The 68,070-nt window shown below is 34.6% G+C and overlaps 1 protein-coding gene and 1 long non-coding RNA gene across 2 annotated transcripts; both read left to right on the top strand.

Annotated features, from left to right (window-relative positions):
- The first annotated feature begins 12,932 nt into the window (after positions 1 to 12,932).
- Positions 12,933 to 29,857, top strand: LOC132549024 (uncharacterized). The gene is made up of 11 exons (XM_060212935.1): positions 12,933 to 13,010; positions 16,626 to 16,755; positions 17,121 to 17,274; positions 17,913 to 18,213; positions 18,959 to 19,638; positions 20,849 to 21,022; positions 21,416 to 21,543; positions 21,997 to 22,050; positions 24,873 to 25,448; positions 26,042 to 26,380; positions 27,055 to 29,857. Exons 2-11 carry the CDS (start codon positions 16,684 to 16,686, stop codon positions 28,150 to 28,152), a joined length of 3,576 nt encoding a protein of 1,191 aa, XP_060068918.1. The 5' UTR covers positions 12,933 to 13,010; positions 16,626 to 16,683; the 3' UTR covers positions 28,153 to 29,857.
- Positions 29,858 to 35,352: 5,495 nt separating this feature from the next.
- Positions 35,353 to 36,282, top strand: LOC132549032 (uncharacterized). Its single transcript, XR_009554165.1, has 3 exons — positions 35,353 to 35,461; positions 35,667 to 35,905; positions 36,224 to 36,282. It is a non-coding gene; the product is annotated as an uncharacterized LOC132549032 (long non-coding RNA).
- Positions 36,283 to 68,070: the final 31,788 nt, after the last annotated feature.

Here is a 68,070-nt window from a genome sequence, read left to right as displayed (position 1 = left end):
GAGTATAATGGTTTCTGTAGTGAGTATAATGGTTACTGTAGTGAGTATAATGGTTACTGTAGTGAGTATAATGGTTACTGTAGTGAGTATAATGGTTGCTGTATCTAGTATAATGGTTACTGTAGTGAGTATAATGGTTACTGTAGTGAGTATAATGGTTACTGTAGTGAGTATAATGGTTACTGTAGTGAGTATAATGGTTACTGTAGTGAGTATAATGGTTTCTGTAGTGAGTATAATGGTTACTGTAGTGAGTATAATGGTTTCTGTAGTGAGTATAATGGTTACTGTAGTGAGTATAATGGTTACTGTAGTGAGTATAATGGTTGCTGTAGTGAGTATAATGGTTGCTGTAGTGAGTATAATGGTTTCTGTAGTGAGTATAATGGTTACTGTAGTGAGTATAATGGTTGCTGTATCTAGTATAATGGTTACTGTAGTGAGTATAATGGTTACTGTAGTGAGTATAATGGTTGCTGTATCTAGTATAATGGTTACTGTAGTGAGTATAATGGTTACTGTAGTGAGTATAATGGTTACTGTAGTGAGTATAATGGTTACTGTAGTGAGTATAATGGTTGCTGTATCTAGTATAATGGTTACTATAGTGAGTATAATGGTTTCTGTAGTGAGTATAATGGTTACTGTAGTGAGTATAATGGTTGCTGTATCTAGTATAATGGTTACTGTAGTGAGTATAATGGTTACTGTAGTGAGTATAATGGTTACTGTAGTGAGCATAATGGTTGCTGTAGTGAGTATAATGGTTACTGTAGTGAGTATAATGGTTGCTGTATCTAGTATAATGGTTACTGTAGTGAGTATAATGGTTACTGTAGTGAGTATAATGGTTACTGTAGTGAGTATAATGGTTGCTGTATCTAGTATAATGGTTACTGTAGTGAGTATAATGGTTACTGTAGTGAGTATAATGGTTACTGTAGTGAGTATAATGGTTACTGTAGTGAGTATAATGGTTACTGTAGTGAGTATAATGGTTACTGTAGTGAGTATAATGGTTACTGTAGTGAGTATAATGGTTACTGTAGTGAGTATAATGGTTTCTGTAGTGAGTATAATGGTTACTGTAGTGAGTATAATGGTTACTGTAGTGAGTATAATGGTTACTGTAGTGAGTATAATGGTTACTGTAGTGAGCATAATGGTTACTGTAGTGAGCATAATGGTTACTGTAGTGAGTATAATGGTTGCTGTATCTAGTATAATGGTTACTGTAGTGAGTATAATGGTTTCTGTAGTGAGTATAATGGTTACTGTATCTAGTATAATGGTTACTGTAGTGAGTATAATGGTTGCTGTAGTTGCTGTAGTGAGTATAATGGTTACTGTAGTGAGTATAATGGTTACTGTAGTGAGTATAATGGTTGCTGTATCTAGTATAATGGTTACTGTAGTGAGTATAATGGTTACTGTAGTGAGTATAATGGTTGCTGTATCTAGTATAATGGTTACTGTAGTGAGTATAATGGTTACTGTAGTGAGTATAATGGTTTCTGTAGTGAGTATAATGGTTACTGTATCTAGTATAATGGTTACTGTAGTGAGTATAATGGTTGCTGTAGTTGCTGTAGTGAGTATAATGGTTACTGTAGTGAGTATAATGGTTACTGTAGTGAGTATAATGGTTACTGTAGTGAGTATAATGGTTACTGTAGTGAGTATAATGGTTACTGTAGTGAGTATAGCGGTTACTGTAGTGAATATAATGGTTACTGTGATGAGTATAATGGTTACTGTAGTGAGTATAATGGTTACTGTAGTGAGTATAATGGTTACTGTATCGAGTATAATGGTTACTCTAGTTAGTATGATGGTTTCTGTGGTGAGTATAATGTAGTGAGTATAACGGTTACTGTATCTAGTATAATCATTATGCCACAGAACAATAAAAATATCCCGGAGTACATATCTTCAAAGTTTAATCTGCATTCACTATACTCTTTGTGATTAAACAACCCTCCTAATTAGATAATTTCTCATTTTGTTGACTCAGTGACGAGTGGAGGAGATGATATTAGGTGCTATATGTTTTATATACAACTAGGAACAGTAGTCAACTTCAAAATCGATACTTGTCACTGGATGTACTGTTTGTAATAAATATTAACTGCATCTTTGATTAAGATAAAGTGACGTCGAAGGCGATGTGATGGCTATAGCAGATTCATAATAAAACAGTTATTCCAGTGTCCAACTTTTACTACAGCACACCTGATTGGATGGTTATAACCTTTATTCCAATGTCCGACTTTTATTACAGCACACCTGATTGGTTGACGTATAACCTTTATTCCAATGTCCGACTTTTACTACAGCACACCTGATTGGTTGACGTATAACCTTTATTCCAATGTCCGACTTTTACTACAGCACACCTGATTGGTTGACGTATAACCTTTATTCCAATGTCCGACTTTTACTACAGCACACCTGATTGGTTGACGTATAACCTTTATTCCAATGTCCGACTTTTACTACAGCACACCTGATTGGTTGACGTATAACCTTTATTCCAATGTCCGACTTTTACTACAGCACACCTGATTGGTTGACGTATAACCTTTATTCCAATGTCCGACTTTTACTACAGCACACCTGATTGGTTGACGTATAACCTTTATTCCAATGTCCGACTTTTACTACAGCACACCTGATTGGATGGCGTATAACCTTTATTCCAATGTACGACTTTTACTACAGCACACCTGATTGGTTGACGTATAACCTTTATTCCAATGTCCGACTTTTACTACAGCACACCTGATTGGATGGTTATAACCTTTATTCCAATGTCCGACTTTTACTACAGCACACCTGATTGGTTGACGTATAACCTTTATTCCAATGTCCGACTTTTACTACAGCACACCTGATTGGATGGTTATAACCTTTATTCCAATGTCCGACTTTTATTACAGCACACCTGATTGGATGGTTATAACCTTTATTCCAATGTCCGACTTTTACTACAGCACACCTGATTGGATGGTTATAACCTTTATTCCAATGTCCGACTTTTATTACAGCACACCTGATTGGATGACGTATAGCCTTTATTCCAATGTCCGACTTTTACTACAGCACACCTGATTGGATGGTTATAACCTTTATTCCAATGTCCGACTTTTATTACAGCACACCTGATTGGATGGTTATAACCTTTATTCCAATGTCCGACTTTTATTACAGCACACCTGATTGGATGGTTATAACCTTTATTCCAATGTCCGACTTTTATTACAGCACACCTGATTGGATGGTGTATAACCTTTATTCCAATGTCCGACAGTCAACCTGATTAAATGATGACGTTGTTATTATTTTTCAAAAGTAACAAACACACTCGTTACAGCTCGTATTCATCTGTAACAAGAATAAGTAATTCGAGTGAAAGAATACCATACATCACAACGACATGTTGGTTAGTGCATTCCAAACTGAAGGAACTCCGTCATTGTCTTGTTATGAGAACTCTCGTTTTAAGGAAAGATCGACGGCGGTACAAATATATGGTTTTGAATTGTAATGGGGCATAATTTTTTTTTAAAAAAATCAACACACATATATATACGTCCAAATCAAAGAGGTATACGAAGGACGAAATCGTAAAAGTGATTGAAATTTCGGTTGAATAAAATCTTCGACGAGTTTGATGGTTATATGTTTTTAACCGGCTACTGGCATACCTATCAGAACAACATATGTTCCTTCTGTTATCTGTCTTGATTTTTTTGATTTCATACAAGGCTTCATTTACCGAAGAGTATATCAAAACATGTCACAACGATCTTACCAAGACATTTGTTTCTCTCTCAGATATATTTGTTTTGTATTGTCTTTAAATAATAATTTTATTTACCATGTACATATAATGCACATCTCAGAACGGAAAATCAAGGGTGCGACTGATTTTTCTACACCACTCTGCAATATAAGCGTGTTACTTTCTGAATAGTAACATTCCTGCATCCTTAATCCAGGATGGGTGTTTACATGTCGTAGTTAAGTCAATATCTAAAGGCTGGCTCCAAATACCACGATTTCACATCAAGATGGCGACAGGTGACACATAAACTTACAGCACAGGACTTTGAGATATGAAGATTGATGACGATAATGGGTTTTATTATGCAATCACCACAATGGCCTCATTAGCATATTTATATTTCTTTCTGTGATATGAATTTGGAAGTGTTTGAAACCCGTTAGTACTGCTGGCGGTGCCGTCGTCTTTAACTTTGTTTTCACTTGGAATTGTGACATCGCTTCCTTGAATTGGCCAAGATCTACATAACGATTGCTATCGGTGAAGCAGAAGACGCTTAACATTCTAGAACACCTTGTCTAACTCTCTTTGTGCTTTTTAGGAGTCTCAAAGAATACCCTTGTTCAGTTAGTATTTTGCGTTAGTTTCATCGATTCTGTTGACATGCATATTATTTTCTTCGTTGTTTGTTTTCTACTTCAACTATCTTCACTACTTCAGACAATCATCAACATACCGTTTCAATGTATGTTAGGACGACAGTTTGAAGCTGTTTGATGTGTTTTTACTCAATATGTCCCGTAATGAGATGATATAAGATTAACCTTTGTTGCATTACACCTTGTAAAATGACATCCTTGAAAGCAAAGTATGTTGGGTTCAGAATAAATTCCAATAATGATATTTTTCAATAGAAAAGCTAGCTAGATTTTTCACGTGTTTCCTGTTTTCTTTCTTACTTAAGTTGAACCAAGGATGCCTGTCAGCCATCTTGGTACTATCCAATGGACCTCTTGTTGTGAACAATCAGTAGACAGTCCTGCTTACGGATTTGACTTATAATAAATACGAGGAATGTATTGTATGTAGGGTAGAACTTTTAAAATTGTTACTCACTAAAAGTGTCTTCTGCATCTTATTATGTTGTGTCATTTTCATGACCCAATTCTAACATCCAGTGAGGGGAGGAATGCATCAAATTTCATCCGTCCTTCAGACTTCCTGTAGTATCAAAACGATATTGGGATGAAAATGCGTCGTGACAATTTGCCAGCTGATAACAATTTCGTCCAGTCGTCAATGAAACAGACTTTTTTCGAAAGTTCCTAAAAACTGTTTTCATTCAATGTTTGTGCTCAACTTAAACATCTTGTCAAGAATTTGACTATCATACTAGTACAACTTTTTGTTTATTTATTTCAATGCTTAAAATATGTGATATATGTGTAACAAAAACTACGCCAAGTCAAATGACGGTCATCATAAACAAGCACTTCCAATCTTCGGTAGTCATGTTGATTTGATATTTATTTAGGAAATAACGAGACTGTCAGTTATAGTATTACATCTGATAGGTTAAGCTGATTTGTCCCTTTAAGATTCTTTATAATAAAACTTGTTTATGCCCTAACAAACATGTTATTAAAAAAGGAGTGAGATATTGCACTGACCTAAACATCAGTTGTAAATGTGCGTATTTATAATGTGCCATTCAATACACATTAAATTTGTACTTACAAAATGTTGGAGATGAAATCTTTATATATGGATATGTTAGATAAACTGTTTTCATTGACATTTAAGTGTGCATGTCTTGGGACAATTTCCCGTCTCGAAATGTCTTTTTAAAACAAGATTAACGACATAAACGGCTCATTTGTTTGGAGTTGAGTGTTTCAACAATCTACAATTTTCCGGAACCGTCTGCTTGCTGTGGCGCCAATACCTCGATTCTGGTATTATATGGATGATTTCTTGCGCATCCATTTGTTCACGAACATTGACAACAGATTAACTACCCATTCGTTCACATGGTAATGCTATTGTGTTCTTTTAAATCTAGACCCCAAAAACCTTTTGTAGTTTCAGCAATTCATCTCATCGAATTCCCTGAAGCGCTTGAATCACTACAAATGACCAATCAGTCACGTTCAAATGGTTGTGACAAGCGTTTCGGTTCTATCCTGCCTTCGATTAAATAAAGAATAAGATGCAATTCCTTGTTCCATTGGATATTAATCAAATTGTACATTTTCTCGTAATTCCCCGCGTGATAAATCGGGTTTTGTTCCCAATGGACTCATGTCTATTTTCCAGAACGTAAAATGACACCCGCAGGTTTGCAAATTAGCTCGTCTGCGAAACAATGCACTCACTGTGTTTCGTCGCTGATTTCGTTAAATGTCTTTGCATCAGACCGCTAAGATATTGATCGGCCCAGTTACATCTTGGTGTCCCATGGGTGAGTCCCCTGGATGATTGTCCCCTGGGTCGATCTCTCGATTTACTATCTCTGTACCCTAGGTCGATCAGTCTATATACTGCGTCTTTAAACTGGGTCGGTCAGTCTATAAACTGTGTCTGTCCCCTGGGTCGGTCAGTCTTTATACTGTGTCTGTACCCTGGGTCGGTCACTCTATTTACGGTTACTGTCCCTGGAGTCGATCACTCTAGTGACCGTCTCCTTCCCCTGGGTTGGTCAGTCTATATACTGTCTCCTTCCCCTGGGTTGGTCAGTCTATATACTGTCTCCTTTCCCTGGGTTGGTCAGTCTAAATACTGTCTCCTTCCCCTGGGTCGATCAGTCTATATACTGTATCCTTCCCCTGGGTCGATCAGTCTATATACTGTCTCCTTCCCCTGGGTCGATCAGTCTATATACTGTCTTCTTCCCCTGGGTTGGTCAGTCTATATACTGTCTCCTTCCCCTGGGTTGGTCAGTCTATATACTGATCCTTCCCCTGGGTTGGTCAGTCTATATACTGTCTCCTTCCCCTGGGTTGGTCAGTCTATATACTGTCTCCTTCACCTGGGTTGGTCAGTCTAAATACTGTCTTCTTCCCCTGGGTTGGGCAGTCTATATATACTGTCTCCTTCCCCTGGGTTGGGCAGTCTATATACTGTGTCTGTCCCCTGAGTCGATCAGTCCATATAGTATGATTCTTTCATTGGTCGATTCATTTACTAACTGTCACTGTCCTCAATGGTCGATAAATATATATACTGCCATTTTACCCTTGGTCAGTCACTGTGTATACTGTCACTAACCCCGGTGTCCCCCAGTCGATATACTGGTTCGATTAGTAAATTTGATGTCGCGGTCACAAGATCGATCAACAGGTCTGATGTCACGGCCACAATATCAATCAACAAGCCTAATGTCATGGTCACACTATCCGTCAACACGTCTACTGTCATGGCCAAAATATCGGTCTGTCCAGGTGATGTCATATCCGTAACATTGAACGCCACGTGACCGACCAGCACTCTGATGTCACAGCCTTTTCTTATGCATTCGACGTTTCACTTAGTTTTTAATTCCGGATATTTTCTCATTGGACAGAACCAAGAATCATCTACACTTCCGTTCAGGATAAGATATCTTAAATGGAACCGGTTAATAGAAAAAAAATTAATTAAGATATGCATGACCTGGCGTCTCAAACGACGTAAAAAATAAAAACAATATAGCGCACATGCTTTACTAATTAGAAGCGTTTCCAGTTATATATATATGACATAAATTGGTTGTATAATTAATTGTGATACGCTTTCCATGGTCCTTGACTTTCGTGTTGTATTCGGTTTCATGAAAAACGCCTTACAATAAACAATAACCTTTGCGTGAGGTAGACAGAGATATCTCAATCTCAGGATACTGTTTAACAGTCTACATCACACAGAGGTGAGCAATTTTATTAATCTTGTCCGTGAATATTAAACATTTGAAGCTAATGACAAAACTGAGAATGCTACCACGTGACTCGGAGATCGAAAGGGGAAGATAAAGAAATATTTATAGAACAGACATTGTGTATTATGTAATAGCCAAGATATCGAAGACGATAACCATTTTGCAATTAAGTAGTCATTTATGCAGATATTCGTTTCAAATTTTAAGTCATTTTATATCAATCGTTCAAGCATGTTTAAATTTAAACAACTTATGAACGTTGAAAATACTAAAGGATTACGTTCTCTACGTAAATGCATAACGTTAGCGTCGACAGGAAGAAAGGATAGGATCGGGTTGGTTATGTTATAAGGATATAAGGATTTAATTGAGCTGGTACTCTCCAGTATATGTTATTTGTGTGTATTGAGTAAAACTTATAATGAAATGAATGTGACAATGAATGTAATGCTAAATATAAATGCGGTTTGTGTGTGCAGTATGCAAAGTTTTTATTACAGGTGTTTGTGTTGGTCATGTCTAGTGATAAGTTGCGAAAACATTAGCAAAAAAATGTTATGTCCTGTCCTTGAAACACACATGTACTGTAGTGTCGTCCTGTCCATGAAACACATATGTACTGTAGTTATGTCCTGTCCTTGAAACACATATGTACTGTAGTTATGTCCTGTCCGTGAAACACACATGTACTGTAGTGTCGTCCTGTCCATGAAACACATATGTACTGTAGTTATGTCCTGTCCATGAAACACACATGTACTGTAGTTATGTCCTGTCCGTGAAACACACATGTACTGTAGTGTCGTCCTGTCCATGAAACACACATGTACCGTAGTTATGTCCTGTCCGTGAAACACATATGTACTGTAGTTATGTCCTGTCCGTGAAACACACATGTACTGTAGTTATGTCCTGTCCTTGAAACACATATGTACTGTAGGTATGTCCTGTCCTTGAAACACACATGTACTGTAGTCCCGTCCTGTCCGTGAAACGCACATGTACTGTAAACGGATTTTTTTCTTATTAGCGAAAAAATACCTGTCAAATTGCATGGGGTCGTCAGGACGGTTATTGAAACTATAAATTATATCTCAAAATAAGTTACAAATGAACTGTGTGTATCTTTTAGAAACATTATTGCATTTAAATCAGGATGTGTATATGTACATAAAATCTAATAGATGTAACATAAACGCTTAATACGCATGTAGGCATACACTCGCCAAGTGTCAAATTCTTATGTTGGAAGGGAGGTAATCCCTATTGAATTAGAAGGCGTGCTTATTTTAAATTGTTTTTGTACGTGAAGAAGAAAAAATGTCTGCCTGAACCTTCAACTATTACACTAAACTATAGAACATGTGCATGTTTTATGCGTCCACGCCTGGCTCATAAACTTGATAAGTCACTTAATGTCAATAATGTGTTGAACGAAATGTGTATATTCGGATACTTGACAGAGGGAATTTTCAACCTAGTTGGCCAAGACGTACTATTTTTCCGTTCTTCAAGAAAGTTGATCCTAGCGAAATGAATAATTATAGATAGGTAACGTTGGTAAATTGTTTATCCAAATTATCTACAAGTGTTTTAAACAATAGGTTACTAGATTGATCTGGACACTTTGATGACAACTTTAATTATCTTGATGTCACATTGAACTTTAACAGTAAATTTACGAAATCTCAGCTGACTACTGTTGAAGCGAATGTATGTTAAGAGGATGTTTGGTTAAGTCACAGATTTGATCTTGCCGATAATTTCATTCAATTGCGGAATGAGTGTGTTGAAAAATCAGCGAAATGTTATCAGTACAAGCTCTTGTTAGGCTCGTTTACTGTACAACACTATTTAACAAAATATATTCCAGATATTTATCTCCGAATTTCATATAAAAAAATTCAATTACTTTCTCAACAGTTGCGTTTAGAAAAAAAAGTAGATATTAAAATATTCCGGGGTGTTCTCTGAACGCCAACATTTCTTAAACAATAGAAATCCATCGAAACCAAAATTGCGTAGTTGAGGATTTTTGTTTTATTTTAATTTGTCTTTTGTATATAAAGTTTGTTAAAAGATATGATGGATCCGTCCGTTGTCTTTTAAACTTGTACAATTGCTAACGGTACATAATAGAAATTTCACGGTTATCTGGGCAAATAATTACATTTATTGTTATTATTACGTTCAAAATCTCAAGTCTAATGTGTTATGTTTAATTATCATGCATCTTCTGCAACCTATGGTTTAATAAAATGATAATTAATGGAAATAAGCCAAATTGTGAAAATGCAATAGTCAACATCGAATATTGTCCCATCCGCCTTCAAATTTTTTGAGATTTTTAACAACAATTAGTGAACTCTTATGTATACAAAGTTGAAAGGCAGTTGTCAGACCGATCCCTAATATCTTGTGTGTTCTCCCCGAACAGCCATGGCATGGAACTCGTAAGGACATTGATTGTCCGTAGAGTAATGTTATTCCATGGACAATTGGCGAAAGTTATTTCGGATTTTTGCTCTTCAGTCTTGTTCATCACACAAATCAGGATTATATGGAGGCCAATTAATAGCGACGATGTTCTGGGTTGCAAGAAAATCCTGACAAACTCTTGCAATGTGCGGTATAGCGTTATCATGCTGAAAGGTCAAATGTTGCCTTATAATGAAAGACACAAAACGAGGCCTTAGGATCTCATGTCGATAGCGTATATCCGTTAAAGGTGTCTTCAAACCAATGGAAATTTATCCGCAAACTATAACCGATCAACCTCCAATTCTGTCGTGCTCCAAAACACAAGCGTCCGCAAGACACTCTCCTCGACACCTAAAAGAACGCGAATCGACGTTCATACGTGAAGAGCATGGACCTCCAAAGTCTAAAAGGGCAACGTCTGGGCACAAGTGCCACCTACAACCGCCTACGACGTGCTCGACGTTGTGGCGTCAGCGACAAACCAACGTGCTGACGACGTGGGCGTAAATTTGCCTCTCGCACTCTTTTTCTCACAGGTTTTGGGTGGATTTCGTGCTGTTTCGGTTGCCAGTAATCTCCTGTCACGCAAGCTGGCAAGCCCAATGAACCGATGTTGACATCGCGACGATGTCAGTGGACGATCGGATTTTGGTCTATCATCAAATCTTCCCGTTCCGTTGAGACATAAAATAAACTGACTAATAGTCGATTTGTGAGCCCCGAAGGTAGCCGCGACCTGCGATTGAGAGCTACCCTCCATAAGCAATAGTACGTTCTTTATCAAGTTGGGACAGCCGTGGCATATTTGTAAAAAAAATAATTATTGATTGCGAATGTATTGGCGATCACGTGTCTTGGTGATAGTCAGAAATCATAGTTTGAAAGGAAAAGAACATAAGCATTTTTACAGTATAGTAGGCGCATCTTATGGGGATAGGTTTTTTGTCACGGATGATGTGTATTCAATACAAACTATTTTACAATTACGGAAGTTGTGATTCTTCGTTTTTTCAATATATTATATACTTTGGCGCTTGCAGGGCTTTAAAATTAAGGAGAAAGATACAGCTAATGAAGTAGATCTTAACGTTTTGAATTTACTGATGTCCTTCATCAGTAACTCTAATCTGGAGACATTCTAATGTCTATATCACTATGATTAAATAGCTATCGCAACATCAGTATCTCGATTACCATTGCTGGATGGGTGGAACCGACAGATGATTTAATAAATAAAAGCTAGCTCCTACCCTATATATAATAAGAAGGCACATTTGACCTTCCGGCGTGACCTATTCACGCAAATTCATCACCTATTTATCGATATACATGTATAACACTGTCATTGTCATCGACGTAACACCGTGTAAATCTTTATTTTCAAAATACAATTGGACGAATATAACATGTAAGTAACATTTAAAAAAAGCAAATTCCTATCAAAAACATAACAACGCCGCTACGGCATATCGTTTAATCCTATTTTCACTTGGGTGAAATAAAACATGCAAATTAGTGTTTTCTTTCGGTGAAGTAAAAAGAATTCCACTTCACCTTAAAGTAAAGATTTTTGCAACGATCGATGTAATAAGAAGCTTAATTTTCCTTCTATCTACCCCAGATATCAAACTGTTTGAAGGCGCGGATCCATGATTTGAAATAAGAGAGGGCGTACATGAAAACTCTCCTCCCCTCACCCCTCCATTTTTTAACAGTTCCCGTCTCAGATTTGACCTTTTTCCTGGATTTGTTTACTTGGTATTTTCCTTGGTCCCTACTGTTTGGTGTTCAGTTTTGGATAGAAACGAAAAAATGTATATAAAGGAACATACCTGTATCTTGGATTTCGACAACGATAATGACTATCTAGTCCAATTTCATATCTAGGTTTTTGTTGGTGCTTCTTATCCGTGTTTACTTGGGGTCGCTATTTGCAATTCTAAGAAATCTGAATAGACCGTGCTGCATATCTAAATGATATAAAAGCCCTCCCCTTTCACGTCCGTTCTTACGTACTTGAAAGATTGAAACGTAAAAAGCATTAGTGTATCAGCACGGACTTGTATATTAGATATATTTAAGTCCGTGGTATCAGTAAATAAATTTGTCGTTGAAATTACAAAGTAACATTTTTTATGAATACTAGCATTTAATGTCCCCAGTTCGTACGTGATTGAAGTCACGTACGCATATAAGAATGTTTAACGAAGAAAGTTCAATTTATCATTCTTGCCAAATGGTCACTTGGTGCATTAAGAGGTTCGGGGATGTCCGTGATTAGTTTGTTTAAGTTCACTTTTAAGTGAAGAATGAGTGGAAAATATCTTAATGGTAATAATGGTGGGGTATGGGGTTCACTGGTTGGCTGGTACGGAATTTTGGGGCGAAAGTTATGGCGATATGAACGAATCTAGACTGAAGCAGCTGACTGAAGTAACCATCTCTCGACGCAAATATATGTTTTTACAAAGCGTAAAGACAGCTAATGCATTACCTCGGGTGTCAAAACGAGGCAAACGACAATGTCGCAACACGAAAGTTGCAATCCCTCATCATATATGGGCCTAGATATTCCGAACTGATGACACTGTTTCTATTTCTATTATAACATTAGTCCTTATTCCATTGGTTGTTCTTTACGTCACATTTGCCTCTCTTGACGATTGAACGTTTGTAGCGGTCGTACTCCCGTGGCTATACAAAGCGCAAAGCTAACACAGATGTAAACATCACGTGGTATTTGTTGATATTTTGCCAGGAACATTCTGAGAACTGAGAATACTTTCTTAAGGTCAGAAGGTGGACTGTGTCTCCGAGCGTTTGGTGTAGGTAAGTGACAATCTAATAGTTATTCTTTAATGTTGTCACTTATTCAGATCAGGTTTTCTGACAATTGTTTAATGCAAGACCAATTTTTTCATAGGTAGTAGACATAACCTTATATCTCATCATAGAGATCTGATATGTGAGTGAAACCCCGACATCTTTAGAATCGTTTGTTAATGCATACTTCTTATGATAGAATAATTTCATATGTCAGTTGTAATGTGATATCAATATGTTATATATATATATATATATATATATATATATATATAATCAACAACACAATTTATGTCACATTGTTGACTGATGTTACATATATATTTGGTCGATATACACACAAAAATATCCTTTCTTGCCAGCTACGCTATGTCAGCGAATTGTCACCAAACAAATGCATGAATAAATACAAATGCGTTCATACTATAAGATTTATTTTAAAGAACTGACCAATGGAAACACTTTTATTTTTTTAAATAATATATCCGCATATCCAACCTCAAATTCGCTCATTTGAAATGAGCGACATGTATGTATCGGACATGTTCTGATGAAATCACTAAGTCACAGAGACGCTTGAGATAGCTTACAGTGACCAAGAAGTAAGTACACATGAGTAACGTAGATTCATCATTTGGACAAGAATGACATTCTGATAACAGAAAAAAAATCAAAATAAAGCCAAACTGGTCGATATCTGTGTTGATGTGTGCGCCTTTCAGATTCAATTTTTTAATTGGGTTTTATTGTTTTTTTCTCAAATGAACCATATTTCTAGGCAAACTTCTTATTTTATAATACAAAATATTTGAATAAAGTAAAGGTTTCATCAGTCAGACTACAATTAGCTTGTTATATGAGTCACCAATATAAGACATGCATGATTGAGCTTTTGTAGCCGAAAAATTGCAAGAAAGCATGGCCTATTATTCCTGATAAATTTTCACTTACTTGAAAGGCGACAACAAAATTGGCATCGAAGGATAGATTGATTATTTCATCATATCTGGGAGGATGTTTGACATGAGAAATTGTGTATTAAAAAAATGCACAAATTTGACAATAAAATATTTACTCAGAATATTTTATGGTGAATAGTTTTAATTACTGAATTTTTTTTTTATAGAAGTGTCACATGTTACAGCAACCATGATTATCTGAGTGCATGGTCCTGCAGGTCAATAGTGTTTGTGATATGCTGTGACAAAATGTCATTTTCAGAATACATAATGGTTCATAACCTATGTCAAGAACAACTTTGTTTTGCTGTATATATATATATCATTTGAGGTACAATGAATAGGCATAGCATAACATGTAAGTTTAAGTATCACATCTTTGTATGTCCAATCCTAAGAAGACCATATACAGGTATATGTATGCCAGTTATTGTACTCTATATTTCCTCTGTGGTTCATGGATCAGGGCAGTTCATCAGATTCATAGTACATTAACTAGCCTTTTCTGGCTGTGTGCAGTTGGGATCTGAACTTAAGCAACATTAAATATTGTGCATAGTTAGTAGTTGGATGTGTGAATTTTGTTGTAGTCATACTGCATAGCATGATACATAACTGTTGCAGTATTAGACATTTTGGCATACAAACTGGTTTGCCTGTCGCTGTTGTGGACCAGACATGACTTAATCTGTCCATCAAAATGTGTTGTGTTTGAACCAGAGAAAGCATTAGTCAGTGACGAATAGAATCCTTCCTGTTACAGTTTCCAAATTCTTAAATCTTAATTGCTGACGTTTCTATTTATGTCACAGGTTACAATTTATTTTCCTTTAAACCAAAGCTTATATTAACTTTTGTTTGCCAGGATGGAAGCACCTATGGGTCTTACTGTGGGAGAAAACCAGAGTAGCCATGTTCACTGGCCATTCTCAGATCATCATGATGTAATGTATCATGGTGAATCTATTGTATTTCTATTTAATATCATCCTGGTAATAACCAAGGATCCTCGGTCACATTACTGATGACATTGGTTACAGGTTGTACATATCAATATTCGGGTGGGTCATATTTACGTAGAATATTTTGGTTGATTGTTTTACTTTCTCAAATTATCTTTAATCAATGATATGTAGTCAAGGTTGTAATCATTACAATCATCCAAATGGGTAAATATATTATTGTCAATTTCTTTTAATATCAAATTATAGTGTATGGTCAATATCATTTACTATAAGATAAATAATCACTCATTTGATGTTACTTATTTACCTGATATAAATTCTGATAACAATAACAAATCTCATGGTGAGGATCACTTAGGCCAGGTGTGATGAAAGAAAATCATGATTGATTGGTCACAGTAATTTTGGATCATTGTGAGGCAATTTTTGAAATCATGATTGATCGGTCATGATAATTTTGGGTCATTGTGAGGCAATTTCTGAAATCATGATTGATTGGTCATTTCTGTGGAAGTTTTCTGTGAATTTGAAGTCAGTGCAGGGTTTTCCATAAGAGCCGGTTGCCGGCCAATTTGACCGGCTACTTTGATCATTTGGCCGCCTACACCAATCCAGTTCTGTAATAATGTTCTGTACACGACTACACGTACACAGCAGGCCAGCCTCCTACTTTCACTACACAGCCTACTGCTAACAAAATTATGGAAAACCTTGCAGTGATAAATTAATTTTTGGATGTGTTACAATTAGTCTTGGATATATCTGTATGAGGAAGATGACACTTCACCTCTAGATATGATGACATCACTTTGTGTAAGCTTTCTGTTGATACAGTGTATTCTGACACATCCATTGACTGGTCTTACAATCAGGAAGTTGAAACTATAATTTAAACAAGAAATGAAAGAGAGTCACACTTTATGACATTAAATTAATCTATTTTAACGAAATGTTTGTTTTATGGTGTTTACTTTTAGAATGAAGTGTTGTGATGTGTAAATAGAGGGGTTTTTTCCCACAAGGACAGAGAGTTTGAACCCTTTTCATTAAAAGGGAAATAGAGGATTTAAAAAAACAAATCTTATTCCATGTAGTATATATATGAAGATGAAAAAAACCCGTTGTATTGTAATTGATTTCATTTATCTATTTATGAAAGTTATTCAGTGTTGTGTACATGTTATTATAGTTATACATTGTAAATGGAGGATTTAGATCTAGCCCAACTTACAGGAAGTTGAATGGACTGTAAAAGACAAGAACGCATGTTAGCAAAGAAAAATTTTGAAAAGAAAATAATTTTGTCTCAATAGAGGAAAGGGATTTCAGCAGAATGTGATAAGGGGTATATTCCTCAATGTATTGAGAGAAAAAAATATTTGTCAGTCTTGCTTCTGAGAGGCTATGATGATTGTCATTATTGCTAATTAAATCATCCATGTTACTATTAAGATATCCGTGTTTACAATGTTAAGTTGATCAATATTGATCTTATTATAGGTTTTTGTTATGAATATATAACAATATAAAATATCACAGACAAGCTGATTTGCAAGTATGTTCATACACCATTCTATTCATTTCAGGTTGCAAAATTATACTAAAATTAATAATCAGCTTTTGAAAAAAAATCCATGACAATATATATGTAGAATCAGACAGTTCATTTAACCTTCATTTGATTTTGTACTTTACAGGTACATTACGGGACAGGTCATGTGATAAACGAATATAGACATTAGAGTATCAGAAAAGATGTCCAGTCGATCTGGCAGTAGTGATGACTTTGACACCTGGGAGGTGGTCAGAAGAGAAAGCAGTAATGAGGTAATAAAAGGTCTTTAATACTGTCATGTTTATAGTATTAGAAGCTCTTTGATTTGGAAATTTGTGAAAATTGATTGGATTCTGTTTTTGGTGGACATTGAATACCAGGTGAGCAATGCAGGTCCATTGGGCCTCTTGTCTAATAACATTTGATTCATCGATTTATTTGTGAAGAATTGAATTTTTTCTGACAATGATGATTTTTTCTATCAGACAAGCTTATATGATTATGTATAATAAAGTGTTGCTAAAAATAAAAATATTTGAACTACAAATAATAATTGATAGTTTTAATGTTGTTACTTCAACAAAAAATGAGGGAACATTGCTGGTTTGATAAAAAAAAATCTTCTTTCTTATTATAGCGCGATTTAGAGGATTCTGACTCGGACAGTTCTATAGAAGTGGTTTCTGTAGATACAGACGTAGAATGTGAACCTGTCATGCCTTCATCTCCTTCATTGGGTGCAAGGCAGATCAGTCCAGTGTTTGTCTTAAGGGTACCAAGTACAGAAGCAGGTGAGCATTTTCTGGAATAGCAACACAAGTAGAATAGTTTCCTTGCAGATTTATAGTAAGATTGAGCTACATCTTTCATTAACAAACTTGACTGTCAAGATTTAAGGATAGTTATTTATTAAATAGAATTTTTAAGAAGATACAGACAGAAGATTTCTATGGGAAAGTGTTTACATAAACCTCTGATTAGACAGAAAAATGCTGTGCTAATTTGAGACAGACAATATGTACAGATCTATATGTATATATGTTATGTTTAAATTCTGCATAAATGTATAAAAGAATTGTGGTCTATAGATAGTATAGGTGTGTAATTATCTTTATATTGTAATCACAATGCTTCCTTTTAACAAGTACACAGGTAAGTCTCTATGATTAATTAAGAACAAGGTCACATATGGTTTAATGAGAATTCCTTGTGTTCTTTCCTGAGTGTTCAGCATTTTATACAGAAAATTGTCAGGTTTGTATTCAAAGAAAGAGGTTAATTACAAACAATGGGTTTAGCAGAACCAGGGTGTTGGTGGTTGAATGTTCATATACATATATATAATATGTCCATTACAGATTGGTTGAGACTCAAACTTCTTCATTCTAATTATAAACATAGTATATGGTCAGGTTCTCTTGTTTGGTAGTAATGGATGACTCTGAATCTGATGAGTCAGCTGATGAAGTAGATGACCCTGTGATCACCAAGGCTCTGCAGGTGTCCTGTCACAGACAGGATGAGGAAATCTTGTCTGTTGGAGGAGGGAATTTGCACACACCACAGGAACATGTGGCAACTGCAACATCACTGGACAGTGGGGGGATGGACATCACACATGGAAGACATGAGGAAACAGATACTGAGCCAGTGTCTAGTGTTGACTTCAGCAGTAGTAATATTTCAGTAACCTCGTTGTCCATAGACACAGAACATACAGAAGATACAAGGTGAGGAGGTCATCATGGTATTAAAATCAACTAACAATATAATGCAAGTGAAAAGGTGTTGAAATGATATTTCAATGCTAACAATTGATGAATACAAATGTAGTTCTATTGTAAATAAAAAATCTCACACAAGTGAAAGTTAATTATCAATTTTTCATTAATAAAACCAATGGAAATGATGATATTCTCACAAAACAAGTACATCCATCATTTGGTAAAGTTGGGGGATTTAGGGAGGTGCAGGTGATAGTAATCAATTTTCATGTGCTTCCTTGCATTCATTGTAGAAAGTTTGTGTACAAGATACATGTTCCTCATAAATTCCTAAACAGATTTTGGTAATATTGATGCTTTAGTGTTGTAGCCCTGGACTAATCATAGTGTCTGTCCATCTGTCTGTCTGTCAGCACTTTTCCCTGCGGTAACTTGAGTTTCCTTGGGCTTATCAAACTCAAACTTGATACATTGCTTCCTTATAGGAAGCGCGTGTATGGGAATGCTTTTCAGACACAGAAGTCAAACGTTGAGGTTATTGTTGATATAATGGTAAATCCATTTTGTAGAATAATTCTAGTTTGCTGTAGCCAATATCCATAGTGGAGCCCTAGCTGGTGGTGTGTTACAATAGATGTGGCAGCAGTTTCAACTAAATTAGAATAATGAATACATATAGGTAGTTTCAAGATATTGAAAGTTCTATTTTATTTTGTATGTATACTTATTTCTGCAATTTGTTCCCCATTAGCCAATCAGGGAACTTGGATGGTTCAAACATGGTGGAAACAGAGGGAAGCAGAAAATCATGTTCCAGTGTGCAATCTCTTGATGGTGGAATCTCTTTAGTTGATACTACACTCACATATCACAATAGCACCATTAGGACAGATGAGGATAGTGCCTCTAGGACAGATGAGGATTGTGCCTCTAGGACAGATGAGGATAGTGCCTCTATGAAAGATGAGGATATTGCCTCTAGGACAGATGAGAATATTGCCTCTAGGACAGATGAGAATATTGCCTCTACGACAGATGAGGATAGTGCCTGTAGGACAGAGGAGGATAGTGCCTCTAGGACAGATGAGGGTGGCACCTTAAGAACAGATGAGGATAGTGCCTCTAGGACAGATGAAGATAGTGCCATTATGACTGAAAACATAATGGCTGCTGAACACTTCCCATCCCTCTCTTTGGAACCTGATAGCATCTCTAGGATAACTGATCCTGTGGAGTCAAGTAAACATCCAAGTAAGGCAACAGAGGATGGAAAGGAAAGTGACCATGTTCCAGACATTACTGAAGAAGATACAGGACACATTGATGATGAAGTGACCACTAAAATGGTACTGGAGGAACCACAAGAGGGATACACCACTGATCTAGTTCAGCCTTATATTGAAAACATGGTTCCCAACCCTCCCCTTGATGGTAAGTTCTCAACTCTCCCTCTAATGGTGAGTTCTTGACTCTCCCTCTAATGGTGAGTTCTCCACTCTCCCTCTAATGGTGAATTTTCCACTCTCCCTCTAACTGTGAGTTCTCCATTCTCCCTCTAATGGTGAGCTCTCCACTCTCCCTCTAATGGTGAGCTCGCCATTCACACTCTAATTGTGAGTTCTCTACTCTCCTTCTAATTGTGAGTTCTCACTCTCCCTCTAATGGTGAATTCCCCACTCTCCCTTTAATGGTGAGCTTTCCTCTCTCCTTCTAATGGTGAGTTCTCCACTCTCCCTCTAATGTTGAGTTCCCCTTTCTCTTTCTAATGGTGAGTTCTCCACTCTCCCTCTAATGGTATGTTGCCCACTCTCCTTCTAATGGTAAGTTTACCAATCTTCCTCTAATGGTGAGTAAATTTTGATGCATTATTCTAAGACACCTCATTTGGATTGAAGAGTATTCACTACTCTGTTTGCTATATATATTGCTCTTTAAAAGAGAGACACCCCAAAGTTTAATTGTATGAATCAGTTTGTTGTACATATGACCCTTACTCTCACCACAAGCTTATAATGACTCAGTGAGTGCCTTTGCCTCTCCCTTAGATAAGTTACTAATGGTGAATTCTATATTAATTCTCCCACTCTCCCTTTATGGTGAGTTCTCCACTCTCCCTCTAATGTTGAGTTCCCCTTTCTCTTTCTAATGGTGAGTTCTCCACTCTCCCTCTAATGGTATGTTGCCCACTCTCCTTCTAATGGTAAGTTTACCAATCTTCCTCTAATGGTGAGTAAATTTTGATGCATTATTCTAAGACACCTCATTTGGATTGAAGAGTATTCACTACTCTGTTTGCTATATATATTGCTCTTTAAAAGAGAGACACCCCAAAGTTTAATTGTATGAATCAGTTTGTTGTACATATGACCCTTACTGTATGTATGGTACTACACCACAAGCTTATCAGTATGACTCAGTTTGCAGTGCCTTTGCCTTGAATTTATACTTAACATAAAACCTTAGATAAGTTACTGATAGCTACAATTCTTGAAAGGTGTGGAATATTAATGAAAGTATAAATTAAGAATACTCTTAGAGAAGTTTTTAAGAATAAACACAATTGTTATTTAAGTGTACATGGTGTCATGATACCATCACTTACTAGTTTAATTTGTTTACACTGTGTATTTTCTCTGTACAGATGCAATTGAAAAAATTGATCAGGCTGATGTTTCGGCAGATTCTGTGTTGACGCAAGATGTACAGTTAGGAAGCAAAGATTCGAAAAATACTGGAAAAGCTGTCAGTGACAGATATATTCTAGTAATAATATTGATAGCATCTCTTAGTGGATTCTTGATGGGATCAGGAACAGGTATGTATTTTTTAATTCTTTGTTAAGTGAGTTAATCTATATATATATATGTTGGCTTATAATTAGATGACATACTTGTACAATACAGTGTATACTCTATTAATTGTTTCCCTTTAATTTGTTGGTGTACAACTGTATGAAGCCATATGTTATCTCCCTTTAATCAGTATTTGGTAGTAGCTATCCATGCTTTTAACTGGTTGTCTCCCTTGGTGTGCTTATGTAAAGACAGCTGTAGGAGACCCATCAGTGACAGCTACAATTTGGCAGTTAAATTCTTATAGAGTGTAAATTACAAGAATTTGAAACAGTTATAGATGAGGAGTTAAGCTTAGTAAATACACTAACTATAGATAAGGAAGTTTGCTTGATTAACTGCTGTCTTTACACTAGGTGCACTGTGGATTACACGGAGCATTCACACACAACTGACTGCAGCACACACAGAGATTGCTAACACTCGCCAACAGTTATCAGCCCATGTCACCGAGATGGATTTTCTACAACAAAGTTTATCTTGGGTATGAACACTATACATATTTATGATATGCTCTAAGTTGAACAGATTTTATGAATTTATAGGTAAACAAGATGAAATGTTGTCAGTTTTCATATTGGGCAAAAATTCATAAATCTTACCCAATATAAACCAGTGTTAACATAGAATGATTCACCTGCCAGTGTATATTATAAATAGACCTATGAATAATTAAGAGCAAATAAAGGCATATGATGTTGAGTGCCAAAATCAGTCTGAGTCTCTGTTTATTAAAGTAATATTCACTTGTTTTTCATAAATCAGTCATTGTTATTTACCTTTGAATGATATGTGATGAACAATGATGTTTTATTAGATACTAATTCTAAATGTGTCTTCTGTTATGATAAAATGAGATTGTATACTTAATGAATTAAAAGCTTTGAAATTGTCTACATCATATTATGAAGTTATCAAAATTACGTTTAATTTACAGATGACGGAAAATGCTTCATTTGACTACGAAAGCCTACTGGCAAGTGATGATGAGGTAACAAAAACTATGATTAAAGTCCTCGCGTTCTGTAAACTTAATTCTTCAGCCAAATACATTTATATTTCTTAAATAAGTACTTCAACAAAGTCCATTGACATTCAGTCAAATCAGATGACTGACAAGGAGGCTATTTGAAGGGTCATTAGTTCTTCCATAATTTTTATAACAAATTTACTTAGCCATTTTACAACTAGTCCCCCTACTTCCCCCTCTTTTTTTACAACTAGTTGCCAACCCCATGTTTTACTGATTTCCCGCACTTTTCCCAACCAATCCAATTTTTTGGATTTTATCCTTTACATTTTGAAGCTTGATAGTTTTTATTTGTGTATTAACTATTTTGGTTAAGTTAAGATCCTGTTGAATTGTCTGTAATCTATACATTTATTGTGTCGCCTGCAGAGCAGGTGGACTCTTAGGGATCACTTCGTCCGTCGTCACACGCCGTCGTCCGTACAAAAGTTTTCAGGACTTTTTTCGGTAATGCTTTGAGTTCGATTCCCGGCTGTCTGTGATCCTTTTTGGTATAGTTATGCCCCTTTCAACTTAGAAAATTTTCTGGGAATATTGTTTTCCGAACTTTTTGGCTTATGCTTTGAGTTATCAAAATGAAATTTGGTATATGGCTTCTTGTTGCAAGGGTACAGATTAAGTTTGATCCCTGGCTGTCTGTGACTCTTCTTGGCTGAGTTATGCCCCTTTCAACTTAGTCCGTGACACTTTATGCAGGCGACACATACATTTCCAAGGAACTCTTGTCGTATATCAGTTGCTATCTATAGTAACATGCTTTTGGAGATAGTCTTTCAGGAATGGTTTTTTGAATTTCAGAACTCTATATACATTAATTTATATGCTGTTCCAAAAGTTCACTTATTTTTATGTTGACAGTGTCAGTAGGCATATATGTAAAACCCAGTCACATGACTCATGAACACTGAAAAATAATGAAAAATAATGAAGTCGTCAAAGTTTTAAGTGTCAAACGTCTGACTAAGCTCATAACCAGATGTTGTTCTCTGTGGAGGAGGCAGGGGAGAAATAAAGCCTTGAGTCTTAATATATAGTTCATCTGTTCACAGCTTCTTATAATCCACACATAGTTTAATCATAAAATTAATATCTTTGCTGCATAAAAGATTTCACTAGACCACTAACTGAAACCTTGATTCTATTACAATCCCTGATTGCAAAGTGAATCAGCATTGAGTTGCCTTGTCAAAAGATGGACCTGACTGAAACCTTTACCCATGCTGCATTTGCCATGACTGCTATTTTGAAAATCTTGTTACTCTTACTTTTCCTCAAGGGAAAATTGTATTTAGACTTAAAACTTCAAAGCATCAGAGAAGACCCAAGAAATCTCAAATTAAATTCATAACCATCATTATATACTGGTAACAATAAAATGAAAGAGTTTTGAACCAGTAGAGCACCATCTTCTTCAGGAACTTGTCCCACCTCCTCCCTTTTTTCTTACATTAAGTCTTGGTTAAATTCTTGCTCCTTGTGTGTAGGTCCCTGTCTGCTGTTACATTAACTCTGAGCTAAATTCTTGCTCCTTGAGTGTAGGTCCCTGTCTGCTGTTACATTAACTCTGAGCTAAATTCTTGCTCCTTGGGTGTAGGTCCCTGTCTGCTGTTACATTAACTCTGAGCTAAATTCTTGCTCCTTGAGCCTGGATTCCTGTACCTGTTACATTAACTCTGAGCTAAATTCTTGCTCCTTGAGTGTAGGTCCCTGTCTGCTGTTACATTAACTCTGAGCTAAATTCTTGCTCCTTGAGCCTGGATTCCTGTACCTGTTACATTAACTCTGAGCTAAATTCTTGCTCCTTGAATTCCTGTACCTGTTACATTAACTCTGAGCTAAATTCTTGCTTTGAGCCTGGATTCCTGTACCTGTTACATTAACTCTGAGCTAAATTCTTGCTCCTTGAGCCTGGATTCCTGTACCTGTTACATTAACTCTGAGCTAAATTCTTGCTCCTTGAGCCTGGATTCCTGTACCTGTTACATTAACTCTGAGCTAAATTCTTGCTCCTTGAGCCTGGATTCCTGTACCTGTTACATTAACTCTGAGCTAAATTCTTGCTCCTTGAGCCTGGATTCCTGTACCTGTTACATTAACTCTGAGCTAAATTCTTGCTCCTTGAGCCTGGATTCCTGTACCTGTTACATTAACTCTGAGCTAAATTCTTGCTCCTTGAGCCTGGATTCCTGTACCTGTTACATTAACTCTGAGCTAAATTCTTGCTCCTTGAGTGTAGGTCCCTGTCTGCTGTTACATTAACTCTGAGCTAAATTCTTGCTCCTTGAGCCTGGATTCCTGTACCTGTTACATTAACTCTGAGCTAAATTCTTGCTCCTTGAGTGTAGGTCCCTGTCTGCTGTTACATTAACTCTGAGCTAAATTCTTGCTCCTTGAGCCTGGATTCCTGTACCTGTTACATTAACTCTGAGCTAAATTCTTGCTCCTTGAGCCTGGATTCCTGTCCCCTAATGTCTTTAAGTATCCTCAACTGAGGTACATTTGTATTCAGTATTAAGTCACTACCTGAGGTAAATTTTGTTGGATGTTGGTTTCTAAGACCAGTACTTAAAAGAGGCATATAGATTTTTATACTTCTATATTACAAAAGTTCAATTCAGTGTGGAAGAAAAGTTTACACACTTAATGTAAGTTTCTTTGTTATAGAATTGTAGGCTATACTGTTAACAAAAAACAATAATTGAAAATTCTTCAGTTTCAAGTGGCAAGAAACTCATTATTTTGGTATGAATTATGTAATATCATACTTTTATTTAAATTTTCAGATGGTCTTTGATCCCAAGTTTACAGCAGGTTATGATTATCAACATTACCTTTTCACTTTCGGAAAATATGATGAAACAAAAAGGGAACTTGTTCGTAGAAATAAACTGACAGTAGAAGAAATACAACAAATGTATAGTGCAGAGTGGATGGATAAGGTTAATCGTCTTGAGCAAGAGAAAGCAGATCTGGTTCAACAGATCGGTATGATGAAGTATAGATCACCTTCAAATCCTGACGTCAGTGGAGAGAAGGTATTGGACAAAGATGAAGGACAGGACTTCTCGTGGTTTTCTTCAAGTGATCAAGACTTACAAGCACAAGGTCATACAGGTCAAAGTAAAACAAAAGAGAATCGCTGTAGATCAGAAGGGACAACAGCAGCTCTAGAACAAGAAGACAAAATTGCTGTTTTAGAAACTGATCTTCAGCTGGAGAAAGCTCGTTCAGATAGGTGGCAAAGTATGTACCTTCAACAGAAAAAATCTGCTGAAAGCAAAACATGCTCTGGAAAAGATTTTCTGAATCAGTTTGGTGAAATTCTCCAAAACTTTTCAGTTCCTGAGGACTTCTCAGAGGTAAGACAATTTAGTTGTCATACAATGACATATCATGTTTTGAAAATGTTTGATTGTGTTTCATGAAATAACACACACAATATCAATACAATGCTTATTTTTTATTGATTTCATAAACACATATTATTCAGTTGTTTTTTGATTATACTAGTATATATGTGTTAAAGTTAAACCCCCTAACTACAGGTTGGCTAGTAACATCAGAGTCTCTTCTGTTAGCCCTGATTTTAATTATTGAACAATCAGATAACCAGCAAATCTGTTGTAATGCTTTCACATTTCAATGAAAATTTCATCTTTTGCTTTTTAGTTTTATATGTAACGTAAATATTTTGTTGATACTAGTTAAAAAAAATCTATCAGTAAAAATGGAATCAGTATACAGTAGCCTTGGAGTGCAGTAGTAAGGGGACCAAATTAGTGCCAAGTGAACTGATGAAATGTTTTTTTCTGTCTGGATAAAAAACTTAGGACTTTAAAATGTGTGATAAGTATTACCTATACATGTATCCTATTGCTTGTTTGATATATAAATAGTTACTCTTCTTTGGTATATCTGTTTTACTGTTAAAGTCTGATGTTATACATTATAGAATGTTAAAGATAAGTGGGAGATTGTGAAAAACCAGTCTTTGGAGGGATGGCAGTTGATAATGGACATGGCTTCAATAGTAACCTCAGGAACTAAACAGCAGTACGATGTCCACCAAACACCAAAGCCGGCTAAGTCCAGTCCATTTAAAGATGACAGGAGCTCTGACACAGGACCAGACAAAGACGATTTGAATGGTGAGGACCAGGAAGATTTCTCTAGTAAGGAAAATAAGGAAATGCCTGTACCAAAGTGGAAGAACACCATCGAAGATGTCTACAACAAGACCAAGACATCAATGTCTGATGTTAGTCAGCAAATCAAGCAAACCTGGGAACAGGTATGTGTACAGAAACTTCGGAAAAGAATAACGTATTTGTAAATTGTTTGTACATTGTTTTTTGGGATAAACAATAAGATAATTTAAACTAGTATTAAGCGCAAATAATCGTTACAGTGTTTCTTGCACATTTTATTATTGCATTCCATTTGTGCTAAAGAAAAGAATCTATTGTGATCTATTATCTATCAAAATACGGATTATAGTTGCTGGATATATTATCATGTCAAGTAAATAATCAACTTTGATGTAAATTTCATTTGTCATTGATGATCGTGAAACATGAGTACACAGTAACAATTTTTTAGGTCTGAACAACTAAAAAAGTTTCAGAGAAAAAAAATCAGTCACCTCTGAATAATTAGAGCAAAAGAAGTTTACATTGCATCATACAGAGATTTCAACCAACAGAATAATTGATTTTTTGGAAGATTAGCACTTAAGAAATCCTTCTGTTTCACTTCTTTTACTTTCCAGTTAAGAGATCACATTGAGGTTATAAATTTTCTAAAGCTTATAGCATGATGTACCGAGTCATTACATTCATTATAAAAATCGTCAATGATATGAGAAATATTGACTAACCAATGAGAAGATAATTTTATTGTATTTTCATAAGAGATTGGATTAGATAGAGACAGAAACTTACTTACAATTCCACTGTGTATTTGTAGGTAAAGAATCTATCACAGGATCTCTGGAAGGAACATGAGCCATCAGTGACAAAGTTGCGAGAGAAGATGTCAAAAAAAGTTGAAAAAGTAACAGAGAAGCTGAATGCATGGTTTACAAGGAGGAGAGCCCATGGTCATAAAGGTCATCAATGGAAGGCTTCGCAAAAAAGTAATGAAGAGACATCATCACAAACAGGATCAACAAAAAGAAGAAATTTCACAAAGTTAAAGGAGGAAGAGAAAAACTGGACAAAGGATAATGAAGAGAAGGAAGATGAGGAAATTGATGATGATGATGATGATGTTGATGAAGATGACGAGGAAAAATGGGGTCATTCTGATCCGGTGATGAAGTGGTATCATAGAAAATTCTCAAGATTTAGGACAAAAATAGACAAATTAAATTTACAGAAATTTTTGAAAATGAATCGTAAACATATGAGAAAAGTCTTTAAAAGAATAGAGAACTTTGTTAGAAAATTTGATATGCAAGTGTTAAGCCCCCAAAACAGGAAGTGGTTAACATGCCAATTGGACTGGTGGTTTGGAATGTCTGCAGATGTAAAGAAAGATCCTAATTGTAGAGACATGCTTCAATGCTGGCAGGTTAAAGCAGGAGGTGACCCCAGTGGGTGTGACAGTAGTCACTACAGTGACCAACTCCATAAAGGTCACCAACAAAAAGGAGGCAAAAGGCATTTAAATAATCAGGGTCAGGGAAGAGAAGACAAAGCGAAAAAACAATTTCATGGCAGCCCACATCGAACTGATGATTCGCATTATCAAGATGATAATAACAGACGTGAAAGGTTTGAAGAAGAAGAGAACAGTGATCCGATAGAGGACCCCACACCCTTTTGTGACCATGCTTCTGGGGACTGTCCAACATCTGAACCATCTTGGTACATTCGCCAGTTAAAACATAGGGAAGAAATGCGTAGGATAGTCGCCGAGGAAACTGAACCGGGCAGCCAGTCTGATTGGATGTTCACTAGAGCAGAAGATCGCGATTTCCAGCGAACTCTTCCTGATGACTGGTACTTACAAAGACTTGACAGCACCAAATATAGGGACAATGGTTACTTTGATGAAGAATAGATAGCTTGAATTAATAGTTTCCTAGTATTACATATTGCTGTCTTGTTGAGAGTAATACAATATTGATAAAAGCATAGTGTACTTAATCCAATTCATTTTGTCATTAGGGTAATTTCACCACTGAGAAATTAATTACATCATCTTGTTATTTTTATGAACTTTTTCTTGAAGAAACAATGAAATTTAAGTTTTGCTTAAGAGATAGATTTAATCCTTTGGTTCTTTTCATAGTTATGTATTTTTTTTTTTTTTAATCACAAGGAGTAATCTTTCTTTGGCTCTTCCAGTAGGCAATCAGAAATTAAAGGTCCTGATTCAATTTTGAAAATCACAACATTTGTCACATCAACTTACCTGTTAAGGTAATTCGAACTTACTACTCTTAATGTAGAGCTTAGAAAACTACAGGCTTCTAGTATAATCTCTGCAGGAGACATTGGAAACAAAAATGGTCTCTTAGGATATGCTTTTATTAATTTGCACATTTACATAATCCAGATACTTGCATCTTTAAAATTCATTATATGTGAGGTATGCAAATTTCATAGTAATGTTTTTAAAACTTAGGAAATCAGAAGTTTCTGGTGCCTTATTATTCAAATTGTGTTACAATTTTATAATAGGAACTCTTTTGATTCCCTTTGGCAAATTTGAAAATGATTTTTAAAATACCATTTATGATATACAGTATATACTTGTGATGAATTGTAAGTGTTGCTATAACCTTCAGCAAAATATCAAGAAATCATTCTGATATAGTGAAAACCGTCAAGTTTGGTTGTAGTTATTGTTGGTTTTATACAATACTTCACTACAAGCTGGAGTGATTTCTATTTCATAAAAATGTGCAGTAAAACGGTAGCAATGATGTAATGATTTAAAATTGAACAAATATTTTCCCTTATACTTTTGTTAATCTAGTCAGTGATTGATTTTGATTGTATAGGTAAAGATCGCTTGATACAAAAGAATTTAGAATTTCCTGCACCTAAAGTCACTTCTTAATGAAATCTGGTGTTTATGTATCAGTTACATCTCTGTATGACACATTTGAATTGACACCTTGTTTTACGTATGTTACATATAATATTATCATAATATTTATATAATAGAATACTATGATAGAATAATGAATAAATAAATAATGGTTATATGCTTAATGGTTTTGTAACCATATCATTGTTGGCTGTAAACGTATGTGTTATGTTTATCTGTTTTAAAATTTCATTAAATTTTCAAAGTTTATGTTAAACCTCAGATTCCTATGATTGTTATATGTGCAGAGGTTCTGTGATAAAACATATGTGTCTCCACTGTATAAAGCCCTCCACTTACTGTATAATTTGTAGGTGTTTGCTCATTAGTTTGCCAATAGAATATACTGTTATGATGGGGAGAGCTTTTTCAACATATCGCAATAAAGACTGGTACTGAAAGAATGAAGTGCTGTGGTGCTGAAGTGGATGATTGTTAACTGTGTAAATATTTCGTGCTTTTTTTACCTGAAATAGTGATCTTCACTGTAATCATAAATAAAACTAGATCGGTTTGAAATTCCATCGTGTGCTTCATGTGTAGAGTGGTGGAGAGATTCATCTATGACTGTAGTAATATTCATCTGACATAATTGTTTGGACTTCAATCGTGTTATGCATTCTGTATATTACATTTACAATAAATTCACCGAAAATATCTTGCATTGTAAGTATACCGCTTTGTGTTCATCTCAGATCCATACGTAATATGAAGGTGTGGTGTTTTATCTCAAGGTCATTAGTCCACTTAATGTTCTGTAGAACCCAGTAGGTTCCTTACTTTACATTTAGAGAGAAGGAAACCTGTATCATCGTTGTGCTTTACAAATTATTATTATAGATATAAATTACAAGAACTGAGTTTGTACTATATTTTTGTATTAATGTAAAGCCAAATGCACAGTTATTGACCAGTAACTTCAATAAAAGCCTTACATGCATATATATATATATATGCTTATGATATGATGAAGTAGCATAGTTATACAAAATGTAATGCCACCTGGCATTTCATAACAATTAAAAATTAGGTTGTATTGCATAACAGCTTTAAATAGCAGAATCGACTGATGAACACATCAAAATTAAAAGGCAAAATTAATTCAGTTCATTTCTCTTTCATGGAAATAGATAATGAGACATATTTACGAATTATGTACAGTTATTGTAAAGTGTTCATAACCAGTGATATAAAGTTAATATTGTACTATAGAAGGTCAGTCGCCTCCTATACTTCAAAATGGAGATCCGTTACTGACCAGTCCTGAAAGGACGGAATAGCGATATGGTGTAGTTTAAAAAGTCTGCAAAATGTTATAAACTAAAAAAATGCCAAATTAAAGATTTTAGTCATTTTTTAAGTTTCATTTTTTGGTTACTATGTTGTAATAAGCTTTTTGAATCAAATGAAAATGAAGCATTTCTCGTTATTTTTTTCTTATTACCCAAATAACATATTATTGCATTTGAAAAAAAAAATTTTGAAAAAAGGGAAAATAAAAAGGGATGTCTGTTATTAAGGGAAAACATGTGAAAATTAATTATTTCTTGTTACGATTTTTCTGGCTGCTGTACCGGAAAAAGTAGTGCAGCAACATATTTGTAGTTTTTACTTTTGATTAAGTTAAGTTTCGCCTTTCACATAGCCGTCTGGGGTTCGATTCCCGGAATGGATGTGAAAAGGTATGGGGTCATCTGCCCGACCACGGGGTTTTTCCCGAGTACTCCGGTTTCCTCCCACACTAAGACACCTCGCACGCTTCCATCCGAGCCAACAAGAGTGATTAATTAAAGTTGGAAAAACTTGTTTCGCAATTGTTGTAAAATAAATGAAGATTATTTATCTATTTATAACCTTTCGAAAAATAATCACCAGAACAAAATTTTAAAGATTATATAGAATTTTTAGACTTCCCAGAAGAGAACATCCTCAACAATACGTCTTAACCATGGAAAATAACAAATCATTTACATTTCTTCTCAACGTCAAATATACTATCTGATCTAAAATACCTAAAGAAAACACATGCACCTTGCAGATTTGAAACAATATTAACTGTTTGCTAAATCCTTATAAGGATATTTTACAAAGAAACAAAAGATTTCGAAAATAAAAATAGGATATTATAGATCCCCATCGAAGCTACCAACATATATTCATCTGATTTATAGCTGTAATGCATATTAAGTTGTCAAGAAAAACGGGATTCAAATAGTACATTTTATTGGAAGTTAGCTGTCTGACGTTTTGAAATCTGTTTTTTAATAAAGTTGATACAGAAATCAACGTTACTTAATGTGATTAACTAACAAAGAACATTGCGTAAGAATGATAGACACAAAAAGGTAGGATTGTGAATTATACCATGCTAATATACTACACCTATATTTCCAAACAGCGTCATGCTAACAGGAAATACACAGATGATTTAGAGATGAGTAGTTGGTTATAGGTATGAATCATACTTATTGGCCATATTAGTTTAATGACCTAGTAGACAATCCATCATTCCATAGTAGATGTCATCACAACCTCCTTTCATATGTACTTACTGCGTGTCTTGTAAACAAAGTGCAGCGTTTTTTTTCTTCCGACATAAACTTCACTTGGGGTAACTGACGCTCACTGACATTTACTCTGTTACATTTTAGGTAGGCAAGATGACGACCTCAATACACGATACAACATCTATCGTACATATATGTTGGCACTAGATCCTAACAAATAAATGTGACGTAATAACGACAGTGCAGACAAGTAAATTGTCAATCCTCTTCAGCCAATCTGCAACATCATCAACACACAAAAACAATACAAACATTCAAAAACATTCAGAATCATAATCCAAACTCAAATTCAAAATATGAACAAAAGAAAGATGAACACGGAGACTCCTAAAACAGTACGAGGATAAGACAGTTTTCCGAAGGAATAAGCGTCTTAGATTATGCTATAATATAGTTTGTTATCCGCATAAAACTAAGCTATTTAATTAACCTTATTTAGATAATATTAGCTCATTAATGCTTTAAACATTGCCGTTATTGATTTTGATCAGGGCCTTGTGCCCTGTACGCCATATACACGGCGTATCATATACATCGGTCAACTCGTTTTATCTGTAAAGTCTAAATATACCTATCACCGAGTTGAAGTGTTAAATAATAATAATGATGTGTAAGGCACAAAGTTTCAAACTTTCAATTCTGAACGCGAATCTACAATTAGTATCAATATTTTACATTTGATTCCGTGTTGAATCCCTCATGTATACACTTATTTGCTTAGTATTGGATATTATACTTATGATAATAACTATTTCATATTGAAACTTAATACAACACCCAATGTCAGTCAGTCTGAAAATGTCATCATGGAATGAAAATTCAATAGATACATTTAAAGTCAAGGATTTCTTCAAAGATGAGGACTGAAAAAAACAAATTACCACGCAAAAATTAGTTCACAAGTAGACGGGATTTACAATTTTCGAAACGAACTACCTACATAATTCAACATCAAGACATTTAAAGAAGCCAGATTAAGTTTTTTGACCGAATATAGGATAAACATGTATGTATTCTTCATAGGCTGTTAACTGGAATTTCTTCATTGGTTAAATTGTACTGTCTAACCTTAACACTGACATAATCTATCACGATAAAGTTACATAGATGTTATTAAAAAGACCCTAGTACTTTAAATTTCTTATCAATATGATATTCAATTTTTAAGATAAAGCTCAAAATTTTCTTTAAATTCTTATAGTTGGTGTATATCAACAATGTGTTTCAAATGTAAATGCGATATCATCTAAACGACCAGTTTACTTGAATAGAAATTTCCATCCATTTCATTTATTTATCTAAAAACAGACTTTTGTTATACTTATTAAAAGTTACACTTTCTGTTTATCACTTTTTCTCGACTTATAACGAAAACTCAATTCATTCCAATACTCACGAGTCATATCTTCTTATAATTTCAATTATACGACAGTTTCATGTGTAACATTGTTTTTGATTATATCGATCAATTTCGTGTGTAATGAGATCATGCATGACTTCTTCAGTGTCAGATAATTTACCTCGGCTACATAGGGTTCTCGATTACCATAGAATATAGACCACTGACTAACATGAAGGGGCACCTCAGTTGTTTCATTGAACTTCGGTGTCAATGCGCTTCCCAGTTTACATAACGACATGGCATGTGGCTAAATCGGCTTTTCTTTAGTCACTTTCAAACATTTTTTGGCTCCAAGCATCACTGACGAATTCTAGAGCGATAAAACAGCTGTTGATGCTGTTCAAATCATTCTTTGGCTGTAATGTATTCTAATAATATGTTGGTGAATGATCGTTTATCGGGGGTTTTTCGTTCTAACCCCGTTTAATCTTGGCACAAGGATATCAATTTGCATTTGTAGTTACATTGCATATTTTGTGATGACGTAATGTATTTAATATCACTTGGTATTTGATCATTAGCCGACCTCTATGATAACAAATGAAAAGTATACAAAAGTCACACAAATGATTAGTGTCTTTCAGTACCATTTTAGAATTCGATACTTCAGAGTAAAGTAGTAAAGTTAACAATATAGTTTTTCTTTTAATATTCGTCAGTGATGCTGAGGGTCGTAAGGTTGAATCCGAGGAATCGAAAGAAATGTCGAAAAGACAATGTGATGACTAACCAATTTATTCAAGGAAATTTTCTGTCATTTATGATAATTTTAGAACAATGTCAGTTATGTTGTATATTCTAAAAGATGTCATTATTGGAATGAAGATGGCTTTCTCAAGTTATATCTTTTTCTCTAGTGTCGGTTTCGCGATGTTGACTGAATTCAAGTGGTTTCAGATAGCTTTTTGAAAGTAATTTATCTGAACAGCAAATCTTTTACATGAATTCGTCAGATTTATCATTTTCCATGGTAACAAAACGGTCCTATTTCACAATCACAATAGCTAAGACCATGGATATGTTTTTACAATTGAGATTCGAAGATTAAACAAACGTTTGCAGTAGAAAGTTTATACGAGGTTCTAGTATAAAAAGATTGCAAGTTCTCAGAATTGTGTCAAAATGTCATCCCCCCCCCTCTAAAAAAAAAACCAAAAACAAAAACAAAAACAATACTTAATAGTAAAAGAAACCTGACATGCCTTTCATTCATATTTACAGATAGCTTTTACGCAGTTGTTCGTATAGCCTAGGGCAGTTTTTATGACCTGTTCGTAGTAGTATAGCTAGACACAGGTCACTATTGGTACTGATGTGTCACATTGTGGTCATATGTCATCTTTTGTCGTTTTAACGAATCGCATTTGAGAAACATTTCCTGATTTCCTTGATCAACTTGTATAAATATGTCTGAGAACCGACCAAAAGTCATTCGTAATCTTAACTCGGCATCGAATCGCACTGATTTCTAGGTAAGTGTCTGTCATTGCAATCATCTTAGAACTGTATGTGATAAGATTACCAGATAATTATAGCGCAAACTACAATTTGTAATTCTTATATTAAATCTGTGTCTATTTGTGAAATTTATTGTAACTACGAGATTGTGATAAAAATTCCGTGGTTACCGTAAACGAAGAAACCTACTTATCGAAATAATATTATGTTATGTTTCTACTTTTGCAACTATGAACAACGTTCATCCGGATATTTCTTATAATGCTATTTATTTAACAGCAATTCATTCGGACAGCGTTGCATGTTTTAGCTGCTGATCACTCTTTAATCATAGTGTAATTAGAGTAAACGTATAATTAAGAAACATTTTTTCTGTTTCTTTTCTTGTTTACTAGTGTTAACTGCACCTTTACAGATGTTTCAAATATGTTGAAATTTCAGATAAAATACAGTATATGCACCAGTAAACAACACAGAAAGAATAATCACATCTTATATTTTGAAAAGATTTTTCTTTATTAGATCAGACCAACAACTGATAAAATAGTGAATTTTCTTTCGAACGTTTGTCAAACTCTGGAAACGTCATCTTTTTGATACATTTTTTGAGATATTTTATAAATTTTATTTTCCATTTTTAGATCTGATATGTACAGTTATATTGTAAAGAGGCGTTTAATTGTCCAGAATGAGCTTGTAATGTAAATGAAAGGACACAAAAAATGTAATTAAAATATTATTTAAGCAGATATTTTGGTGTGTTTCAGTAACGACATAACCGACATCATGCTGAAGGTAATATTTCTCCTGTCCTGCCTTGTGGCTAGCGGTCTCTGCACTTATTATGGTAAGCACCGGATGTAGGGAAATTTCGGATATATACTACACAACATTTTCACCGTGTAAAATGATCAACAACGAACATTTTGTCACATCATTTCGAAAATTAATTCATTCAACGTTTCTGAGATGCCGTTTTCTTGATCAAAAAGGTATTTACTTATCAAAAAATATCAGGAATTAAAGTCTATATGTCAAACTATCTATTTTAGGTAATTCCTATGGCTATGGATTGGGATCAATTTTAGACGGTGGATACGGAAACGACTTTGGCCTCCTTGGTTATGGGGGGTTGGGAACCGGATATGGAAACTACTACGGTCGTGGAGGCTACGGACACGGTGGATACAGATATGGAGGCTACGGGCGTGGATACGGAAACAGGTGGATGAGACGGCGATCTAGATTTGGTGGATACTAAATCAATTGTCGCCAGTTCTTACAGTTCCAGGTAATATTCATTGTTGACTGTTTTCTTGTTTTCTTTGGTAAATGTCTGAAACCCGTTGTTTAACTGGAAAATGTTACAGTACAAGATACAAACATAACGATTACAGTAAAATGCTATATCTGATCCAACGTATACGTTAGTCGTAAGTAATTCCAGTTTGTAATTATATATTATTGTATATATTAATACACATAGATATAGCACAACTTGTATATGTATAAGGAAATTTATACAGAAATAACCTACTCATATTCCGTTACGATGATAATAAGATGTTGATCTTGTCTATTGTCTAATGTTATTTCTCTTTCTTTGCAGATTCATCTTGTCAAGCATTATTTACCATTTCCATTAATTTATTACCAAAAATATGTTACAATTAATAAAATGTATTTGCCTTAAAAGGATGTGTTTGTAATTATTTCGTGATATTGAAGAAACAAATAGATTCTGGTTCTCTGGTGATGCTATTCAGGGGCATTTAAAATCCTCGGGAATATTCTTGTTGAATTGAACCATCACAATATTTTTAGATTTTGGATTTTCGTCCTGCTATGAAGATTTTACTAACTTATCTCCACTCGATGTTCTCCATGTATGGATAAGTTAAAAGGAAATGTTTGTCTGGTCGACTTCAACACTGTCTGAAGTAAACACGTATCTGTTATAACGGTACATTTCGTATATTGGAAGAACAATTTACACAATTATTACATATTTTTACTTATGACAAGCAATTATGGACAAAGCCCCCACACCGGTTTAATGTTAAGTTTAAAAGAATGACTGAAGAATGAAAACCTTACTTTTACTGTTTCGCTCATGATTAAGCAGATATACTGTAAATATTATGTTACTTTCAAGTCCACATGGATACAGCTTGGAAGGAATCATCACATGTACATTCTCCGTTAGGTTAGGTAATGGTCCATTCGGCCACAAATTAAACATATTATGTTACAATGACAATATTGAAAATTAGAAAATGCATTGAACATCCATCAACTTTTGATTCATCGCAGGATTTCAATAAGGTAGCATCACTGACGAAGACCTAGTGAACAAGACAGATGTATAACAAAGTTAAGGTTCTTACTCATTTCTGAAATTTGAAAATTATCAAATACAAATTATATACACCATGCCAATCGTATTTCTTCCGCCAAAAAGATAATTGAGTAGAACCTTATTATATAACACCACACAATTTAATTCATTTTGTTTGAAGCCGTAGATGCAATATTTTACACACAACATATATGAATTGAAAATCTGAAATTTGAAAATTATCAAATACAAATTATATACACCATGCCATACGTATTTCTTCCGCCAAAAAGATACTCGAGTAGAACCTTATTATATAACACCACACAATTTAATTCATTTTGTTTGAAGCCGTAGATGCAATATTTTACACACAACATTGATGAATTGAAAAATCTACATCATTATCTCAAACATTAACACACCCGATCAATACCATTCAGAGTCGAAACAAAATTATCAAAATTTGCACTCCCGGTATGATGGATAACTAAAATGTGGAGAAATTAATGTGATATGAGATACCTATTGTACACTGTAGTTTAATAGACATTTCGCGTTTTAGGACAGTGTTAGTAATGTAAAATACATAATTCATCATATAAACCGTAATTTGTGATCTGACGAAAATGTATAATTCCAAGTGTTGAAAACTACCTGATTTGGATGAAAGATCATATTTGTTTTTAAGTTAGAAAAACAGTGGTTGAAACGTAAGCATGGTGCATTCGATTCTCTTTTGGAATAAACCTGTTTGGTCTGTAAAAATCAAAATTGTAAAATGAGCTTGTGTGGCCTGTAAAAAATGTTAACTACGGTCTCTGTCACTGACCTGACGGAACCAGCTTCTTTGGCTCAGCTGTTAGAGTCCGTCGATTATCACGCCGGTGATACGGGTTCGATTCCTGGTTTGTTTTCCTTGATATTTCAATATCTTTGTATAATGATGAATATATAATATATTAATATTATATTGATATATTTTCGTCAGATCACAAATTACGGTTTATATGATGAATTATGTACTTTAGTTTACATTACTAAGACCGTTCTAAAACGCGAAATGGCTATTAAACTACAGTGTACAATATATATCTCATATTACGTTAATTTCTAGTTATCCGTCATACAGGGAGTGTACATTTTTATAATTTTGTTTCGATCCTGAATGGTATTTATCAGGTGTGTAAATGATGAAGGTCATGATTTAGATTTTTCAATTCATAAATGTTGTGTGTAAAACATTGGATTTACGGTTTCAACAACAAAATGAATTGAATTTAATAAGGCTCTGCTGAAATATCTTTTTGGTGAAAGAAACACTTATGGCAATACTATTTGTATTAAATTATTATTTTCAAATTTCAGAAAAGGTTAAGAACCTTAACTTTGTTATACATCTGTCTCATACACTAGGTCTTTGTCAGTGATGCTACGTAATTGAAAACCTGCGATGAATCAAAAGTTACTGGATGTTCAATACTTTTTCTTATTTTCAATATTGTCACTGTAACACAATGTGTTTAATTTGTGCCCCAATGGACCATTACCAAACCTAACAGAGAATGTAGATATGATGATTCTTTCCATGCTTTATCCATGTAGAATTAAAAGTAACATGATATTTACAGTATACCAGCTTAATCATGAGCGAAACAGTAAAAGTAAGGTTTTCATTCTTCAGTCATTCATTTAATCTTAATGTGCAAACTGTAGGATGTTTTTTTGTCCATAATTGCATGTCATAAATAATAATATGTAATCATTGTGTAAATTGTTCTTCAAATGTACGAAATGTACCGTTAAAACAGATACGTGTTTACTTCAGACAGTGTTGAAGTCGGCTACACAAACATTTCCTTTTAACTTATCCATACGTTGAGAACATCGATCCTCAAGTGGAGATAACTGAGTAAAATCTTCATAGCAGTAAGAAAATCCATAATCCAAAAATATTTTGATGGTTCAATCCAACAAGAATAGGCCCGATGAATAGAAATGGCCCTGGATAACATCACCATAGAACCAGAATATATCTGCTGCTTCAATATCACGAAATAAAACACTAACACATCTTTTTAAAGAAAAATACCTTTTATTAATTGTAAAACATTTTTGGTAATAAATAAATGGCAATGGTAAATTCTGATTGACAGGATGAATCTGCAAAAGAAGAGAAATATCATTAGACAATAGACAAGGTCAATACATTAATATCATCGTAACGGAATTTGAGTAGGTTATTTCAGAACAAGTTTCCTTATACATAAACAGGTTGTGTTATATCTATGTGTATTAACGTACATACTGGTATTTCTAACGACTAACGTTTACGTCGGATCAGATCTATCATATTATAATTGTCGTTATGTTTGTATCCTTTACTGTAACACTTTCCACTATAACAACTGACATCAGACATTTACCAAAGAAAACAAGAAAACAGCCAATAATGAATATTACCTGCGACTTGCGACAATTGACTTAGTATCCACCAAATCTAGATCTCCGTCTCATCCACCTGTTTCCGTATCCACCTCCATAGCCTCCATATCCGTATTCTTCGAGTCCGTAGCCTCCATATCTATAGCCTTCGAGTCCGTAGTCTCCACGACCGAAGTTGTTTCCATATCCGGACCTCAGTCCACCATAACCAACAAGTCCAATGTCCGTATCCGTATCCGCCGTCTAATATTGATCCCAGACCATACACATAAGAATTTCCTGCAAAAATAATGTGGATATAAAACAATTTTGGTAAAACATGGAGAAAATTAAACTTACAGAAAGCATTGAACGTGTATCAATTTCATAAATCGTCTTGCTGATGTAGCCAAAAATGCAAATTTGGTGACAACAAAATTTTTGATGTTCGTCAATTTACTTGTGAAAATTCTGTACATCCAGTACTTACCATAATAATGACAGAGACAGCTAGCCACAAGGCAGGACAGGAGAAACATTACCTTCAGCATGATGTTGGTTAGGTTGATACTGAAATGGTCATGTTATGAAATATAATTTCATTTGCTGTTTCCTTTCTTTTACATTGGATGGGCATACTGGTCTGTAAAAAAATGTCTTTTTCCTGTATAGTAAACATATTAGCTTATTACAAAATACCCGACATGTAATGATACGCATGACTTCTTCAGTGTCAGATAACCTACCTCGGCTACATAGGGTTCTCGATTACCCCGTTTAATCTTGACACAAGGATATCTATTTGTATTTGTAGTTACATTGCATATTTTGTGATGACGTAATGTATTTAATATCACTTGGTATTTGATCATTAGCCGACCTCTATAACAAATGAAAAGTATGCAAAATTCACACAAAAGATTAGCGTCTGTCAGTACAATTTTAGAATTCGATACTTCAGAGTAAAGTAGTAAAGTAAACTGTATGATTAAGTTGTTCTTTTAATATTCAATAATTTTTTCTGTCATTTATAATAACTTTAGAACAATGTCAGTTACGTTGAATATTCTGAAAGATGTCATTATTGGAATGAAGATGGTTTTCTCAATTTATATCTTTTTCTCTAGTGTCGGTTTCGCGATGTTGACTGAATTCAAGTGGTTTCAGAGAGCTATTTGAAAGTAATTTATCTGAACAGCAAATCTATTACATGAATTCGTCAGATTTATCATTTTCCATGCTAACAAAACGGTCCTATTTCACGATCACAATAGCTAAGACCATGGATATATTTTTACCCATCAAAACAATTGAGATTCGAAGATTAAACAAACGATTGCAGTAGAAAGTTTATACGAGGTTCTAGTATAAAAAATTGCAAGTTCTCAGAATTGTGCCAAAATGTCATTTTCCCAAAAAAAACAATACTTAATAGTAAAAGAACCCTGACATGCCTTTCATTCATATTTACAGGTAGCTTTTACGCAGTTGTCCGTATGCCTAGGGCAGTTTTTATGACCTGTTCGTAGCAGTATGACTGGACACAGGTCACTATTGGTACTGATGCGTCACACTCTGGTCATTTGTCATCTTTGCCGTTTTAACGAATCGCATTTGAGATATATTTCCTTGTTTCCTTGATCAACTTGTATAAATATGTCTGAGAACCGACCAAAAGTCACTCGTAATCTTAACTCGGCATCGAATCGCACTGATTTCTAGGTAAGTGTCTGTCATTGCAATCATCTTAGAGCTGTATGTGATAAGATTACCTGATCATTCTAGCGTAAAGCTCCAATCTGTAAATCTTATATTAAATCTGCGTCTATTTGTAAAATTTATTGTAACTACGAGATTGTGATAAAAATTCCGTGGTTACCGTAAACGAAGTTACCTAATTATCGAAATAAATTATTTTTCGTTTCTACTTTTGCAACTATGAACAACGTTCATCCGGATATTTCTTTCTTCCTGACAAACATATATTTTTCACGTATGTTGTAATGAAAGTCGTTCTCTCTACTCAATATATACCAAGGGTCCGTTGTTTTCTCAATTGCCCTTTTGAAAAACTAGTGACATGGACAGAGGATGTTTTATTTTTATCTAATATAAACGATTATAATGTTATTTATTTAACAGCAATTCATTCGGACAGTGTTGTATGTTTTAGTTGCTGATCACTCTTTAATCACAGTGTAATTAGAGTAAACGTATGTTTGGTGTGTTTCAGTAGCCACCTAACCGACACCATGCTGAAGGTAATGTTTCTCCTGTCCTGCCTTGTGGCTAGCGGTCTCTGCCATTATTATGGTAAGTACTGGATGAACAGAAATTTCGGATATATACTACACAACATTTTCACCGTATAAAATGATCAACAACGAACATTTTGTCACATCATTTCGAAAATTAATTCATTCAACGTTTCTGAGATGCCGTTTTCTTGATCAAAAATGTATTTACTAATTAAAAGAGTTCAGGAATTAAAGTCTGTATGTAAAACGATCTATTTCAGGTAATTCCTATGGATATGGATTGGGATCAATTTTAGACGGTGGATACGGAAACGACTTTGGCCTCCTTGGTTATGGGGGATTGGGAACCGGATATGGAAACTACTACGGTCGTGGAGGCTACGGACACGGTGGATACGGATATGGAGGCTACGGACGTGGATACGGAAACAGGTGGATGAGACGGAGCTCAAGATTTGGTGGATATTAAGCCAATTGTGCGCCATTAGAAAAACTTCCAGGTAATATTCATTGTTGACTATTATCTTGTTTTCTTTGGTAAATGTTTGATGCCAGTTGTGTTAGTGGAAATTGTTACAGTACGGGATACAGGCATATCGATAATTATAATATGATACATCTGATACGGCGTATACGTTAGTCGTTAGAAATACCAGTATGTACGTTAATACATATAGATATAACACAACCTGTAGATGTATAAGGAAATTTATACAGAAATAACCTACTCATATTCCGTTACGATGATATTAATGTATTGATCTTGTCTAATGTCTAATGATATTTCTCTTCTTTTGCAGATTCATCCTGTCAATCAGAATTTACCATTGCCATTTATTTATTACCAAAAATGTTTTACAATTAATAAAAGGTATTTTTCTTTAAAAAGATGTGTTTGTAATTTATTTCGTGATATTGAAGCAGCAGATATATTTTGGTTCTATGGTGATGTTATCCAGGGCCATTTCAATTCATCGGGCCTATTCTTGTTGGATTGAACCATCAAAATATTTTTGGATTATGGATTTTCTTAGTGCTATGAAGATTTTACTCAGTTATCTCCACTTGAGGATCGATGTTCTCAACGTATGGATCAGTTAAAAGGAAATGTTTGTGTAGCCGACTTCAACACTGTCTGAAGTAAACACGTATCTGTTATAACGGTACATTCCATACATTTGAGGAACAATTTACACCACGATTACATATTTTTACTTATGACACGCAATTTATTGACAAAGCCCTCCAGCGGTTTACATGTTAAGATTAAAAGAATGACTGAAAAATGAAAACCTTACTTTTACTGTTTGGCTCATGATTAAGCAGGTATACTGTAAAGATTTTTCGAGAACATTGCAATGCCGTCCGTACAAAGGTTTTTTTGCCTTTTCAATTTCTCTGAAGTGTGCTCTTCAAGAATCTGTATAATGCCACTCTGTCATCCTTGGTCAATCCGTACAAATGAAGTCCGCCATTGCTTTCATCAATTTCACAGTGCTTATAAATGGTGTCAAAACGATTTTGGTTTCTACCCCCATGTTATGAGGGGCAAAGAATCGGATTAAGCGATTTCAGTAAGGAACATGTGGTATAAAAAAAAAAAAAAAAAATGGACGTCCCATCCCATGTTTTGAGGGGCACAGAATTAGGCCATTCTATTAATAACCACACAACTGTTTCCCGTGGAATGTGCAAAAGAAGACCTCCATCATCGATAATCTCAGCTGTAACGACCATGTAAAGCAGAAACTGTTCTGATAGTTAAGCGCCTATCCTGATATGAAAGGGAAGGAACAGACGAACTGCAGCACCGTCGTTCGCATGAGACGTTGAACCGTGTACACTTGTACAGAGTTGCCCAAGCTGACAGGGTCTACAGAGTTGAAAAAAAACCTATATGAAGGTGAAGGAGCAGACGAACTGAAGCACCGTTGTTCGGATGAGACGTTAAACCGCGTCAATGCATACAGAGTCACCCAAGCTCACAGTGTCATCCCGGTTACATAAACTGAAGGTGGAGAAACAGGTCGTTCAGATGGTATGTAGAACTCGGACATCGTATAAAGATATTTGTTAGAACAGACTTCTTTGTTTCACTATCAGTAATTGATCAGCAAATGTTAATCAGAATATAAACAAAAATATATCTTCTAGGTAGAGTTTAGGGATGGAAGGGTGTTGCTTCCTCTGTAATGGAGATGGAAGCAAGGAGAAACTTAGCGAAGCAAGCACTGATAGGATACAGACTATTTTTGAATCAAGTAAACGGAGATATGATTTTCTCCATGATGATCTCGAGACTAGACTTTCCGCAGACAAACATTTAGAGGTTCTTTGTCATAGAGACTATGTATCTACATATACATCCAGACCTCACATCAAGAGGCACTTGAATAAGCTCAGCCCATCAAAATGTTCCGAAGAGACATCTGCAGTAAAACGTTTGCGTCGGTCCGGATCGACAACCTTGAACGTCAGGCAGCATTGGCTTTTCTGAATGCTTCGACATTGATCCAGATAGGTGGAGAAGTGTTGTTCTATGTAGGACATCAGACCATGGTGAGGGGAGAAAGAATTATAAGGAAACCATTCTAGATATCTGCAGATCTCGTAAGGATAACTGGGGACACGAAGTTTGACGTTTGACTGGGGCAGTGAGTGATCTGCATGCAGCCGATGGTAGATACCACACAGACTGCTACAAGAAGTTCTGTTCATCTCAATCAGTGAAGTCAGCGTCAGCAGCATCTAGTAGCAGTCAAGAGGAGGTGGATGTTTCTTTTGAAACGACAGTCAATACACTGAGAGCAAAATCATCGCGATTTTGGAATTCCATCGAATTATACGACCTATACCAGTTCGGAGAAGGCATTAGTGCTGAGTGGCACAGGTGTTACTAGTCGTCTTGTGTTTCGAAGTACAGCATCAAGTTTGTTGATGCTAGTGTCGAGCTGTGATGAAGAAGATGTTGGGATTGGACTTGACAAAGTTGCCAACCAGATTGTCCATGATGTAAAGGAATCATTAGTTGATGAAAAGAAGTATCATACAAGATTCAATATGAACATTGCCCTTGACTGTGCTAGTGCCACTATCATTGCTGTCCAACTTTCCACAAAGTTGGATTACACTTTACCAGCCGCTCTCATCGGAAACATTGTTTAAAATGTCATAAGCGGTAGATTCACAACCCTCCAGATTGAACTTGACTTGTTGTCTTACAATGGAAGAATCAAACGCTGAACGAACTACTATAGACATTGGTGCCACTGCAAATGAAAATGGACACTTGCTCTCACAACTGCCTTTCAGGGTGTGACACTGTCGCTCAGTGCTTCGGAATAGGGAAAAGCAAAGTCATCAAAGTTCTCAAGAATGGTATAGCACTGCAGAAATTGGGTGTACTATCTGAAGACATGGATGACATAATTCAAGAAGCAACAGCATTCATGGCTGCATGCTACGGGGTCAAAGTCTCGGTCACGTTGAACATGTCTGAGGCCCGGAGAGAGTTCTGGTCAAGAATGATGGGCAGAAAAAACGTAACGCGGATGAACATTCAAACTGTCATTTCGAAGTCTGCTCTTGATTCAGAACCTCCAGCATTGGATCCTGTCCAGTTCGAATGGGGACGTGACGACCGTACCCGATGCGTGACACAAGTAACAGTGCAACCAGACGTCATTGTTACTCCACTGGAGGTACTGGAAATGATAAGGTGTTTCGTTGTGCTACGGATAATACCTATTCGCAACAATGTGTGGATGCTACAAAGCTCACCAGCCGTGCACAATGTTTTGTTTATGCCACGGGGAAGTAGACTGCCAGAATGAGCACACCCGACGTAGTGCTGACAGCGACAATGTTTCTGACGTTTTTGGTGACCGACAACATGTATCAGCACAAGTAATTGGAATGTTCTTCGACGATTCCCATACACGCTAAAGTTGATTGTTAATTCTTTTGCAGAAAGATCAATTCTGGAATGGCCCAAGCCGATGCTTTACCTCTTAGAACATAGGTATGAACACAAAAGTTATTTTGATACCACGTGTAATCATGGAGATATTGACATAAACAAGATTTTCAGTAATAAAACCATTGGTGCGTTCTTCACTGAAATGACTCAAATCACGGGGATAGACACCAAGATTTATTTCGATACCATTCATTGTTACTGAAAAATTGATAAAAACAAGATTTTCGGTAATGGCGTCTTTCATTTGCAGATTGTTCGGATTGCCCAAGGACGACAGAATGGCATCATACAGATTTTGAAAGAGCACAAATCAGTGATATAGAAACAGCAAAAAATCTTTGAACGGACAGCGATGCACGCCTGATGGTATCTGCCACCGGACTAATTGGGCCACAAATTAAACACATTGTGTTACAATGACAATATTGAAAATTAGAAAATGCATTTGACATTCATCAACTTTTGATTCATCGCAGGATTTAAATTACGTAGCATCACTGACGAAGACCTAGTGAAGAAGACAGATGTATAACAAAGTTAAGGATCTTAACCTTTTCTGGAATTTGAAAATTATCAAATACAAATAATATACACCATGTGAATTTGAAAATTATCAAATACAAATAATATACACCATGTCATACGTGTTTCTTACACCAAAAGATAATTGAGTAAAACCTTATATAACACCACACAAATCAATTCATTTTGTTCGAAGCCGTAGATGCAATGTTTTATACACAACATTTATGAATTGAAAAATCTAAATCTGTACCTCAAACATGTACACACCTGATAAATACCATTCAGGTTCGAAACAAGAATATCAAAATGTGCACTCCCTGCATGTCGGATAACTAGAATGTGGAGAAATTAATGTGATATGATATACCTATTGTACACTGTAGTTTAATAGACATTTCGCGTTTTAGGACAGTGTTAGTAATGTAAAATACATAATTCATCATATAAACCGTAATTTGTGATCTGACGAAAATATATAATTCCAAGTGTTGAAAACTACCTGATTTGGATGAATAGCCTCGGAAAGATTATATTATTTTTCAGGCATATAAGAGAGTGGTTAAAAAGTAAGCATGGTGCATTCGATTCTCTTTCAGAATAATCCTGTTTGGTCTGTAATAATCAAAATTGTGAAACGAGCGAGTGTGACTTGTAAATAGTGTTAACTACGGTCTCTGTCACTGACCTGACGGAGCCAGCTTCTTTGGCTCATTTTTATTATACTAGAACCTCGTATAAACTTTCTACTGCAAAACATTTGTTTAATCTTCGAATCTTAATGTTTTGATGAGTAAAAATATATACATGGTCTTAGCTATTGTAATTGTGAAATCGGACCGTTTTGTTAGCATGGAAGATGATCAATATGACCAATTCATGTAAAAGATTTACTGTTCAAATAAATGACTTTCAAATAGCTATCTGAAACCACTTGAATTCAGTCAACATCGCGAAACTGACATCAGAAAACAAGAGATATAACTTGAGAAAGCCATCTTCATTCCAATAATGACATCTTTGAAAATATACGACGTAACTGACATTTTTCTAAAATTATCATCAATGACAGACATTTCATTGAATAAATTGGTTAGTCATCACATTGTCTTTTCGACATTTCTTTCGATTCATTTCTTATTTGACTTTGTCGCCTCCTCGGTTTCAACCTTACGACCCTCAGCATCACTGACGAATATTAAAAGAAAAACTTAATCATATAGTTTACTTTACTACTTTACTCTGAAGCATCGAATTCTAAAATGGTACTGACAGACACTTATCATTTGTGTGACTTTTGTATACTTTTCATTTGTTATCATAGAGGTCAAAACAATATGAAGTCTGCTAATGATCAAATACCAAGTGTTATTAAATACAATACGTCATCACAAAATATGCAATGTAACTACAAATGCAAATTGATATCCATGTGCCAAGATTAAACGGGGTTAGAACGAAAAACACCCGATAAACGACCATTTACCAATATATTATTAGAATACATTAGAGCCAAAGAATGATTTGAACAGCATCAACAGCTGTTTTGTCGCTCTAGAATGCGTTAGTGATGCTTGGTGCCAAAAAATGTTTGAAAGCGACCAAGGAAAAGCCAATTTAACCACATTGCATGTCGTTATGTAAACAAACTCTTGACATGTTCTGTCGAGATATGTAAGCTGATAAAGATTTTGAGGAAGTTTTACGGACGTCATGTGATCTCATTTGGAAATATCACATTGTCATTTGCGATGTGAGATCGGACGTGCTTTATGTTTTTTCCTTTTTTTAAAACTGGTTGTTCCGTTGTTGTTTATCTTCTTCTGATCGTATTAAGCAGAAGACACTTTACCCTACCGGTACACTTCGATTAATACTCTTTGTTCGTTTCAGGAGTCCCAGTGGTTTTTGTTTTGTTTTTTTTTATGACGATCTTAAAACTTCTTCAAAACCTTTATCACTTTACATATCTCGAAACCACGTGTCAAGAGTTTGTTTGTCAGTTACTGACATCTTGCATATCGGGAACAACGCTTTGATATCGAATCAACTGCAATATGTTGACATCATAGGCTGTGAATGGAGGGTCGATGATATCCAGAAATGGATAATTCACAGCAGAGATATTAAAACCAACACAGGACGGTAATTCGGAACATGACGTACTAGGAGTGGTAGTAAAAAGCTTAGATGAATGTTTGGGTGAACTAGACGCACCTGAAATCAAATGTTGTGGAAGATTTTAATTGTAATGATGACTTAGCATCATGAGCGAAACAGTAAAAGTAGTGTTTCAATTATTCAGTCATTCTTTAAATCGTGTAAACTGTAGGACGGATTTTGTCCATAATTGGTTGTCATAAGTAAAAAATTTGTAATCATTGTGTAAATTGTTCTTCAAATGTACGAAATGTACCGTTAAAAATAGATACATGTTTACTCCAGACAGTGTTGAAGTCGACCACACAAACGTTCCCTTTTAACTGATCCATACATCGATCCTCTAGTGGAGATAAGTCGGTAAAATCTTCATAGCAGTAAAAAAATCCAGAATCCAGAAACAATTTGATGGCTCAATCCAACAAGAATATCCCCCAGGAATTGAAATGCCCCTGGATAACATCACCATAGAGCCAGAATATACCTGCAGCTTCAATATCACGAAATAAATTACAAACACATCTTTTAAAGACAAATACCTTTTATTAATTAAAATTATCTTTGGTAATCAATTAATGGTAAATTCTTGACAAGATGATTCTACAAAAGAAGAGAAATATCATTAGACAATAACAAGATCAACATCTTATTATCATCGTAACGGAATATGAGTAGGTTCTTTCAGAATAAATTTCCTTATACATCTACAGGTTGTGTTATATCTATGTGTATTTACGTACATACTGGAATTACTAATGATTAACGTATACGTCGGATCAGATGTAGCATATTATAATTGTCGCTATGTTTGTATCTTGTACTGTAACACTTTCCACTTAAACAACAGACATAAGACATTTACCAAAGAAAACAAGAAAACAGCCAATAATGAATATTACCCGGAACTTAAAGAACTGGCGACAATTGACTTAGTATCCACCAAATCTGGGTTTTCGTCTCATCCACCTGTTTCCATCTCCACGTACGTAGCCTCCATATCCGTATCCTTCGAGTCCGTAGTCTCCACGACCGAAGTTGTTTCCATATCCGGACCCCAATCCACCATAACCAACAAGTCCAATGTCATTTCCGAATCCGCCGTCTAATATTGATCCCAGACCATACTCATAGGAATTTCCTGCAAAAATGATGTATTTATAAAAACATATCATAACCATACAATCGAACACTATGGTAAAACATGGAGAAGATAGACTTACTTTAACAAACATAAAGCAGTGAACGTGTATCAATTTCATAAATCGTCTTGATAATGTTGCCATGGATACAAATTTGGTGATATAACAAAATTTTTGATGTTCGTCAATTTGCTTGTGAAAATTCTGTACATCAAGTACTTACCATAATAATGACAGAGACCGCTAGCCACAAGGCAGGACAGGAGAAACATTACCTTCAGCATGGTGTTGGTTAGGTGGCAACTGAAGCATGATTATGTTATGAAATATCATTTTAGTTGCTGTTTCCTTTCTTTTACATTGCATGGGCATACTTGACAATAAAGACGTCTTTTTCTGTATACTAAACATATTACCTTATTACAAAATACCCGACATTAGACAATATGTTTGAGTTCTAAGTATTATATATATATGACATATCTTTGACCATAAGCCAATTATAGATAGATATCAGAAGTCAAGGTATTGAATACAAAGTAGAGTGTAACCATTGGATATGAATGATGCTGGAAACAACGTGGTTTGGTATGTAATAACGGTTATCAGATAACACATGACAAAATGACAAAATTGTCAATTCTTATTCTCATAAAATGTAGCTGGATATTAACTTATAGTAACGGACGAGTGGGAATAATTATCTTGTTCAATGTACGTGAGATAGTATTCTGGAAAATGAAATGATATAAGCTCTAAACTTGTATTTTCATTCAATATGCAATATAAGTATATATCATATTGTTGAATGTGATTAATTAGATCTTGTATAAGCAAAAAACTAAGCATGAAAGTAAAAGGGAACCAAGGAATACATTAATATACTTTTGGACTCGGAGGACTAAATAAAAACATGTACAATAGTTTGACTCCCGATTCTCTTGGAAGCTATAATTAGCAGGTAATACAATCACATACAACTCACAATCGGACAGACACTTACCTAGAAATGAGTCCGATTCGATGACGTGTTAAGATTACGAATGACTTTTACTCGGTCTTCGAACATATTTATACAAGTTCCTAAAAAATCCGGAAACATTTCTCAAATATGATTCGTTAAAATGACAAAAGATCACCATAATAAAATCGAATGACCAGTGACGAGTGTGACGTATCCTCACGAATAGTGACATGTGTCCAGTCTAGTAAGAACCGTTCAGTAGAAGTGCTCGAGGCTACACGGACAACTACGTCAGAGTTATATATATACATGTGTGTGGATAAATATGAATGAAATGCGCTTCAATGGTCCCTAACCATTGTTTTGAAATAACCGTAGAAAATCATCGTATATACTTCTCTGTAGAATTCGCATAAACCGTTGTTAACACTAGTAACGTGAAAACAGTAAATACACAAGTATGGTAGTTTGTATGTATGAAGAAGCGCCGTAGCGTCAACCTCAATTATTCACTCTAGTTGATGATGATAAAATGTTCTAGCAGATATGCTGATGTTCATATCGTCGAGATATTAGGTCTACCACAAGCATGTTATGTTTACTTTCTATCCCCAGTGATTCCATGAAAAATTCTTACAATTACCGGTCATAATGCTGTCTCTCCAAGAAACATAAAGCAAAAATATTGAAGCGATTTTGAACACACATATGCCTAAATCATATATGATTTGATTCCATTTCCCTGCAATATGCATTGTAGAGTATAAAAAGACTTGTATTTTAATCTCATGTATCATGCAATTGTATTCGAAAGCAATAAGCTCTTAGACCAAACACTCATGGTTTATACACAATAAAGCAACTGGAACATCTGAAAAACACCATGCAAGTCCATCACTTCCAGAGATTGGACACTACCGGAAATTAAAGATTTTTTCGACAATTATCTTTTTCAATTCTCGATGTGAAATGTTTTGCGTGACCTCATGAAAAGCGTAAAAGAGGCATTCTTTGAATGAATTTCGAAAATGTGTTTTGGAAAGCATCGATATTCCAGTCTAAATGTGCTTTGCATTTGCGTGTCATTTGTACAATAGTTATTGGTGTAATTGGATCACATAACAGTATTGATCACATAACAGTGTTGATAACGAAGCAATATTAATCACATAATAGTATTGATCACATGGCAGTATTGATCACATAACAGTGTTGATAACTTAGAAGTATTTGATCAAATAACAGTATTGATAACCAAGCAGTATTGATCACATAATAGTATCGATCATATGGCAATATTGATCACATTTAACAGTATTTTATCATATAACAGAAAGTCATGTTTGTTTCAGCTGGGTTATTATGATGTGTTATTGTGATGTGTTAATATGGTGCGTTATTATGGTGTTATTTCACCAACTAAACGGTCTTGAACTGGTTGAATGTTCGCATGTTTAGAACAACCACCATATCAACTACAGTCGAACCTCGTCATCTCGAACTCGACGGGCATGTTAAAACATCCAGTTGAGTATTCGAATTAAGTGAGATCAAATGATTGTGTAAAGGTTGGCAGGCACCGACGTTTTTATAAAGAAGTAGACATTTTATGTATCATTAATCAGCTGATTTGCATTTTTCCTGAATTATTTGTCATGTTTGAGATGTACAGGTATAACAGTTGTGTACATTTTTTAAACCAATCCTTTCCCCACATATCTGACATGTGATTGTTATGGTTACCAACTGAGAAGACAATAAATATACAAAAATACTACTAACTTCAACATAACAGTGTAATTATATTATCTCTATGAATTATGTACTGATGTCTATTGAAAGAATATCAGTCATCTGAAACAATAAAACTGTCCGAACACTGATCAACATTTTGGAAAACCAATTTGTTTCTCTCTGCATGATTCACTTTTATAAAGTATAACTTTTGTGATAACGGGAAAATATCGACAGGTTAGCGAGCTAAAATCGTCATCTAAACCAAAAGGAAAACAAACGAGGGCTAACAAAACAAAACAAAAACACGGAGACTTCTGAATAGAACAAAAAGTAAAAATACAAGTATTCCAGTAGGATAAAGTGTCTTCTGCTTCATCCGATCAGAGGCAGATAAACAACACCACCACGGAACAACCATTCAAAAGGGGAAAAAATGAAAAAAAAAAAAAAAAACGAGCAACAAACACGTCCGATCTCACAATAACAATGGGATTATTCCATATGAGATCACATGACGTTCGTAAAACTTCCTTAAAATCTTTATCAGCTTACATATCTCGACACAACATATCAAGAAATTGTTTGTCAGTTGTTACCGACGTCTTTCATATCGGAACACGCCCTTTGATATTGAATCAACTGCACTATGTTAACATCATAGGCTGTGAATGCATCACAGCAGAGATATTAAAACCACCACAGGACGGTAATCCGGAATATGCTGTACTAGGAGTGGTAGTGAGAAGCTTAGATAAATGTTGGTGTGAAATAGAAGCGCCAGAAATAAAATGTTGTGGAAGATTCGTATCGTAATGATGACTTGGCAGCCTGAATAATTGTTACACTCCAGCTTGATTACTTTATATTTGTTCTTTGCAATGTTTGAACATTTAAATGTGGTTTGGACAGTTGAATCAAGGAAAACAGACATGTGTTTTACTTTGAATTAAGATATGCATGATTTTTTGAAATATCAGCGAAGACAAACCAGGAACCGGCGTGATAATCGACGAGCTCTACTAGCTGCGCCAAATAAGCTGGCTCCATCCAGTCAGTGACAGAGACAAAAGTTAACACTATTTACAGGCCACACAAGCTCATTTTACAATTCTAATGATTATAGACCAAATGGGTCTATTCTGAAAGTGAATCGATTACACTATGCTTACGTTTTCAACCACTCTGTCATATAACCTAACAACTAATATGATCTTTTCAAAACTATTCATCCAAATCAGGTAGTTTTCATCACTTTGAATTATGTATTTTCGTCAGATCAGAAATTAGGGTGAATTATTCATTTCAGGTCACATTACTAACACTGTCCTTAAACGCGAAATGTCTATTAAACTACAATGTACAATAGGTATCTCATATCACATTAATTTCTCCACATTCTAGTTATCCGACATACAGGGAGTGCAAATTTTGGTATTCTTGTTTCGACTCTGAATGGTATTTATCAGGTGTGTACATGTTTGAGGTACAGATTTAGATGTTTCAATTCATAGATGTTGTGTATAAAACATTACATTTACGGCTTCGAACAAAATGAATTGTGTGGTGTTATATAAGGTCCTACCCAATTATCTTTTGGTGTAAGAAATACGTATGACATAGTGGATATTATTTGTATTTGATCATTTTCAAATTTCAGAAAAGGTTAAGAACCTTAACTTTGTTATACAACTATCTTGTTCACTGGGTCTTCGTCAGTGATGCTACGTAATTGAAATCCTGCGATGAATAAAAAAATTATGAATGTTCAATGCATTTTCTGATTTTCAATATTGTCACTGTAACACAATGTGTTTAATTTGTGGCCGAATAGACCATTACCAAACTTAACGGAGAATGTAGATATGATGATTCCTTCCATGCTATATCAATGTGAAATTAAAAGTAACATAATTTTTCATTTCATTTCAGAATATTTTATTGTACTGATCTATGAACAAAAGGAATTGGGCAACAGGCAAAGCATATATAAGCCGTCTCCATACAAAATATAACAGTATATACATGCACATTACATATGAATATTACTTATACAGAAATTTCATAAAATTATTATAGAGTTTGGACAGGAAATTATTTGTGTTTTTCAGTGAATTTCAATGGACAAAAAACATTTTAAATATCAAAATTATTGTAAAATTAAGCTAGTTAAGGGTCTAGAAAAATCGTTTGGTGTCTCTGATGTATTTCTGAACCGTCTCCATAATATTCATATTTACGTCTTGAGACTGAAAACCATAAATAAAAGTTTGAATATTGAGCGGTATAGAGTAGTTTAGCGCTAAGAAAGAGTTAAATAATATCTTTGATTAGTATACAGAGGATAGTGCATGAAAAAATGTTCACGATCTTCGAATGGAGCACCACATGTACAAACAGGGCTATCATTAAGATATGAGTTGAATAAATCAGATTTTAGATTACTTGCAAAAAATTTGTAACTGACATAATGTTATATTAATCTTCATGATATTTAAAAATGTTACTACATTTTGGGTAAGCACCCATATCTGATGAGTTTAAGCATTCCTTTTTTAGTGCTCCACGAGATGTCATAGTGGGTAACAGACAGTCTGGCTCGTTCTATTCCGACATAAGTTTTGGAAAAAAACTAGAATGATATAAATGCGTTCTTGATAACGGAACATCAAATAACCTATTTGTCGAAAGTTGTAATTAACAGCGTTGTTAAAAAAGGGAAGCAGCAATTCTGATACATGAGATGGACAAATACCGTTAAAAAAAATAAAAAATACAATATTTTGATGTAAATGTCTTCTCTGACTAAGTGTAACAAAGCCAGTCTCTTTATATAAAATGTTTTGGCTAGTGCCACGCCTTAATCCAGAAATAATTCGTAATGCTTCAAGTTGGACTGACTCTAAGACGTCGCACTCTCTCTATGGGAACAGTTGGCCCATACGATATCAGCATACTCTAGGATTGGACGAACGAATGAAAGTAACCTGATATTGGCAGTATACCTGCTTAATCATGAGAGAAACAGTAAAAGTAAGGTTTTCATTCTACAGTCATTCTTTAATTCTTTACATGTAAGCTGTAGGAGGGTTTTGTCCATAATTGCTTCTCCTCAGGAAAAATATATAATCATTGTGTAAATTGTTCTTCAAATGCACGTAATGAACCGTCAAAAGTGATTTACTCCAGACAATGTCGAAGTCGACAACACAAACATTTCATTTTAACTGATCCAAACGCTGAAAACATTGAAACTCAAGTGGAGATAACTCGGTAAAATCTTCATAACAGGAAGAAAATCCCAAAATATTTTGATGGTTCAATCCAACAGGAATATTCCCAAGAAATTGAAATGCCCCTGAATAGCATCACCATAGATTCATAATCTATTTGTTGTTTCAATGTCACGAAATAAATTACACACACGTCTTTTAACGACAAATACCTTTATCAATTGTAACATACTTTTGGTAATAAATTAATGGTAATGGTAAATGATGCTTGACAAGATGAATCTGCAAAGAAAGAAAAATAACATTAGACAAAAAGACAACATCAATATAGGTCATTTCTGTATAAATTTCCTTATACATCTACAGGTTGTGTTATATATATGTGTGTATTAACGTACATACTGGAATTACTAACGAAACAGTCGGATCAAATGTAACATATTCCATTGTCGTTATGTTTGTATCCTGTACTGTAACTCTCCGCTTAAACAACTGGCATAAGACATTTACCAAAGAAAACAAGAAAACAGCCAATAATGAATATTACCTGGAACTTAAAGAACTGGCGACAATTGACTTAGTATCCACCAAATCTGGGTTTTCGTCTCATCCACCTGTTTCCATATCCACGTCCGTAACCTCCATATCCGTATCCTTCGAGTCCGTAGTCTCCACGACCGAAGTTGTTTCCATATCCGGACCCCAATCCACCATAACCAACAAGTCCAATGTCATTTCCGAATCCGCCGTCTAATATTGATCCCAGACCATACTCATAGGAATTTCCTGCAAAAATGATGTTACACTATGGTAAAACATGGAGAACATAGACTTACTTTAACAAACATAAAACATTGAACGTGTATCAATTTCATAAATCGTCTTGCATATGTTCCCATGGATACATAACAAAATTTTGATATGCGTCAATTTGCTTGTGAAAATTCTGTACATCCAGTACTTACCAAAATAATGGCAGAGCCCGCTTGCCACAAGGCAGGACAGGAGAAACATTACCTTCAGCATGGTGTTGGTTAGGTGGCTACTGAAACATGGTCACGTTATGAAATATAAGTTCATTTGCTGTTTCCTTTCTTTTACATTGCATGGTTATACTGGACAGTAAAATACCCTTTTCTGTATACTAAACATTTTAGCTCATTACAAAATACCCGACATTAGACAATAGGTTTGAGTTCCACGTATTATATATATTACATATCTTTGACCATTAGACAATTATAGATAGATATCAGAAGTAAACGTATTGAATACAAAGTAGAGTGTAACCATTGGATATGAATGATGCTGGAAACAACGTGGTTTGGTTTGTGATAACGGTTATCAGATAACAAATGACAAAATGACAAAATTATAAATTCTGATTCTCAAAAACTGTAGCTCGATATTAACTTAAGTAACTGATGAGTGGGAGTAATTATCTTGTTCCATGTACGTAAGATAGAATTCTGGAAAATGAATTGATATAAGCGCTAAACTTGTGTGTTCATCCAATATGCAATATAAGTATATGTTATATTGTTGAATGTAATGAATAAGTTATTGTATAAAATAAAACTAAGCATGAAAGCAAACAGGAACCAAGGAATACAGGTAATATAATTTTGGACTCGGAGGACTAAATTAAAAACATGTACAATAGCTTGACTCCCGATTCCCTTGGAAGCTATAATTAGCAGGTAATACAATCACATACAACTCACAATCGGACAGACACTTACCTAGAAATCAGTCCGATTCGATGACGAGTTCAGATTACGAATGACTTTTACCAGCTCCTCGAACATATTTATACCAGTTCCTAAAAAAATCCGGAAACATTTCTCAAACACGATTCGTTAAAATGACAAAAGATCACCATAATAAAATCGAATGACCAGTGACGAGTGTGACGTATCCTCACGAATAGTGACATGTGTTCAGTTCGTTATACTAGTAAGAACCGGTCAGTAGAAGTGCTCGGGGCTAAACGGACAACTACGTCAGATTTATATATATACATGTGTGTGGATACATATTAACGAGCTTCAATGTTCCCTAACCATTGTTTTGAAATAACCGTAGAAAATCATCGTATATACTTTTCTGTAGAATTCGCATATACCGTTGTTAACACTAGTAACGTGAAAACAGTAAATACACAAGTATGGTAGTTTGTATGTATGAAGTTCTAAGCGTTATATTGGCAACCTCAATTATTCATTGTAGTTGATGATGATAAAACGATCTAGCAGATAAGTTGATTGTCATATCGTTGAAATATTTGGTCAACCACTAGCAAACCAGGTTCGACCGTAGTTGATATTGTGGTTGTGCTAGACATGCGAACACTCAACAAGCTCAAGGCCGTTTAGCTACTGTGATGTAATCAATACTGCTATGTAATCAATATTGTTTTTTAATCAATACTGTTATGTAATCAATACTGTTATTTAATTAATACTGCTACGTGATCAATATTGTTTTTTAATCAGCACTGTTATGTGATCAATACTGTTATGTGATCAATACTGTTATGTAATCAATACTGTTATGTAATCAATACTGCAACGTGATCATTACTGTTATGTGATCAATAATGTATGTAATCAATACTGTTTCGTAATCAATACTGTTACGTAATCAATACTGTTATGTAATCAATATTGCTTCTCGATCAACACTATAATGTTATCAAATACTGTTATGTAATCAATATTGTTGTGTAATCAGATACTGTTATGTGATCAATAATTTTATGCGATCAATACTGCTTCGTTATCAATACTGTTATATAATCTATACTGTTATGTGATCAAATACTGTGATGTAATCAAATATTGCAACGTGATCAATACTGTTATGAAATAAATACTGTAAGGATATCAGTACTGTTGTGTGATCAATGCTGCTTCGTTATCAATGCTGTTATTTGATCAATACTGCCATGTGATCATTACTGTGATGTAATAAAATACTGTGATGTAATCAAATATTGTTATGTAATCAATACAATTATGTAATCAATATTGTTATGTAATCAAATACTACTAGGTTATCAGTACTGCCATGTGATCAATACTGCCATGTGATCAATACTGCTATGTGATCAAATAACACCAATAACTAATGTACAGATGACACACAAATAAAAAGCACATTTCAATTGGAAAATCGATGCATTTCAAAACATATTTTCTAAATTCTTTCACAGCATTGCTTCTTTTACGCTTTTCATGAGGTCATGCAAAACATTTCACATCGAGAATTGCAAAAGATAATTGTCCAAAAAATCTTTCATTTCCGGTAGTGTTCATTCTCTTGAAGTCATGGATTTGCATGGTGTTTTTCAGATGTTCCTGTTCCTTTAGTGTATGTAAACTAGTGTGTGGTCATGCATGGGTCCAAGAGCTTATTGCAGGAGACACCAGATTAAATGACTTTAAAAGTCTTTTTATAATCTAGATAATACATATTATAGGGCAATGGAATAAAATCATATCTTATTCAGTTATATGTGTATTCAAAATGGCTTCAATATCTTTGCTTTATTTTTCTTAGAAAGACAGCACTATGGCCGGAATTAGCGAGAATTTTTCATGGAATCACTGGGGATAGAAAGGAAACATTATATGCGAGTGGTTGACCAAATATTTCGACGGTTTGAACATTGACATACCTGTTAGATCGTTTTATCATCATTAACTACAGTGAATAATTGAGGTTGACGCTATAACGTTTCTTCATACATACAAACTACCATACTTGTGTATTTACTGTTTTCAGGTTACTAGTGTTAACAACGGTTTATTCGAATTATACAGAAAAGTATATACTATGATTTTGTACGGGTAATTTCAAAACACTGGTTAGGGAACATTGAAGCTATTTCTTTCATATGTATCCACACACAAACAAACACGAAAATATATATTACAACTCTGATGAAATTGTCCGTTTAGCCCCGAGCACTTTTACTCACCGCTTCTTTCTAGTATAACGTACTGGACACATGTCACTATTCGTGAGGATACGTCACACTCGTCAATGGTCATTCGATTTTATTATGGTGATCTTTTGTCATTTTAACGAATCGTGTTTGAGAAATGTTTCCGGATTTTTTTAGGAACTGGTATAAATATGTTCGAGGAGCTGGTAAAAGTCATTCGTAATCCTAAGTCGTCATCGAATCGGACTGATTTCTAGATAAGTGTCTGTTCGATTGTGAGTTGTATGTGATTGTATTACCTGCTAATTATAGCTTCTAAGAGAATCGGGAGTCAAACTATTGTGCATGTTTTTCATTTAATCCTCCGAGGCCAAAAGAATATTATCTATATTCCTTGGTTCCCTTTTGCTTTTTTACAATATCATATTAATAACATTCAATTATATAATATATACTTATATTGCATATTGAATGAAAATACAAGTATAGAGCTTGTGTCAATTCATTTCCCAGAATACTATCTGACACACATTGAACAAGATAATTATTCCCACTCATCAGTTACTAACAGTAAATATCCAGCTATATTTTTCGAGAATCAGAATTGATAATTTTGTCATGTGTTATCTGATAACCGTGAATGCATAACAACTCACCTTATTCCCCACATCATTCATATCAATTGGCTACACATTACTTTGTATTCAATACCTTGACTTCTGATATCTATCTAAAATTGGCTAATGGCCAAAGATATGTAGTATATATAATACTTAGAACTCAAACCTATTGTCTAATGTCGGGTATTTTGTAATAAGGTAATATGTTTAGTATACAGAAAAAGTGATTTTACTGTCCAGTTTGACCATGCAATGTAAAAGAAAGGAAACAGCAAATAAAATGATATTTCATAACATAATCATGTTTCAGTACCACCTAACCAACATGATGCTGAAGGTAATGTTTCTCCTGTCCTGCCTTGTGGCTAGTGGTCTCTGCCATTATTATGGTATGTACTGGATGAACAGAATTTTAACAAGCAAATTAACGAACATCATATTAATTGTTATGTCACCAAATTTGTATCCTTGGCAACATTAGCAATGTTTTATGTTTGTTAAAGTAAGTCTATGTTCTCCATGTTTTACCATAGTGTTCGATTGTATGGTTTTTAAAAATACATCATTTTTGCAGGAAATTCCTATGAGTATCGTCTGGGATCAATATTAGACGGCGGATACGGAAATGACAATGGACTTGTTGGTTATGGTGGATTGGAATCCGGATATGGAAACAACTTCGGTCGTGGAGGCTACGAACTCGAAGGCTACGGATATGGAGGCTACGTACGTGGATATGGAAACAGGTGGATGAGACGAAACTCCAGATTTGGTGGATACTAAGTCAATTGTCGCCAGTTCTTTAAGTTCCAGGTAATATTCATTATGGACTGTTTTCTTGTTTTCATTAGTAAATGTCTGATGCCAGATACAGACATAACGACAATGAAAATATATTACATCTGATCCGACGTAAACGTTAGTCGTTAGAAATACCAGTATGTACGTTAATACACATAGATATAACACAACCTGTTTATGTATAAGGAAACTTGTTCTGAAAGAACCTACTCATACTCCGTTACGATGATAATAAGATGTTGATCTTGTTATTGTCTAATGTTATTTCTCTTTCGTTGCAGATTCACCTTGTCAAGCATAATTAACCATTACCATTAATTTATTACCAAAAATATGTTACAATTAATAAAAGGTATTTGTCGTTAAAAGACGTGTTTGTAATTAATTTCGTGTTATTGAAACAACAAATAGATTCTGATTCTATGGTGATGCTTTTCAGGGGCATTTCAATTTCTTGGGAATATTTCTGTTGGATTGAGCCATCAAAATAGTTTTGGATTTTCTTCTTGCTATGAAGATTTTACTGAGTTATCTCCACTGGAGTGTCAATGTTTTCAGCGTATGGATCTGTTAAAAGGAAATGTTTGTGTGGTCGACTTCGACATTGTCTGGAGTAAATCAGTTTTGACAGTACATTACGTGCATTTGAAGAACAATTTACACAATGATTACATATTTTTCCTGAGGACAAGCAATTATGGACAAAACCCTCCTACAGTTTACACATTAAGATTTAAAGAATGACTGAAGAATGAAAACCTTACTTTTACTGTTTCGCTCATGATTAAGCTGGTATACTGTAAATATCATGTTACTTTTAATTCCACATGGATATAGCTTCTATGCTTCTAAAAGACGCAAAAACTTGTATTAAAACAATTGGTTACATTTCTGATTTTTTCAATATATCTCGCTCAGCTAGGCAGGGATGCCCTATTGCACCAATTCTGTACATTATACAAGCTGAACCATGTTCTATAAGAAGTAACACTAATATTAAAGGCGTACAACTTCAAAATCATAACGAGGCGTAAATCTATATGTTTGCGGACGACGCGCAGCTCTTTAATAATGATGAACAATCTACTGTGAATTCTTTTAATATTCTTAACTTATATGAAAAAGCTTCGGGTTCAAAAATAAATTTTAATAAAACAACAGGTATATATCTAGGTAGCTGGAAAAATAAAGAACCAATCTTTAGGAATATCAGTTGGTCGCGTACTTTTATGGAAACTTTGGGAGTCCATCACGGATATTTTGGAGCCGATGACGCCATATGGAAGAGTAAAATCAACAAAATAACTCCATGTATGGAAAAGTAGAAATCTTACACTTTATGGTAAACGGATATTAATCAAGTCTTTATTAATTTCACTTACAGGTAACGAAATAGAGACTCGTGGTATCCCAGAAAAGTATTTGAAGGAAATTGATTCTTTAATTTGGAAATTTGTGTGGAATGATAAGAAAGATCTGGTTAAACGTGCGTCAATGTCTTTAAATTTGAGTGAAGTAGGGATGGATATTATTGATATAACATCATATGTATTAAGCCGAAAAAATTAAACTTAAATATACGATAATGAAAAGTGAAAACGCTACATGGAACGCAATAGGTAAGCATTGGTTATGTTCATTTGAAAGTAAATGCAGAGTACCATACTTTTTTTTGCAAACTGTCAGATTTAAGGAATCTAAATCTGTCACATATCTCTGATTTTTAGAAGTCTATCATATCTGCATGGTCAGAACTACAAAGGTCGAGTTGGCCAACGTGTAAAACCGAAGCTCTTCAACAGTTCCTATTTGGAAACCATTTATTTCAGTTTAATAAAAATCCAATTTTCTTTTGTTCATTTACGAAAAGCGCGCTTTGTACTGTCAACGATATTTGGGACAATGAAAAAAACGACTTTAAGGAAGAGAGGATAATTTACAATTTACTTACAGATAAGCGCAATTGTATAAGCGGAACTTTCCAGAATAAAGCGATTATTTGCAGATAAGATTCTTAAATTAATGAGAAGTAATGGAAATCAAATGGAGCAATGTGCATATCCTAAAATTAATGTTGACTGTGATTTAATTGATAAGAGCCATAGAAAAAACCCGTTTAATAAAAGTTAAATTGAAAACCTTGATGATGAAGTTAAATAACAACAATCCAAACTGTCAAGTTAAATGGGAATTCGAATTTCGAAAACATTTTCAGTGGTACCAGATTTGGAATAATATTGGTTTATCGATTACTACCAAGAAAATGAAAGAATTTCATTGGAAATGCATTCATGATATAATATATACAGAATCTGAAATAAGCAAGTTTGGGAACTCTAATGGGAAATGTCATTTTTTAAAGTTTGCGATGAAAATATTTACCATCTCTTTTATGGATGTGCACCTGTGAAACACATTATTAATATGTGGTGTCAGCTAGTAGATTTTGCTATTCCAGAATACAGAGACCAAATCTCTGAGGAAGTCATAATGCTTGGTTTTAAAGGAAATAAGGATAAGATAACTATAACTATAAAGTGGATAATCTGGAAGACAAGGAACGAATTGAAATACCAAAATCAGGTTTATACAATAGCAGAAACAGGTAAAACATTTTGTAATTCATTAATAGATAATATATACTTATATATCAACTCAAAGCAAAAGAAAACATTTCCACTACATGTAGCACAAAATGTCATTAATCAATTAACATAATAAGGTATTTTTTGAAAAATATAGTGATGAGATGGTGTTAAGATATATATATGTATATATATATATATATATGTAAACATAAAAGACCAACAAGGCAAATAAACTTGATTATATATATTGTCTTTGTGTTGTCGTCTATGTTATCTCAGAGCAATATTATGAAATAATTGATATTTGCTTTCGAATACAACTCACTGCAGGGTCAATTTATATCAATTAATAAAATGTTGTGAAGAATGAGTTCAGAAAGAATGTATAAATTACAGAATGAATGAATGAATTACAGAATGAATGGCATACTAATTACAGAGATCTGATGAATGAATGAAGGAAGGAAGGAGTGAAGGACAAATTAGTTATAGAAAGATCTGATGAATCGATGAATGAATTATTGTCTTCACAGTGTTGAATGAGAGCTCTCTTGCATGACGACATATTTGTACAGATGCTGAATCCAGGATCCCAACCCTGGCAGTAGTCTATGTTAAAATGTTCTGGGCCAATAAAAACAAAGTTTTGATGGTACATTACGTGCATTTGAAGAACAATTTACACAATGATTATATATTATTCCTGAGGACAAGCAATTATGGACAAAACCCTTCTACAGCTTACACGTAAAGAATTAAAGAATGAATGTAGAATGGAAACCTTACTTTTACTGTTTCGATCACGTTAAACAGGTATACTTTGAATATTATATTACTTTTAATTCCACATGGATATAGCATGGAAAGAATCATCACAGTGTAATCGATTCACTTTCAGAATCGACCTACTTGGTCTATAATCAGTAGAATTGTAAAATGAGCTTGTGTGGCCTGTAAATAGTGTTAACTTCGGTCTCTGTCACTGACCGGATGGAGCCAACTTATTTGGCGCAGCTGGTAGAGTCCGTCGATTATCAGGACGGTGATACGGGTTCGATTCCTGGTTTGTCTTTCCTGATATTTCAAAAATCATGCACAAGTTCATATCTTAATTGAAAGTAAAACACATATCTGTGTCCTTGATTCAACTGTCAAAATCACATTTAAATGTTCAAACATTGCAAAGAAGAAGCATAAAGTAATCAAGCTGGAGTGTAACAATTATTCAGGCTGCTTAGTCATCATTACGATACGAATCTTCTACAACATTGTATTTCTGGCGCGTCTAGTTCACCCAAACATTTATCTAAGCTTCTCACTACCACTCCTAATACAGCATATTCCGGATTACCGTCTTGTGGTGGTTTTAATATCTCCTCTGTGAATTATCCATTTCTGGATATCATCTACCCTGCATTCACAGCCTATGATGTTAACATAGTGCAGTTGATTCAATATCAAAGAGCTTGTTCCGATATGAAAGATTCTCTTGATATGTTGTGTCGAGATATGTAAGCTGATAAAGATTTTTAAGAAGTTTTACGAACGTCATGTGATCTCATATGGAACAGTCCCATTTTGAGATCGGACGTGTTTGTTGCTCGTTTTTTTTTTCATTTTTCCCCTTTTGAATGGTTGTTCCGTGGTGGTGTAGTTTATCTGCATCTGATCGGATGAAGCAGAAGACACTTTAGCCTACTGGAATACTTGTATTTTTACTTTTTGTTCTATTCAGAAGTCTCCGTGTTTTTGTTTTGTTTTGTTAGCCCTCGTTTGTTTTCCTTTTGGTTTAGATGACGATTTTAGCTCGCTAACCTGTCGATATTTTCCCGTTATCACAAAAGTTATACTTTATAAAAGTGAATCATGCAGAGGAAAACAAATTGGTTTTCCAAAATGTTGATCAGTGCTCCGATATTTTTGTTGTTTCAGATGACTGACATTCTATCATTAGACATCAGAACATAATTCATAGAGATAATATAATTACACTGTTATGTTGAAATTAGTAGTATTTTTGTATATTTATTGTCTTCTCAGTTGGTAACCATAACAATCACATGTCAGATATGTGGGGAAAGGATTGGTTTAAAAAATTTACACAACTGTTATACCTGTACATCTCAAACATGACAAATAATTCCAGGAAAAATGCAAATCAGCTGATTACTGATACATAAAATGTCTACTTCTTTATAAAAACGTCGGTGCCTGCCAACCTTTACACAATCATTTGATCTCACTTAATTCGAATACTCAACTGGATGTTTTAACATGCCCGCCGAGTTCGAGATGACGAGGTTCGACTGTAGTTGATATGGTGGTTGTTCTAAACATGCGAACATTCAACCAGTTCAAGACCGTTTAACTACTCTATACCAAACAGAACCATTACAATAACACATCACAATAACCCAGCTGAAACAAACATAACGCCGTGATCAAACAAATACTTCAATGCAAACAAATACTTTCAGAGCATCAAATACTGTTATGTAATCAATACCGTTATGTGATCAATACTGTTATGTGATCAATACCGTTATGTGATCAATACCGTTATGTGATCAAATACTGCTTTTATCAAGTGTGTACATGTTTGAGGTACAGATTTAGATGTTTCAATTCATAAATGTTGTGTATAAAACATTGCATCTACGGCTTCGAACAAAATGAATTGAATTGTGTAGTGTTATATAAGGTTCTACTCAATTATCTTTTGGTGTAAGAAACACGTATGACATGGCGTATATCATTTGTATTTGATAATTTTCAAATTTCAGAAATTAGTAAAAACCTTAACATTGTTATACATCTGTCTTGTTCACTAGGTCTTCGTCAGTGATGCTACGTAATTGAAATGCTGCGATGAATCAAAAGTTGATGGATGTTCAATACTTTTTCTTATTTTCAATATTGTCACTGTAACACAATGTGTTTAATTTGTGGCCAAATGGACCATTACCAACCGGTGAATGTAGATATGATTATTCCTCCCATGCTATATCCATGTGGAATTAAAAGTAACATTTACTTTAGTGATATTTACAGTATACTTGCTTAATCATGAGCGAAACAGTAAAAGTAAGGTCTCCATTCTACAGTCATTCTTTAATTCTCTACGCGTAAGCTGTAGGAGGGTTTTGTCCATAATTGCTTGTCCTCAGTAAAACTATGTAATCATTGTTCTTCAAATGCATGTAATGTAACGTCAAAACTGATTTACTCCAGACAATGTCGAAGTCGACCACAAAAACATTTCCTTTTAACTTAACCATACGCTGGAAATATCGACACTCAAGTTGAGATAACTCAGTAAAATCTTTATAGCAGGAAGAAAATCCAAAAATATTTTGATGGTTCAACCCAAGAAATTGAAATGCCCCTGAATAGCATCATAGAATCAGAATCTATTTGTTGTTTCAATATCACGAAATTAATTACAAACACATCTTTTAACGACAAATACCTTTTATTAATTGTAACATATTTTTGGTAATAAATTAATGGTAATGGTAAATAATGCTTGACAAAATGAATCTGCAAAGAAAGAGAAATAACATTAGACAATAGACAAGATCAACATCTTATTATCATCGTAACGGAATATGAGTAGGTTATTTCAGAATAAATTTCCTTATACATCTACAGGTTGTGTTATATCTACGTGTATTAACGTACATACTGGAATTACTAACGAAACAGTCGGATTAGATGTAACGTATTATTATTATCGCTATGTTTGTTCCCTATCCTGTAACACTTTCCTCTTAAACAACTGACATCAAACATTTACAATTTAACAATGAATATTACCTGAAATTTTAACTACTGGCGACAATTGACTTAGTATCCACCAAATCTGGAGTTTCGTCTCATCCACCTGTTTCCGTATCCACGTCCGTAGCCTCCATATCCGTATCCTTCGAGTCCGTAGTCTCCACGACCGAAGTTGTTTCCATATCCGGACCTCAATCCACCATAACCAACACGTCCAATGTCATTTCCGTATCCGCCGTCTAATATTGATCCCAGACCATACACATAGGAATTTCCTGCAATAATATAAAACATATACCATCGAATTATTGTAAAACACGGAGAAGATAAGATTTACATTCATAAACATCAATCATTGAATGTGTATCAGTTTCATTAATCGTCTTGCTAATATTGCCATGGATACAAGTTTGGTGATATAAATTTTTTTTATGTTCGTCAATTTACTTGTGGAAATTCTGTACATCCAGTACTTACCATAATATTGACAGAGACCGCTAGCCACAAGGCAGGACAGGAGAAGCATTACCTTCAGCATGGTGTTGGTTAAGTGGCTACTGAAACATGGTTATGTTATGAAATATCATTTTAGTTGCTGTTTCCTTTCTTTTACATTGCATGGGCATACTTGACAATAAAGACGTCTTTTTCTGTATACTAAACATATTACCTTATTACAAAATACCCGACATTAGACAATATGTTTGAGGTCTAAGTATTATATATATTATATTATACATATATGTATATATATATATATTCATTTCCCAATTATAGATCAATATCAACAGTCAAGGTATTGAATACAAAGTAATGTATGTAATAACGGTTATCAGATGACGCATGATAAAATGACAAAATTATAAATTCTGATTAATTAAAAAATGTATCTTGATATTGACAATAACTGATGAGTGGGAGTAATTATCTTGTTCAATTTAGGTGAGATAGAATTCTGGAAAATGAA

The sequence above is a fragment of the Ylistrum balloti genome, unplaced genomic scaffold, assembly GCF_031769215.1.
Source record: "Ylistrum balloti isolate Yb309-2 unplaced genomic scaffold, AGI_CSIRO_Ybal_v1 Utg370038, whole genome shotgun sequence".
In the NCBI taxonomy this organism is placed as follows: Eukaryota; Metazoa; Mollusca; class Bivalvia; order Pectinida; family Pectinidae; genus Ylistrum; species Ylistrum balloti.
Note: the sequence above shows the minus strand (reverse complement) of the source record. Positions and strands in the feature narration are given on the sequence as shown.

Coding starts and splice junctions, on each gene's coding strand:
- LOC132549024 (XM_060212935.1), top strand. CDS start 16,684: ATGTCCAGTCGATCTGGCAGTAGTGATGACTTTGACACCTGGGAGGTG. Junction 16,756..17,120: donor GAAGAGAAAGCAGTAATGAG/GTAATAAAAGGT, acceptor TTCTTATTATAG/CGCGATTTAGAGGATTCTGA. Junction 19,639..20,848: donor TCCCAACCCTCCCCTTGATG/GTAAGTTCTCAA, acceptor TTCTCTGTACAG/ATGCAATTGAAAAAATTGAT.